The sequence below is a fragment of the Lagenorhynchus albirostris genome, chromosome 6 (genome assembly GCF_949774975.1).
Source record: "Lagenorhynchus albirostris chromosome 6, mLagAlb1.1, whole genome shotgun sequence".
Taxonomy (NCBI): domain Eukaryota; kingdom Metazoa; phylum Chordata; class Mammalia; order Artiodactyla; family Delphinidae; genus Lagenorhynchus; species Lagenorhynchus albirostris.
The window spans coordinates 29,726,266-29,788,208 of record NC_083100.1 but is presented as its reverse complement, the minus strand read 5'-3'; the positions used below and the strand labels follow the sequence as shown (position 1 = coordinate 29,788,208).

The following is a 61,943-nucleotide window of genomic DNA, read 5'->3' as shown; positions in this document are numbered from 1 at the left end:
CAGCCAGAAGAACACACAATTTGCATTTGTCTGCTGTGAATGCTGAGGGCTTAGCAGAATGTGCCACTGCGAAATATGCCTCTTCGGAGAATAAGAATTATTTTGAGCTGTTTATTTTAATGAACTGCAGGCATAGAAGAAGCTCTGAAAACAGAATAGAAGTTACCCATTTGTAAGGGAAATTTTACATTTGTAAAGAAAATTTACATGAGAAAAGGGGTCTGTATCAGGAAGACAGCTATTATACTTCTTCATCTGAGAGACTTATCAGCTTGACCCGGCCGCCTTTGTTTACCGAACATTTCCTCTTTTCACCTTCGGTGAATTGCCTTCCTGGACCTTTAAGCCCCAGACCCCATCCCTTTCCTTAGCTCAGGATGGAATATAATCCTCAATCTTCTGGCCACCTTTTAAGTGGGGCTCCTGTATGTATATAATTTAAAAAATTTTTCCTCTAGGGCTTCCCTGGTGGTGCAGTGGTTAAGAATCCACCTGCCAATGCAGGGTACACGGGTTCGAGCCCTGGTTCGGGAAGATCCCACATGCGGCAGAGCAACTAAGCCCGTGCACCACAACTACTGAGCCTGCGCTCTAGAGGCCTCAAGCCACAACTACTGGGCTGCGTGCCACAGCTACTGAAGCCCGCATGCCTAGAGCACGTGCTCCGCAACAAGAGAAGCCACTGCAATGAGAAGCCCGTGCAACAAAACGAAGAGTAGCCCTTGCTTGCCACAACTAGAGAAAGTCCCCGCGCAGCAACGAAGACCCAATACAGCCAGAAATAAATTAATTAATTAAAAATTTTTTTTTCCTCTATTATTCTGTCTTTTTTACGGGGTGGGAGTGGGGTACTTAGCCAGGAACAATGAAAGGTAGAAGGAACATTATTTTTCCTCCTCTAAAAGACAAAGTCTAGAAAATCGAAAGCAGCAGTCTCCACTGAGGGTGGGGTGGGAGCAGATTGGAATAACCCTGGGGGAGGGAGTGGGTACGCTTCTTCAAATTACAAATATCCCTCGGCACCATAAGGATGTACACTCGCCCACGTTTGCCCCTAGTCCCTTGATTCCACAGAAATAATCACTATTAATAAACAGGGCGTATCTTTTGTCAGTGTTATCTGAGTTGGTGAAGGAGGTCATAGTAAACCATCTGCTGGAGGTGATATCCAGTCACCAGTTCCCACCCCTTGGCATCAGCTATATTAGTATTTACTGAATTATATGCTGTCTTCTGTAATCACACAAAAGCACAATTTCATCCATAAAAGACATTTTTGAGGAGAATTTCAGGAAGTTTTGGTTACTTTATATGGTTTGGGGTTTATTTTCTGGTAGTGGAGTGAGAAGCATTGAGCAGCAAAGGACAGAGAAAGAAGACAAAAGAAATGACATTTCACAAGCATTTACTGTGTGCCAAGCATAGTTTCAACACAGCCCACCCTGAAACCCAGGAAAATATGTCAGCCTTTTTATTTTTACGTTTTACCTACCACCTAAAACAACCGAGTTGTAACAGAAGTTTACTTAGCTTTGAAATTGGTCCCCCCAAATCAAGGACATTAAATAAAATCTCTCTCCTAATCAGCCCTATAATCTATAGTCTGCTATGTGTCTGAGGAGCTCCCTCTGACATCCTAAGGTTTGCCTTATAGTTGATCCTTTATTCAAAAGTAGTTAAAGCTGAAGTGCTCAGGTGTGCTAGACATAACTTACTTGCATTGGTTAAGCTGGTGAGTCCGTTCATTGGAGGTCTGTTAAGGGAAACTCTCCTGTAAATTGCAGAGTTGGAGTTCAGTCCTGAGCATTCTGACTCCAAACACCATGCTCTTAAGACACGTAACTATTAGACTGTGCAGCTCTTTATGAGAGGAGATGTTTCCAGAATTGAGAGACTAGGAGGAAGGGGCAGGAATGACTTCTGCCAAATGAAAGGCTTTCAGGACGGTTCCAGCACGTTCTAAATCACTGCAAGTTCTCTGAAGCCTCGTGTGGTCAGGGTTTCAAGGGGTCTTTCCAGAGGGGCACATGTGTATAAGCAGGTCTATAGGGCCAGCTGGGCTCAGAGGGGAAGATACACAGTGCCTCTATCATGTTGTTTTGGGGAATGGGATCTTTCTCTAAAAATAGCTTTCCTCCACTGATGCTAGAAATTTCACTGTTAGAAAATTGTTCTTTTGAAGAAATTCCATTTTATTTTATTATTGATTTAATTTTTGGCTGCGTTGGGTCTTCGTTGCTGCATGTAGGCTTTCTCTAGTTGTGGCAAGCAGGGGCTACTCTTTGCTGCGGTGCATGGGATTCTCATGGCGGTGGTTTCTCTTGTTGCAGAGCACAGGCTCCAGGTGCGCAGGCTTCAGTAGTTGTGGCTCGCGGGCTCTAGAGCGCAGGCTCAGTAGTTGTGGCACACGGGCTTAGTTGCTCCGCAGCATGTGGGATCTTCCCGGACCAGGGATCAAACCCATGTCCCCTGCATTGGCAGGCGGGTTCTTAACCACTGCACCACCAGGGAAGTCCTGAGGTTCCATTTTAAAAGACAGGCTATTAATCAAGTGAAGCTCTAGTAGTTAGAATGGACTGGGTAATTTTAAGATGATCATCCCCTCTCCCTACCCCAACCCCTCCAGAAAAAATTGGGGTCAGCAACTTGGCCTCCCATCTTACGATATGATCAAGAATATCTTTATTCTTTTCTTTTCTTGTTTGATGTTAAAATAGCACACTTGCCCCAAACACCTGAATACTCTGATGATAGAAATTTCAGAAATAGACATTTGGGAGAATATAATCAGGTCACATTGGTTTTTGTTAATGGTCATTTCTAGCCTTTTTGTTGTTGTTTGCAAAAAAAAAAAGAAAAAAAGAAAAAAAATTGACCCAGAACATAACCACTAGAAAAGAGATAATATGATACAGATGGACATTTTCTTTTAAAAGAAACTAATTTGTGAAAAAGGGAAAGACTTCACTTCTTTTGAGTTTTTTCCTCTTATACAGGGAGATGACTGCCTTTGAAATGCCCAAGGTCGCGAGGCCCCTCCACAAGACCACCAGAGTCGAGAGTCAAAGCCAAACGGCAAGGGTCATTTATTGCAGGTTCGAACCTGGACCTCCGCGCACTCGTTGCCGGTGACTTTAAGAGGTCCTGGCGGAGTTTAGTACAGCTCTTTTATAGACCAGTACAAACATAGTCGCCGATTGGTTGACTTTTAAACAAAGACACTAGTCGCCGATTGGTTAACTTTTAAACAGAAACACTAGTCGCCGATTGGCTGACTTTTAAACAAAGACACTATTCGCCGATTGGTTGACTTTTAAACAGAGACACTAGTCGCCGATTGGTTGACTTTTAAACAGAGACACTAGTCGCCGTCTGATTGGTTGGACGGTTGCGGGGGGGGGGGGTCAGCAGGCGTAATTACAGAAGCGAGAGCGGCTGGTTAAGTTTCGGTTTCCTGAGGTTTTGTTTCTTAATTGGAAATACTTAAGGCGGGGCCATGGTCGCAAAAAGAAATAGTGCAAACAGGAGGACTGATAGAACCCTAGCAGTGCTGCGGCCTCCACCAGCCCAACGGCAGGGCGTCGGGAGGCTGTGCGCCCAACTTCAGGCGGCGCTCCCAAATGTGGCAAGCCCAGCGCCGCGCCCTGGAATGGTCCTTTTTCGGCCCTTCCCCTCCGGAAAGAACAGAAAAGAAATTCCAGGAAAAGCACAAATTGAATGCAGGGCGTCAACTCAGTCCTATTCTCACCAAACTAGAACATAGCCCCCTCACCTTCACGTGTAAATGCCCTTCTTAGGCCTGTTTCTTTGTGGTAGACAGAGTCAGAGATTAGACTTTGGGGTCTTTACTGGGTTAACAGTAAGGCTTGGGACCATGCAAAGCTTTTCCTCGGGACTCACAGTTGCAGACTCTGTGTTTCTGGGAGGTCACATAGAGAAGCCATGCCCCCTGGCCATACGGGGCAGCTTCCATGCAACTTAAACCAGAGAATTCTTAATGGGCACAGAGGACAAAGGCTTCATCAAATTCTTGCTTTAAATTCTGTTTGGCCCCTGCAGGAACCCAACCTTGAGGATACTTAGAAATTCTGTTAAAGGATTTAGCAAATAGCTTTTTAATTAAGATACACAAAGCTTTAATTCCCTGTGGAAATGGGGCGGGGGGGGGGGCGGGGGGGCGGGGAACAGCTTCTATTGTCTTTCATTTGAAAAAAACCTTCTCTTTTAATATGCCAAATGCCAAATCAAATGAAATCTACATACAGGGATTTAGAATGATGTTCTTAACTATCAGATGCTCAGGGCCTGAAACTTTTGGATGCTAATAAAACACTCACTTCTCAGAAGGTGCCCATGCAGTGCAGCGGCAGGGAGGCTGGTGGGCAAAGGCTTCCGGGCTCTGTGCTCTGAATCTTTGTGGTAAAATAATTTCTCCGGGAGAACTGGCCGCAGCTACCCCGAGTCTTGGAAGAAGTATTTCCTCTTTTTGTAACCAAGGGAGGTAAATAATCTTTTAACTTATTGCCCTAGGGAAAAAAAAATGCGGTTTGCCAGTGGTTAAATAAATCTGGTGTATGTCTCTTAGTTAACAGGCATCTGGGTGACACCATCCTTGGCTCTGACTCGAGAGAAAGGAGGGCTCTGGACGTTCAGACTCTTTAATTATGCTGCTTTTCTTGTTAAGCTGCAGATTATGGATATGATGTAAGTGTATCCGGATTTTTCTAAAATGTCACATTTGGGGAAAGGAAAAGGATCGAAGAATAAAGCATATTTTCTTGGCTTCTGTAACTGGTTCAATCACTGCTTGCGTTTTTCATTAGGAAATTGGTAGCCTGCGAGCGTACTGCAGCTGCAGATGTGTTTTGTTTGCAGTGCACAGTGTTTTCTAGAGTTTGAATTAATTTCCATCATTTAAAAATCAAGGGATCTTACACAGACATCAGATTGTTGGCTCCTCATGAAAAAACTTACCAGATCAGGGTAACCATGGGCCTGCATCCCACGAGGATACATTTGGATGAGGCTGAGTAGGGGCCGCGCCTCATGCCACCTGGCCACTTCCGGCAGGGCATTTCTTTCCATGTCGACACTTTTCTCCCCTGCCTCACTCACTCACTCATGGACCACATTCATCTGGATCTTCTGGGAGTTTGCACTTGCAACCCTCATGTCCCTTTCCGATTCTTTTCCTCTTGAGTTTCTTCAGTTTAGGACAATTGCGTACACAGAAAGGTAAGTCATTGGGCAATCATTTTTATTGCATAAGGAATTTTAGGTTTGGTCATTTAAAAAATATGAATTCCCAGTGCTTCCCTTCTAAAACCTGACTGCATTATAAAGTATGATTAAATCAACAAAACCGGCTTCAACTAGCTTAACTATGGAACACTGGTGGGTGAAAAGGAAGAGCAATGGAAGAGATCTGCCCCGTGCAGACAATAATAGAGAGCTCTGTCTTTAGTGAATTTTAAACCAGTAATAAAACCAACTAAAGCCCTTCTGCTTTTTGTGATCACTGTGTGCCAGCAATTCTAAACAACTGAAAAAAAATCTTTAAGTTCTTTAAAATCTTTAAGTTCTAAAAAATATTGCTGTGATTATGTTAAGGGAACCACTGACTGAAACTGCCTGCCGTGGCCAGGCATGATAGTAACCACTTGCATGAGTTATCTTACAACAGGAGTCCCTGGTAAGGAACGAGGAACTAACAAGCTACCACCCACCAGAAGAATTCGGGAAAGGTCAAAAGGACAGAGGAAATGCCAGTCGATATGTCCTACCAGCCTCCTAGAATCCTTCTCGCTGGAGTCCATCTTGGCTGAGCAATGCATGTGCCATCAGGATGGACCCTGAGTCAGAATGACTGGCCAGAGACAACCTGGAAACTAAGCCCATAACCGTACAACTTGAGACTGCAGGCCACATGGCAGAGCGGTTTTCCTGGGCTCCCTTACCCTCCTGCTCTCCGCCCAGGTGCCCCTTCCCAATAAAGTCTCTTGCTTTGTCACCAAGTGTGTCTCCTTGTACAACTTATTTCCAAGTGTTAAACAAGAGCCCCATCTCAGGCCCTGGAATTGGCCCCCCTTCCTGCAACGATTATTCTGACTTTTAATTACATATACATAATTAAGTAAATTTTATTTTTTGGGACTTCCCTGGTGGCGCAGTGGTTAAGAATCCACCTGCCAGTGCAGGGGACACAGGTTCAAGCTCTGGTCCAGGAGGACCCCACATGCTGTGGAAGCAACGAAGCCTGTGTGCCACAGGCTTATCTGGAGAATGGGGATCATGATATTATCTACATCAGAGTGTTGTGAGATTTCTATAAGACAGTATAGTAAAGCACATAAAGAGTAAGGTCTCAATAAACGTTTACATTATCATTACTTGCTATGAATTGCCCAAGGTGCTTTTCACTTATACAATCTGTTGATGAAGTGCTATTATTACCTATCCACTTTGTGGCAGGGACCATAACTGCCTCCTCAAAATCCATTCTTCTTTCTTACCTTCAGAACCACAATTTTATTTAGGAAATAAATATTGTTGTTGTATCCAGATAAAACGCTACATTTCCCAGCTTCCACGGATGCTGAGAATGACCACTAGGATTTACGTAAAAAACATGGGCTGGGGCTTGAAGAAAAGCTGGCTCTGCTTTGGAGGGATGCTTTGGAAGGTCGACCAGATGACTGAAGATTCAGCAGCTCTTTAGGAACTACAAGGGAAGGAAAAGTGCAGGAGAGATGTTACAAAAAGCCTAGACTCCTCGAGACCTCAGCCTGGAAATTCTTGAGGCTGTATTACAATCTCCCACCTCCAAACTTATTGTTCATTAGAAATATAAGCCTTTATGTGTTTGGGTCACTACTACTTTGAGTTTGTTGTTATTATATTTTATTATATTTTGCCAAACCAAATTGTAACTCACATACACAACACCATGCTAAAATCCTTAAAAAATAATAATAACTTCATCATTCAAGATATCATTATAGGGAATTCCTTGGCGGTCCGGTGGTTAGGACTCCACACTCTCATTGCCAAGGGCCTGGGTTCGATCTCTGGTGGGGGTATAATCCCACAAGCCATGTGGCGCAGCCAAAAAAAAAAAAAAAAAGGAATCATTATAATTATATTAAAGTCTCATTGTGTGAGGTAACCCGGGTAAGTTTGTCTTGAAACAAACAAAAAACTTTGGGACTATACCTCACAGTGTTGTTGTAGAGATGGAATAAAAAGAAAGAAAGCACATGAATTGACTTGCCTGATACAGTCCCTGGCATGTAGTGATTGTTTGGTTTGTAGTGGCTAACATGATAGGGCTATCCCAAAGGGAATCAGGCTTGAGAAGACTTTGCCTTGTCCTTGGAGTAGAAAGCAGGGACAATTATGTTAATAGCTCATCAGTTGACAGTATGTACCATTATCTTTTTTGTCTGATAAATTCATTATTCAAGAGGATTTCAGTTCAAGAGTGATTGAGAAGATAAGTCATAAAGGAGGGTCAATAGACTTCCTGAGTCTGGACGCACAAAAGGAGTGACTTTCTAGTCAAAGATGATGCCAGGCCACAATCTGTAATCTCCTGATGTTGGGTTTCTGGTCTATGAGAGAAAACGTATCCTTGTCCCCTGTATCTAAGCTCTGAACTGATTATGTCACAGTTTAATGTCTAGGTAGGATGTGTATTCAGAAAAGCACAGCTGTGCCTGGTCCAGAGAGCTTGGCTCATCACTGCCTGATGCTTGACTCCTATTTGCTGGTCATACAACCAGCATATCACAACACAGAACAGGAATAAACTCAGTGGCTCTGTGTGTTTCTGAACAGTGGAAACATCTACAAAGATTGTCTCCCTAACCTGTGGTGGTCAGTGTGATTAATGGGTGACTTTGAAACTTTCAGACAGATGGTCATTGCCAAAAACCCTCAGTGAAGTCACAATTCACATGCTGAGGAGAATTTTTTTAATTGGCTCAGTCTGTTTCAGCATCATACTCTTTTCAGTTAAGCTATAAAAGAGAAATAAAATGTCAGAGACAGCGCCCAGTCGATGTATATTTGTCTCATCTTAAGTTTATTCTCACCGGAATTAGGAAACGGGCCTCTCTGAAAATTGTTGGCCATGTCATGAGACGTCTTTTGTGAAGCCACAGTGTCCAAGATGATGTGCAAAGCACATAAGACTACTGCTTTCCCAGCATTTTGTCCTGCTTATCCAAACAATGGCCTAATTTAAGTGGAAGGAAACATTTTCTATGGCAGCCATTCATAGATAGTTCATACATAGATAGTGTAGAATTGGTAATCACATTCTAATGTTATAAATTGTTTTATGACATTAAAAAACAAGCTAACTCAATTCTATGGTATATATAGGAGACACACCTAAATCAAAGAGATTATGCCACCTCCATACAATGGAGTCTTCTGCAGGTGACAAAGGAATAAAGAATATCTCTAGGGCTTCGCTGGTGGCACAGTGGTTAAGAATCTGCCTGCCAAGGCAGGGGACATGGGTTCGAGCCCTGGTCTGGGAAGATCCCACATGCTGTGGAAGCAACTAAGCCCGTGTGCCACAACTACTGAGTCTGTGCTCTAGAGCCCACAAGCCACAACTACTGAAGACCGGGTGCCACAACTACTGAAGCCCGCACACCTAGAGCCCGTGCTCCGCAACAAGAGAAGCCACCGCGATGAGAAGCCCGTGCACCGCAACGAAGCGTAGCCCCCGCTTGCCGTAACTAGAGAAAGCCCGCGTGCAGCAACGAAGACCCAGTGCAGCCAAAAATAAATAAATAATTAATTTAAAAAAAAAAAGGAATATCTCTACATACTGATGTAGAGTGTTCAGCAAGATAATTTCAGTAAAAAAAAAAAAAAAAAGATGGGTCCAGAACTATATTACAGTATGCTACTTTTGGAGTAAGTGTTGGGCTATACTCTGAAGGCCTACAAGGCCTGCACTTGCTCAGCTTCAAGACCAAAGAAAGAGCCTGGAGTCAGCAACAGAGACATCAATGGTTTAATGGATGGGGAATCCTACACGTCTGAAGCAAGGTCCTGGAGTGACATCCCACTGTGTGCTGCAGCCTGTGGGCAGCACATGGTGGCGGACTTCACACCCAGGGGAAGGGAAGATTGCCAGTTATGGGGGGAATTGACATTAGGTTGGTTCATTAGTTACCAGAGAAACCAGCAGAGGGGCATGCCCCTCACTGTCCCTTTGGTGAGAACAATCTCTATGTAAAACAACTATACCCCAATTTAAAAAAACAACAACAATAATCTCTAGCTGGGGCCTGGGGCAAGTGCACAGGAATGTCAGTCATGTGAGTAAGGTATAGATGAAGCAGACACTGGTAGGGCAGAGGATGTACAGAGAGCAAGAGAATAGCCATCTTGAGTGGTCTGACCATACAGTAAGATAGAGTGTATGTGTATGTATGTATCTACATGTGTGTATGTATATGTATATATTGACAAAGATTCTTTGCTTGACCAAACTTTACTTCATCTCCCCTGAACCCTCTCTTCACCAAGGATTCTTTCTTGCAAAATCTAGTTTTAGCAAGAATCCTGCTAAGTCAGTTTAGGAGAACTCCCCACAGATGTCTGATATATATGCTAAATTACCAGCCTCTTTCTCAACCACCCCCAAAATTTAAGTAGTTTCCAAGCTTCTGGAATATGCCCCTAGGTTTCATTTTGAGGCTCTAGACCTTTGGTGGGATTTTCGCCCTCCCCTGAGGAAGAAAACTTCTTTCACATTTATTTTTTTAATTGAAGTATAGTTGACTAGCAATGTTGCGTTAATCTCTGCTATACAGCAAAATGATTCAGTTATACATATATATACATTCTTTTTTAAAATACTTTTTTCCATTATGGTTTATCATAGGATACTGATATAGTGCTTTGTGCTATACAATAGGACATTTTTGTTTATCAATTCCATATATAATAGCTTACATCTGCTAACCCCAACTTCCCACTCCATCCCTCCCCCAACCCCGTCCCCCTTGGCAACCACAAGTTTGTTCTCTATGTCCGTGAGTCTATTTCTGTTTCGTAGATAGGTTCATTTGTGTCATATTTTGGATTCCACATATAAGTGATATCATATGGTATTTGTCTCTTTCTGACTTACTTCACTTAGTATGATAATCTCTAGTTGCATCCATGTTGCTGCAAATGGCATTATTTCATCCTTTTTTATGGCTGGGTAGTATTCCATTGTATATATGTACCACATGAGGAAGAGTACTTCTTTAGGATGACTCCTAAGGAAATCATAAAAGAGATCTACATGGCTCAAATAGCAACTTCAGACTCAGAAAGAATTGGATGGGAGATAGCTGGATGTTTGATCCACTTAGATGGACTTTGGAAACACCAAGATGGTTGTTTGGTTGCTCCTAAGTCTGTCTCTTGACTCACTGTATATGGTTTACATACACTTGACTCAACATGGAAAGGACAAATTGTGGGATGTATTAGACAAACACATTTTTTCTGTGTTTACAGAGAAGGTTTTTACATATCTTGTCACAGGAAGCAGGATGAGACACTCCAAACTTTAGGAAGTGTGTAGAGGACTTGGTAAGCATTCAAAGAACATGTTTAAGGGAATTCCCTGGAGGTCCAGTGGTTAGGACTCTGCACTTCCACTGCAGGGGGCATGGGTTTGATCCCTGGTTGGGGAACTAAGATCCTGCATCCTGCATGCCATGTGGTGTGGCCAAAAAATAAATTAATTAATTAAAAAAACAAAAACAAGAAACAAAGAACATTTTAAAATATATTATTTATTTATTTATTTGGCTGCATCTGGTCTTTAGTTGTGGTATGCAAGATCTTCATTGCCGTGAGTGGGCTCAGCAGTTGCGGTCTGCAGGCTTAGTTGCCCCAAGGCAGGTGGGATCTTAGTTCCCTGACCAGGGATTGAACCCGCATCCCCTGCATTGGAAGGCAGATTCTTAACCACTGAACTACCAGGGAAGTCCCAAAGAAGATGTTTAAGGCAAATAAAATGGTTGGGAAATTTGACGCAGTCCAGGCCTGGAAACTCTGAAACAATCATAATGGAATATTAGGAATTCCTTCCCCATCTTCATACAGGATCTTGAATTTGTTATCTGACTTAACCTTTTTTTTAAAAAAATTATTTATTTATTTATTTATGGCTGTGTTGGGTCTTCGTTTCTGTGTGAGGGCTTTCTCTAGTTGCGGCAAGTGGGGGCCACTCTTCATCGCGGTGCACGGGTCTCTCACTATTGTGGCCTCTCTTGTTGTGGAGCACAGGCTCCAGACATGCAGGCTCAGTAATTGTGGCTCACGGGCCTAGTTGCTCCGCGGCATGTGGGATCTTCCCAGAGCAGGGCTCGAACCCATGTCCCCTGCATTGGCAGGCAGATTCTCAACCGCTGCGCCACCAGGGAAGCCCTCTGACTTAATCTTGATGTCATAATTCAGGAACTGCGGTGGTAAAGTACTGGCTCTCCCAGTTTTCCCTCTGCGGAGCCCCACTGTGCAGGAATGCCATTAATTTGCCCATGGCATAAAATCCTAGCTAATGCTTCAGAGGACCAGGCTTTGTCTTAGAAATATTTTCCAGTGGATAGAAAAACAGCTCTTCCTGTTTTATAGCTCACTGCAGGCTCTGCCCATGAGAGTGTCCGTGGAACTGCTGATGCAGAAGTTTATTTCAGTGAGGCGGTATTAGGCAGCTGCTATGAGGGTGAGACTGACTCCCCCTGCTGAGTCTATGACTAATCACTTTATCCAAAACTTTGTTCCCTTTCTTGTTCCACCCATGTATTCCCCTCAGGATTGAGAAGTATCAAAGAAATGGCGGGGGTGGGGGTGGGGGGGGGTGGGGGGGTGAGGGGGGTGGGTGAGGGGTGGGGGGGGAGTTGGGGGGTTGGGGTGTGAAACCAAGCAGAACTGTGCGGGGCCTTCTCAGGTACAAAAGCCCCTCCACATCTCCCATGTCTTGTTTATAGAAAAAAGGCGTTAGTCTCTTAGGCCTTTCCCCAGTTCCAAAAAGCAGACTCAAGCAGTTACTAATTTGAGAAATGAGGGAATGCAGAAACGAAGGAAAAGCAGTTAAACAAGAAAAGTAATGATAGTTGAAACAATGTTCAGCAATAAAACAGAGTGCTAGTTCCTCCTCAAGGGATTTACATAACAATCTGATGTATATCTTTTGAGTGTTCTGCAGGAACTAAGACCCCTACCGGGTGCACCATGGTGACTACATGCTGACCACAGCATGTAGAACACAGACTGGGTGGAACCTGATGATTAAAATTCCCTAAACATCACTGTGTTACCTCACCACCAACCAATCAGAAGAAATTCCACGAGCTGCAACCCTCACCACAAATGATGCCCTGAAAGCTACTGAGGAATTTGGGTCTTTTGAGAAAGAGCTGCCCTTTCTTCTTGTTTGGCCTTGCAATAAACCTGTATTTTCCTTTGCCACAGTCTGGTGTAGGTAGGTTGGCTTTGCTGAGCAGCATGCAAGAGGACCCAAGTTCAGTTCCAAAAAAATTTTGGTGATTACTGGGGGATAGCTATCCTGAGTATCTTACCCTTGGCACATAGGCTCCTGGCTGGTGGTGTCACTCAGATCCTCTCCAGCACTGCCGCAACAACTTTGCCTCACAGACAGTCCTGAGCACTTGCTGCACACCACCATTGTGCTTGCAGCAGACCATCACTGGCCCACGGCACTTTCGATTCCATGATGAAGGAAACATTTCTAATGCATGGTGGAAGCTCATGTGGGATGACACCAATGTATTTTTCCCTACTGGGTGGCCTTGATTGGATTTTCCTTTTTTGGGGGTTGGGGGTGGGAAGAAAGGCAAAAGACTTGGTCATCTGATTTTGAGTGGAGTGCTGCTGTTGCAGGAAGGGGGACCAAGAGTGGGTTCTTGTCTAACACTTGGAAATAAATTGTCTGAGGAGACACACATGGTGACAAAGCAAGAGACTCTATTAAGAAGGGGCACCCGGGCAGAAAGCAGGAAGGTAAGGGAACTCAGGAGAACTGCTCTGCCACGTGGCTTGCAGTCTTGAGTTGTACGGTAATGGGGTTAGTTTCCAGGTTGTCTCTGGCTAATCACTCTGACTCAAGGTCCTTCCTGGTGGCATGCACATCTCTCAGCCAAGATGGATTCCAGCGAGAAGGATTCTGGGAGGTTGGTAGGACATATGGACTGGCATCTCCTCTCTCCTTTTGACCTTTCCCTAATTCTTCCGGTTGGTGGTAGCTTGTTAGTTCCTCGTTCCTTACCAAGACCTCCTGTTTTAAGATAACTCATGCAAGTGGTTACTATTGTTCCTGGCCAGGCGAGCAGTTACACCCCTAACAATTCCTCCCTGAGAGACTTCATTCTCAAGATACTTGTTGGAATTGGGGCAGAGGTCTCTTCTTCTGTAACTATTTCTGAAACAGGAGGGAAGTGGGCAGGGCACAATCTTTAAAAGAATGACATAGCCCAAGAACATGACATAAACTGATTAGAACCATATAGGTCCAAGATGGCGGACCAGTCGACTTCCACTAGACCTTGAGCCTCAGTATACGCTCACTGTAACACATCAGCAAGCTAAATGACACACTCACAGGTGCCATGACAGTTCCAAAGCCGACCATAAGGGTCAAAAAGTGGGCAGGGGCCCAATTCCTGGAAATCTCCACCCCTTCCCCAAAGTAGTTGGAATACTCCTCCCACTCACTAGCCTATGAAATTACCCACCCCTATTAAAAACTGACACCTCCATAACCTGGGGCCACTCTCACCTGAGATGGCCCACACTCTGTCTGTGGAGTGTGTTTCTCTCTAAATAAATCCACTTCTTACCTATCACTTCGTTTCTCACTGAATTCTTTCTGTGAGGAGACAGCAAGAACCTGAGCTTCGTTAAGTCCTAGACCAGGTGTGTAATCTCAATTAAAAGACTGTGGGTTCAACTCCCAGTCTGAGTTGCATGGTTTCACCACTTTAACTGGATTTTCCCTTCCGGGTTGAGGAGTCCGTTGGCCATTGGGCACCGCTTGAGTGGTAATTGGGAACCTCCCTGTTAGACCAAGGCTTGTTTGCACTTCTGTCTGGAATGGCAGGTAGGAAACTTTCCATGCTAGTGCTAGGGAACTTGCCACCCTGAGAAGCTGCTGGATACGGATCTGCCAGTTTTTCTGCCTCTAGTGATATCGGCCATGAATAGAAACAATTGTTCTATTCCATCTTGTAGTCCCCTAGCATGTATTTTGCAAAGCTGGGGGATCTTCAGCTAGGTTCCCATGAAATAAAAAAAAATGGTATTTTATCATAACACTGCTTAGCTTCAGTACTCCTTGGGATGTGAACAACAGCCCCTAATGGCTCTCTAAATTATAACAGCATCTTTCAACTAGAACTGTCTTGTAAAAGGGAAAGCAAATGGGATGAAATTCCTTATGCATAGGCTTTTTGTGCTATAATATCAAAGTGAGCCTTTTGGAATCGGTTTGGCTTTTACCTTGGGTGTGTGTGTGAGTATCTCTGTACATGAGTCTGAATCCTGTTTTCTCTTCCTGGTTTTGACCCTCCTTAGGGGGTCCTGGTTTGGGGGGAGAACCCACTGGTGAAGGAGAAACGAACTGAAAGGATTAATCATTCTCAAAGACACTCCTAGTACTGACCCTCATTAGAGGGCCATGGTACTGACCTTCATTAAAGGATCCTGATAACTTTCATCAGGCTGTTGAATGTTCTCCTAGGCTCATCTGTGCACTTCTTTGTAAAGTCCAGTTTTAGCAAGAATCCTGCTAAGTAATTTCACCAAAACCTCCCGCCCCCCGTATTTGACCACCCTGGATATCTGATCAGAACCCTCATTCTGAATTCACCCTCAGGTGATTCATCACCCTGGCCTGTCTTCAGCAAATCGTGTTAGGTGGGTTTTGCCATAACCTTCCTTATTCCTGATGTTTCCTCTTAGTAATTTTCCCTTCACTGTCCCCCCTCCTGCTCCATAGCTGTAAATTTCCCCTTGTCCATGCTGTATTGAGAGTTAAGTGCAGTCTCTCCTTCACTGTGAAGTCCCAGCTGGAGAGGTTCCCATACCTTTGCTACGGCCCTGAATAATGCTTGTCTTCCCATTTTAACAAGCTGTCAATGACAAATCAATCAGTCAATCTAAGAAAGAAGTGGAAAATTGTATTCAAGCCAAATTTGAGGATTATAACCCGGGAAGAGCATATCAAAAAGCTCTGAGAACTCTTCCGTCCATTAGAAGTCAAGGCACAGTTACATAAGTTTTTGAGACAGAGGGCTGTACATCAGATGACGTTTATCGACAGTTTATATGATCCAGATCTAAGCATCATCAATGGTGGGTCATTGATCCTTACAAGATCAAGGAGGAATGTTATCTTTGGAGGAGTTGTCTCGATGCTAGGAGAAGGTTGCTCTTTTTGGTTGAGCAGGTTTGGTCGATGCATGATGTCTATACAGTGGACAGTGCGGAGAGAGGAGACCAAAGGGCAAAGAAGAAGATTTTTTTTTTTTTTTTTTTTGCCACTCCCCGCAACATGCGGGATCTCAGTTCCCCGACCTGAGGGATTGAACTCAGGCTCATGGCAGTGAAAGCACTGAGTCCTAACCCCTGGACCACCAGGGAACTCCCAAGAATTCTTTTGTTTAAATTTTTCTTGTCTTGCCATAAAATATGAATTTTATTTCACAAAGCATCACCGAATATTCTTCTTCACGGCAGCACCGTAAGGGACACCGCGACACCTTGCGGCCAAACTGTAGTGTCGCACGGACCTCAGCACCTGGAGCGAGTGCAGATCTTGGAGTCTCATGGAACTCTGCACCTTGGCTCCCTAAGTGATACTTCCTATCACTTCTCCCTGCTGAATACTTCCTCCCTACTGGATCGCCCTGTACCTCTGCTCGGTACGAGGGGCCTTCCCCAGGCACTCTTTGGTGAGTCTTTGCTTTGCCTAATTTTAGTCAGATCCCTGAAGCTTCTCGACTCATCTGTGCAATTGCTCTAGAATCCTGTTCTGGCAAGAACCCTGCTAATCAGTTTCACTAGAACTTTCCACCCTCCATAACTGATCACATTAGATATCTGATCAGGTTTGTCATTCTCCAGCCCCCAGGATGAGTCTGACCAGCCTGTTGAGTGTTTAGAAGAATTCGGTTGGATTGGTTTAGTCAGAACACACCTTTTCATGATGTTTCCTCCTCATAATTTTACATCCACTGCCCCCGACCCTGCTCTTGGCTGGAAGTTCCCACTTGCCCATGCTGTATCCGGAGCTGATTGCAGTGTACTCCCAATCGTAGAGGTCCCTATCCCTAGGGCTGCGGTCCTGAATGAAGCCTGTTTTACCACCTTAACAACTGTCATTGAACTTTTGTTTTAGAGTGACACCGCATACCACACTGTAAACTGCATTGCTGGCAACAGGCATCTATGGCATCGCACGTGTCTCGTACTTGGCCCAGTCCGTAGGTATTGCAAGCCGCTCCTTTCGCGGCACTTTGCACGGCACTGTCAGGAAGAGCGAGAGGAGGGAGCTCAACGTTCTTTTTGAGCTCCCTAAATTTTTTTTTCAGGTAAAAACCATGTTTTCCTTTTTATTGACACCTTTTCCTCTCTTGGCTGCTACTTTGGTAATAATTAGGTCCCCACCTCTCAAGAACACTGCATCTGAACAGGCTGAGTATCGCATGTAAACACTGCATGTGAACACAGTCTTCAAACCAGGGCTTTTGGAATAACAAGAACAACATAACTAGGAACAAATAACAAGAACAGCAAAACCAGCCTTTCTCTTCACTTACAAAGGAGTCACTCAGAGGGGCTTCCCTGGTGGCGCAGTGGTTAAGAATCCACCTGCCAATGCAGGGGACACGCGTTCGAGCCCTGGTCTGGGAAGATCCCACATGCTGCGGAGCACCTAAGCCCGTGCGCCACAACTACTGAGCCTGTGCTCTAGAGTCCGTGAGCCACAACTACTGAGCTGCATGCCACAACTACTGAAGCCTGCGTGCCACAACTACTGAAGCCCGCAAGCCTAGAGCCCGTGCTCTGCAACAAGAGAAGCCACCGCAATGAGAAGTCCACGCACCGCGACGAAGAGTAGCCCTCGCTGGGCTTCCCTGGTGGCGCAGTGGTTGAGAGTCCACCTGCCGATGCAGGGGACGCGGGTTCGTGCCCCGGCCCGGGAAGATCCTACATGCCACGGAGCGGCTGGGCCTGTGAGCCATGGCCGCTGAGCTTGTGCATCCGGAGCCTGTGCTCCGCAGCGGGAGAGGCCACAACAGTGAGAGGTCCGCGTACCGCAAAAAAAATTTAAAAAAAAGAGTAGCCCTCGCTTGCCACAACTAGAGAAAGCCTGTGCGCAACAATGAAGACCCAGTGCAGCCAAAAATAAATAAATATATATTTTTTAAAAAAGGAGTCACTCAGAGGGTCCAAAGCTCTGCTTTCCAAATGTAGAAAACCTGGAGCTCAATGTAAAACTGGAAACCAAAATGTACCGGAAATGAAGCATAGGACAATACTTCCGCAAATACTCAAGGTCTGATCATCCTGCCTCTTCTACGAGGAATGGCCCCACTCCAGCATTTTTAAAGGAAATGCTATTTCTCTTTCTATTTCATTTTCTAGCTGGGTATAAGATCTGCTAAAAATGATACAATGAATCAGAATAAATCAGCTCAGTCACAAGAGATCCTCCCAGATAATGATTTTTGGTTGCTGAGATTATTCACACATCATTTCAAAGTGGCAAAATTCAGGACAATCTTAGAGAGAATTCAAAAGTGGCAGCTATACTCGCTGATAGGTTCACGTGAGACACATGTACATACAACCCCATTTTACAGTGTATATGTCAAGGGGCCAAGACCCCTGATCAGCACCACAAGTTATTTTGTACATTACACTGCACAGGACAACAGAGGGAAAGACACCTTCTTGGAGAGGTTCTTATGACTCTGAAGGAGGCTAGAGTCCAGCGCCCTGGGTGGTAAGACGAAATACCAATAGTTCAAAAACCTACCCTGGACTTATTTTGAACCGAGGTAGAAAGACACACAGATATGAAAATGATTTCCATGAAGGAAGAATATATTTATGACACCATAGTCTCCCACAGCTGGTCATGCAGGACCACCTGGGGAGGTAGCAGGCAAGGTCAGCAGGCGGGGACCGGGTGCAGAGGCAGGGGGACATCGAGTGGGTTGGAGCCTTTATGGAGGTTTTCTTGGGAAAGAATGGGCAAAGCAAGGTGTGAAGCTTCGACCCGCAGTCCCGCAATACTTGCAACTTCCCAGTCTTGAGATTGAGGAAAGAACTCAGGGTCAGAGTCAGAGATATCAACGATTTATCCGACAGGGAATCTTACAAGTCAGAGGCAAAGGTCCTGGAGGGACGCTCCACTGAGTTCGGCAGGTAGGAAAGCGCAGCAGGCTTTGCTACACAGGGGAGGAGGAGGTGATCACTTATGGGGGGCATGACGTCAGAGGGGCTCCTTGGTTGCGAGGGGACTGATGGAATGCATTCCCCCACGGCATTTTGGGTTAGCAACTGTTGAGAGGGCCGCTGTTTCCTGCTGATGACCGAACAGATTGGAGCCATTCTGGTCCGAGGGCTACAACAATCGTTAGCTGGGGATTGGGCCAATCACGTGGGCAGTTATTGATGAAATTTTCAGCTTAGCTAACACAACATTGTAAATCAATTACACTTCAATAAAAAAAATTAACGCAGTGAAACAAACAAACTCCCCAAAGATAATGTAAAGGAACAAATTCAGTTAGTCCTTGTTATGGACTGAATTGAATCCCCCAAATTCATCAGAACGTGACTGCGTTTGGAGACAGGACCTTTAAAGGGGTAATTAGGTTAAAACGAAGGCATATGGATGGGCCTTAACCCAATACGACTGGTGTCCTTATAAAAAGAGGAAACAGGGAAACAGTCAACATAAACAGAGGGAAGACTATGTGAGGACGCGATGAGAAGGCTTCTGTCTCCGAACCAAGGAAAGAGGACTCAGAAGAAACGAACACTCTCAATACCTTCATTTGGGCCTTCCAGCCTCCAGAACTGTGAGGGGATAAAGTTCTGCTGATTAAGGTAAAAAAAACTAACAAACAACCTTTTAGCTTAGAGAGATGCCTGGAGGCACGAGGCTGGGAAGCGCACCTACAGGGTGTCCCGTGAGGAGAGGGAGGGTGGGTGTGCGAGTCCACAGCCTGGGGCACTTTAGCTCCTTACCTGGAGGCACCTAATGTCCCGGCAGAGCCGGACAAGCATCCTACTCAAGCATGAGGACCGCTTCGCACACCCAGTGCAGAGCTGCTGGGCGTCTCCATTGTCTGACCATAACAAGAGCTGGATTCTCACCCAGATCTGCAAATCAAGAGACACATCTCTCTGGAAGATAAGAGCTCCATCCTCAAGATAAAAAAAAGAGACTGGAGGAATACCTGTGTAGGGAATCCTCACAAGGAAGGACGGCCATACCTGGACCCAAGGGGCTTGCTTCCTGTGGGGGGCTCCTGTCCTATGTGCAGCAGACAGAATGTCATAGTGACTCAGCAAGGGGGTGCTCCAGGGGACCAAGACCATCATGCAGTATCTCACCCTCTGCTACACCGTGTAGTCGTCTTTTTACAAGTGAGAAGTACGACATTATTCTGCAAGCGGAAGATTCCAGAGGCTTAAAAACGCAAAGGTTTGCACCTCAGGAGCCCCTTGGAACGTTGACAGCTCAGGATCTAAAAGAAAGTTCTGTGTTGATGAGTTACACAGTTCACGTGGAAGGAAATGTCAGTTTATAATCAATAATAATATTAGCGGTCCAGTGGTTAGGACTCCCCGCTTCCACTGCAGGGGGCATGGGTTCGATCCCTGGTCAGGAACTAATATTCCGAAAGCCGCGCAGTGCGGCCAAAAATAATAGTAATAAGAATAATAAGAATACTAAGAATAGGGATAATACTGAGTGAGGTTATAACTAAACCTCAACGTATAAAGGAGATGTAAAAGGAGCACATAACTTAGCGGGTGAGACATGAAACTAGAGATGGGATTTGGGGGTAAATTTGCTACTATCTGAATTTTAATCCAGACATCTCTGTTAACAAGCCATTGGGAAGTCATTTCCCACACATTTCCTCCTTTTCACAAAGAAGGGGCTGGCTCAGTTATTTGATAAAGCCCCTTTCGGGCCTGAATTCGTTGGCTAAGATTTACTGTAGTGTCTTAACGCTTTTTCATGCCACAGTAGTGTGGAACATTAGAGGAAAATCTAGACTTTTAGTTGATAGAGAGCCAGTTGGAATATCAATGATAGGATTTAGTTTTAGGAAAAATTGGTTTGATTTTTAGCTTGATTACTTTAGCTTTAATATTATTAGGTGAGCTTGAGCAAATCATTTAATCTTTGAGCCTAGTTTTCTCACTTACAAAATGAGGCTAATAGGCTAAATGATTTCCGCGTTTCCAGCTAGTCCCAGAGTTCTGTTTCTACATAGTTGTTTTATCATGCTGTTGCTTAACTATCATGCTGTGACTAACACTTTAGAAGCTACTAATTTTACGTCAAGCTTTAAAGTCTATAGTTTTTTTAAAAAATAAATTTATTTATTTATTTTTGGCTGTGTTGGGTCTTCACTGCTGTGCGGAGGCTTTCTCCAGTTGCGGCGAGTGGGGGTTACTCTTCGCTGCGGTGCGCAGGTTTCTCATTGTCGTGGCTTCTCTTGTTGCAGAGCGTGGGCTCTAGGCGCCCAGGTTTCGGTAGTTGTGGCTCGCGGGCTCTAGAGCGCAGGCTCAGCAGTTTTGGCGCACGGGCTTAGCTGCTCCGCGGCATGTGGGATCTTCCCGGGCCAGGGCTTGAATCCGTGGCCCGCTGCACTGGCAGGCAGATTCTTAACCACTGTGCCACCAGGGAAGCCCCTAAAGTCTATAGTTTTTATCTTCGGAAAATATTATTTGATCTTCAGTATGTCCAAGCCAATTTAACAAAATCACCTTAAAACAGGGGAAAAAAACCTTTCAGCTTAGGATGGGGAGGCAATCATACACCTAGGTAAGGGTGAGGCAGGGCCAGGTCCAGCAGGGGATATACAGAGAGCAAGAGAACAGCCATCTTATGAGAACTGATCATACACAATGTAAGCAAGGGTAACATGCTGCAAAAAAAAAAAACCCAATAAAAGCTGGGACCTAAACTCCCCCTGAGCTCCTGTCTTCTGTCTTCTGACGAGGTCAGCGATTTTCCACACGGCCCCGTGCGTCGTGCCTGCTGGCTGTGCCTTCGGTCTTTAGGACCTGGAAAGGTTCACTGAATGAAGTGTATATATATTTTTTATATATTCTACTGTAATCCTTGGTGTCAGAGGATGGCAACATCAAACTGAGCATTGAAAACACCAGTTTCAAAAGTAAAGAAAAGATACACTGGAAAATGTAAAAATGAATGGAGACGATATTAGTCAAACTAAAGTGAACGATCGGAGGATGACAGCTCTCTCATAAAAACGACAACAACAAACAACCCATCACTGGAGAGTTTGAATAGCTCTTTAGCTTTAGGTTTGTTTCCCAGCTGTGTAAAACCTGATCGTGGAGAGTCTGAGGATCTTAGCACCTCCTGAACCTTGGGATGCAGGCCATGCCGGCTTCTCCCAGGCAGTGAGCCGTAGCTCGGAGACCATGTTAGAGACCCCTTGACATTAGTCGCTCTTTTATTTTCTTTTACTTAAAAAAAATTTTTATTGGGGACCTCCCTGGTGGTCCAGTGGTAAAGAATCCGCCTTCCAATGCAGGGAATCGGTTCGATCCCTGGCAAGATCCCACATGCCGCGGGGCAACTAAGCCCGTGCGCCACAACTAGAGAGAAGCCCGCGTGCTGGAAGGAAGATCCTGCGTGCGGCAAGGAAAGATCCCACGTGACAAAGATCCTGCGTGCCCCAACACAGATCCCATGTGACAGAGATCCCGCGTGCTGCAACTGAGACCTGACACAGCCAAATAAATAAATAAAAATTTTTTTATTGGACTATAACTGATTTACAATGTTGTGTTAGCTGCTGCTGTACGGCAAAGTGAATGTTATACATATACATATATCCACTATTTTTTAGATTCTTTTCCCATATAAGTCATTACAGAGTATTGCGTAGAGTTCCCTGTGCTACACAGTAGGTCCTTATTAGTTATCTATTTTATATATAGTAGTGTGTATATGTCAGTCCCAATTTCCCAATTTATCCCTCCCTTCCTTTCCCCCCTGGTAACCATAAGATTGTTTTCTGCGTCTATTTCTGTTTTGTAAATAAGTTCATTTGTACCATTTTTTTAGATTCCACATATAAGCGATACCCTTATTCTTATTCTTATCCTTCTCCGTGTGACTTACTTCACTCAGTATGATAATCTCTAGGTCCATCCATGTTGCTGCAAATGGCATTTGTCACCCCCTTATTTTCTGTCTTTGATATAAATCCTTAAGGATAGTTTGAATTCTCTCTAATCTAGGAAAGTTCCTCAGTCTCTATCTCCTCCTCTCCCCCGCCATTTCCCTCCATCGGGTGTTCACCACACACACAGTCAGTGAGTCCCTCTGCCTGCTCTGAGCAGCAGCCTTGCAGGGACTGGGCCATGGTAGTGAGAGCCCCGAATCCCAACCACTAAGTCACCAGGGAACTCCCCTAGTAGCATCAGTTTTATCTTTCCAATGCTTTTGCATGCTAATAAATGGCGGCACTGGGAATTCCCTGGCGGTGCAGTGGCTAGGTCTCAGCGCTTTCACTGCTGTGGGCCGGGTTCGATCTCTGGTCGGGGAACGAAGATCCTGCAAGCCTCGCAGCACAGACAAATAAAGAAAAAAAAAATGGGTCAGCACTTGATAGCACACATACATTGATTAGGTGCTGTGTAATCTCTCTCTGTTTTTTTTTTTTTGGTTCATAATTGATTAGTTTTGACAAAAGGTCAATTGATGACTGCAAAGAGCGTGAACTGATAGAATGTAATATTCAATTTTATGTACATATTTATCTTTTTGCCAAAAAGTGGTGTCCTATTTCTCTTGAATACCATATATCACCTCAGTATTTAACATTTGGTTCAACTGAATACAGATGGTTACTGTTTAACAGTATTTTAAAAATTGAAGTATAGAGGATTTACAATATTATTGTATGTTAGTTTCAGGTGTATCGAATAGTGATTTAGTATTTTTACAGATTATAGTCCTTTTTTTCATATAATCTTTTATGAATTGGTCCACCTCTTGGGGACTTTTGGGGATAACTGGAACCAGTTGCTCCTTCACCCCTTTTCATTAACCATTGAGCTGTTGGTCTCCAATGATGTGACCCCCGAAATCCCATTGGTTTGGGGGACAAATCACGATAGTAGCAAGGCAGACAACAGTGGCGATCTATTCTATTCTATTCTTTTGGCCAAGCCTTGCGGCACGTGGGAGCTTAGTTCCCCGACCAGGGATCGAACTGGTGCCCCCTGCAGTGGAAGCGTGAAAACCTAACCACTGGACCGCCAGGGAATTCCCACAGTGGTGATGTTTTAGACCTGAACAGCCATGTTCAGTGGGCCACGATTTCCTGAGAAGGAGACCCACACCTGGACCCCAGGAATGGTCTGAGACCCTTGAGATGGCATCCGGTGGTGCACTCTCTCCGTACTCCGTGAAACAGGCCGGATGTGGATACAGCAAAGCGCAGAGAAAAATGGGACGTGGTTTACTGGGTGCCCCAGAAGCACAGAACGTTCTGGACACAGGCACTTTCATCTAAATGACTCAGATGGCCCCATTGCCTATGAGACTCAACTCTCACTAGGACGGGAGTCACTCCTCATCCCCTCAGACCACCTTTTCCAGAAACTGATGAGTTCAATTCCCTATATACCCCCAGGTGCTCTATCCTGGACACTGGGTGCTCACCAACCGGGACACGTATGTAGAGTTCCCCCAGGCAATGAGTCCCAGACACTTACCCTTGACTCCAGCTTTGTACAGGTATCACTGACAAATAGAAATTGAATATATTTAAAGTGTACAGCTCTATAATTTGATATACACATACATTGTGAAATGATTACCCAACCAAGCTAATTAACACGATCATCCCCTCGCATAGTTACTTGTGTTTGTGTATGTGTGCTGACAACACTTACAATCTACTCTTTTAGTAAATTTCAAGAACAAAATACAGGGACTTCCCTGGTGGCACAGTGGTTAAGAATCCACCTGCCAATGCAGGGGACACGGTTCAATCCCTGGTCTGGGAAGATCCCACATGCCACGGAGCAAAAAAGCCCGTGTGCCACAACTACTGAGCCTGCGCTCTAGAGCCCATGTGCCACAACTACTGAGCCCGCGTGCCACAACTACTGAAGGCCGCGCACCTAGAGTCTGTGCTCCGCAACAAGAGAAGCCACCGCAATGAGAAGCCTATGCACCGCAACGCAGAGCAGCCCCCATTCGTCGCAACTAGAGAAAGCCTGCACGCAGCAACAAAGACCAAATGCAGCCAAAAATAAATAAATAAAATAAATAAATTTCAAAAAAGAACAAAATACAGTATTAACTATAGTCACCATGTTGTACTTTAGACCCTCAGAACATACTCATCTTTTTTTTTTTTTTTTTTTTTTTTTGAGCAGACAATGGTTTATTGCAGGGTGAAGCAAAGAGACAGGCAGCTTGTGATCAAAAGACCCAAACTCTCGGGCTTCCCTGGTGGCGCAGTGGTTGGGAGTCCGCCTGCCGATGCAGGGGACCCGGGTTCATGCCCCGGTCTGGGGGGATCCCGCATGCCGCGGAGCGGCTGGGCCCGTGAGCCATGGCCGCTGGGCCTGCGCGTCCGGAGCCTGTGCTCCGCAACGGGAGAGGCCACAGCGGTGAGAGGCCCGCGTACCGCAAAAAAAAAAAAAAAAAAAAAAAAAGACCCGAACTCTCCAATGGTTTTCAGGGAAGTTTTTAAGGGCAAAATTTGGGATGATGGCTGCAGGGTGCATGACTGACGTGTTGGTGGTGAGGTAAGAGTGGTGTTCCAGGAATCTCAATGATCAGCCTTCTGGTTCCGACCAGTCTGGGGTCTCAGCATATAATAACCATCCTCCACCTGGGTGGGGGGCTTAGTTCCTGCAGAACAACTCACAGATAAGTGTCAGATTGCTATGTCTGCCCCTCGAGGAGGAATTAGGACTCTGTTTTATTGCTACACTTGTTTCTGGACTGCTTTTCCTTTGTTTTTACATTCCTTCACTTCCCTAATTAGTAACTCCTTGAATCTACACTTTGAAAATCAGGGAAAGTCTAGGAGACTCCAGCCTTTCTCTACAAACAGGGAACGCGGGACTTGGAAAGGCTTTTGTACCCTGGAGGGCCCCACAGGGTCCTGCTCAGTTTCAGAACGCCTTAAGTGTCACTCCAAAAGTCTGTGGCTCCCACTGGGTGGGTCCCCATCAGAGAGAGAGTAGAATGAATACCTGCGTGCGTGCGTACGCGCGCGTGTGCACACACTCACATACGCACACACACACACCCCGCTGCCCTCCACTTCTCCCAGGCTGAACTCGGTGTCTCAAACTTAAACTGCCCTTTAAGCCTGGCTGGAGATCTTCTGCCCCTTTAAGAGAAGACCCACGGGGTAGGAAAAGACCAAAGAGCCAAAAGAATTACCATATTCCTTTTTTACCTACTGCCCTCCTGCTGCTTCGTGATGACTCTGTCTACCAGAGGCCAGAGCACTAGGACGGACATAGCCCCCCAAAGAATGAGAATGGACTCACTCCTTGGTCAAAGAGAGCACAACTCGCCTTTTTTCAACCCTGGAATTAAGCTTTGGGATTCCTGATAAAGTTTGGTCCCTTTAGGGTTCCCCCAAGATCGCCAAGAGCCCTGAGCCCAAGTACAGGATTGGGCTGCCGGTAGCTAGGAAGTGAAGAGGAATTGTATGCTGCTGGCTCTAAATATGGATTGCAGAATTTGCTGGACTCTGAGAGGCAACTTCCTTCGGGCGGTGGTTCGCCAGTAGCCCGCGGTCAGGCAGTACCCAGCACCGCAATCCTGCTCAGATGCTGAGGTTCTCTGAGGTTCCTCTGGCCTCCCTGCTCCACGCCTGCCAGACCATGATTTGTGACCACATTTCACCATGATTTCCCAGGTTTCCCAGCATTTGCTCAGATCTCTGATGCTTGAAATGGCGTGTGACTACTCTCCGGGTCTCAGGGACCTAAAGGTCTGGGTACGCTCTTCATTTCCCACCTGGAGCAAAGGGGCAAGAGTAGTAACAACTGCAAAGCCTCTCCAAGATGGCCTTGGTAAATTTCATCCCTAGGGAAGCTCCTTAAAGCCTGTTGGGGACACCCTGTTTCTTTAAGAAGAAAAAACTCAAAAGCCAACTGAATTCCAAAGGAGGCTCAAATGCCCCTTACTGTTTTGCAAATGGCTCTCTTAGCCTGAGGTGCGTCTGCCTGTGAGACTGGCTGTATCCTTCTCCTCTTTGAGTCCTGGGGGTCTAAGAAATTGAGTTTGGGGTCTCTGTCGGGGGAGGGGGGGTCTGGCACCTGCAGACTCACCCAAAAATCATTAGCTACCCCTTTGGGCAAAAAGAGTACAGCCTGCTGTTGAACTACGGTGTGTCAGTTGCCAGAGTCCTGCCAATTCCCCGTGGTTCGCCAGGTGCCCGCGGTCCACCAGGTGCCCGCGGTCCACGAGGTACCCTGCCTACGGTCCACCAGATGCCCATGGTCCACGAGGTGCCCTGCCCACGGTCCACGAGATGCCCACGGTCCACGAGGTGCCCTGCCCACGGTCCACCAGATGCCCACAGTCCACGAGATGCCTTGCCCACGGTCCACGAGGTGCCCTGCCCACGGTCCACCAGATGCCCACGGCCCACGAGATGCCCACAGTCCACGAGGTGCCCTGCCCACGGTCCACCAATTGCTTGAGGCCTGCTGAACTGTCATCCTGCAGCATTGTAGTTGCCACACTGAATCTGCTCTCATCCCCTTAGCTTCCCAGCCCTTCTTTTTTTTTTTTTTTGCAGTACGCGGGCCTCTCACTGCTGCGGCCTCTCCCGCTGCGGAGCACAGGCTCTGGACGCGCAGGCCCAGAGGCCATGGCCCACGGGCTCAGCCGCTCCGCGGCACGCAGGATCCCCCCGGACCGGGGCACGAACCCGCGTCCCCTGAATCGGCAGGCGGACTCCCAACCACTGCGCCACCAGGGAAGCCCCCCAGGCTTTCTTTGCTTCTCTACACACACCTCCCCGTGACTCACTATTAGTGCAAGTTCGTGTGACGGATGCACAGTGAGGCCAACAAACCGAAATGTCAGAGTTTGGAGCAGAGAAAGGTTTATTCCAGGGCCATGCAAGGAGACAGAGTTGTACTCTTTGACCAGCATCTCCCCATTTCTCCCACCCTCAGCCTCTGGCAACCACTGTTCTACTCTCTGCTCCTATGAACTAGACTTTTTTAGATTCCACGGAAAAGTAAGATCACACAGTGTTTGCCTTTCTGTGTCTGGCTTATTTCCGTAGCATAATATCCTTCAGGTTCATCCACGTTGCAGCAAATAACAGTACTTACATTTTTTTTTTTTTTTCAGTACGTGGGCCTCTCACTGTTGTGGCCTCTCCCGTTGCGGAGCACAGGCTCCGGATGCGCAGGCTCAGCGGCCATGGCTCATGGGCCCAGCCGCTCCGCGGCATGTGGGATCTTCCCGGACCGGGGCACAAACCCATGTCCCCTGCATCGGCAGGTGGACTCTCAACCACTGCGCCACCAGGGAAGCCCCAGTACTCACTTTTTTTTAAACCCTGAATAATATTCTATTGTATATATCTATGCACCACATTTTGCTTATCCATTCATCCATCGATGGACACTTAGGTTGTTTCCATGTCTTGGCTACTGTAAATAATGCTGCCATGACTTTGTGAGATATCATTTCCTCTGGATATACACTCAGAAGTGGGATTGCTGGATCATATGGTAGTTCTGTTTTTTATTTTTTATGGAAACTGCATTGTGTTTTCTAGAATGGTTGTACCTACTCACACTCAATTTTTTTGTTTTGCATACGTGGGCCTCTCACTGCTGTGGCCTCTCCCGCCGCGGAGCACAGGCTCCGGACGCGCAGCCCCAGCGGCCATGGCCTACGGGCCCAGCCGCTCCGCGGCACGCGGGATCCTCCCGGACCGGGGCACGAGCCCGCGTCCCCTGCATCGGCAGGCAGACTCCCAACCACTGCGCCACCAGGGAAGCCCCCTGGATTTGTTTTGAGCATAAATAGTAAGACACACGTGCAGCGAAAATAATTGTGATGAGGAAGAAGTCCTGTACTAATTTCACAGTCCCCTAGGAACAGGAGGGCCACCAGGGAAGACAGTCTGCAGGATCAGCGGGAAGAGAGAGGGGAACGGGGGGGCAGGGTCCTTTCTGGAGGTTTTCTCCAGAGGGAATGGGCAAGATAAACAAGAGCAGGAACTATGATTGGAGAGTTGGAACAGTTACTAGGAACCCTGGACCATAAGGTTGGTCTCCAGTAGTCTCACACCTGGCCCTGCAGTGATTAGGGCAGGGGATAGAGTCCTGGACTGCAGAGGTCTGATAAAAGGATCCGCCTGGGCAAGGGGGTATGGACTCTGAATAGGTTTGCTTGCATATCAAAGTTTTGCTGGCGGGCAAGTTGCTTGTTATCTCTTGGATGTAGTTAATCCTGGAGAGCGGGTTCCCAGTGTCCACAGGCTCCAAATGCTAGAGAATTAGGAGTACATTAAATAACACAGTACAGTTCATACAACTGACCCTGTGGCACTCAAGCATTTCTTAGAGGCTTGGCGGTAAGGATGATACCTTAGTCATAGTAGATACGAAAAATGAACACGTTCTAGAAACCTGCTGTGCAACACTGTGCCTACAGATAAAAATGCAGTATTGTATACCTGACTCTCGGTTAAGAGGGTGGATCTCATTAAATGTTCTTACCACAATAAAATGAAGTATAATAAAATAAATATAACAGTAGGGAACTACATTATTACAGTATTTTACGAGGCAAACAAGCAGGCAATGGATCACTAACATACCTATCAGTAAAATTAGCAAAAGTTTGAAAGGTTTGTTACTTACAGTTTACCAGGCAGGGTAGACTATAGCAGGATCCCGGGGGAAGTAAGCTGCTAGCTCTGGAAGGTAGACACCCCGTGGGTGATATTGCTGTAAATGGTCCCGGAGACGTTTAGGGGAGGAGTAGGGGAGGCTGCTGTAAGTGTGGAGGGACACAGCTGGGTTGAGTCCAAGGGGTAATTCTGCGTAAGAGCTTGAGGAGGACGCTAAGTCCTCTTCAGCAGTGAACTCCTGGGCTGGGGTGATGCTATCTGCGGCAAGGTCCTTTCCAACAGTGAGCCAAAATCCTTTTTGAAAGGTGGTAAGTCCTCTGTACCCTGGTTCATCTATTTTTTTATTTTATTTTTTTTTTTTGCAGTACGCGGGCCTCTCACTGTTGTGGCCTTTCCCGTTGCGGGGCACAGGCTCCGGACGCGCAGGCTCAGCGGCCATGGCTCACGGGCCCAGCCGCTCCGCGGCACGTGGGATCTTCCTGGACCGGGGTACGGACCCGTGTCCCCTGCATCGGCAGGCGGACTCTCAACCACTGCGCCACCAGGGAAGCCCTGGTTCGTCTATTTTGATGCTGGAAAGCCCCACGCAGCGCTGCCAGGCAGCAGATATTCTCTCTGCTCTCAGGTCCCTGGTGGTCTGGACAAGTTGTTCTGGCAGTCTCAGGTTCAGGTGGGGAAGCAGCCCCTCAGTTTCTGAAAAACAACAGCAATGACAACAATGACCACCACCACCACCACCACCACCAAAATGACTCCAGTTCTGACTCCAGTTTGTTATTCACTGTATGGTCATGTACAAGAGATTCTGAGGTCCATTTAGGAGCAAATACCCATAAATGGTGTTTCCAAGGATGCCAAAGTTTTCATCCCTACACCCTCTTCTCCAGAAGCCTCTTGAGTCGGGCTCCTGTTCCAGAGTCCATCACAGAACTCTATTTCTCCATTGTCTAATTTACTTTAGTTTAAATTTTAATTTAGCTAATATTTCACATAGAAAAAAATTCAGATAACTCATAAACTATAACATAATAAGCACCAGAGAAAAATTTCACTCTCTTCACTGTCATCTTTCCCATTTCTCACAACCTCAGCTCTGCCATAAATGATTTTATTAATTTCCTGAGTTTCATTTGAGTTTCTTTGTGAAAATACAATTACTGTATATATTTATACTCCTAGTTCTCCTTCTCTAACACAAAATTATTATACTTTGCTTTTTTCTCTTAATATATTCTGGAGCTCTTTCCAAATAATCAAATGTCACCACTGAATTTTTAAAAAATAGGGTCTATGGAATTCACATCAGCCTCTAAATTCTTCCTTATAGCAACTGTATTCCAATGGAATACTTCTAATATTGTTGCAAGTCAACCAGTGAAAACATCTGGGAGCTTAGAGGAAAAGGCTCAAGAATATAGTTCTCATATTGATGACTTCATCATACAGAAAGCCAATAGGAATTATTGTGTTTTTTAAAGTTAAAACTCCAGAGAACATAAGTTTTGCAATGATTTTTGAGCTAAAGAAAGGAACAAGGGGACTTCCCTGGTGCTGCAGTGGTTAAGAATCCGCCTGCCAGTGCAGGAGACACGAGTTTGATCCCTGGTCCGGGAAAATCCCACATGCCACAGAGCAGCTAAGCCCATGCACCACAACTACTAAGCCCGCGTTCTACAGCCGTCGAGCCACAACTACTGAGCCCAAGTGCCGCAACTACTGAAGCCCGCATGCCTAGAACCCGTGCTCTGCAACAAGAGAAGCCACTGCAAAGAGAAGCCCACGCACCGCGGTGAAGAGTAGTCCCTGCTCGCCACAACTAGAGACAGCCCGCATGCAGCAATGAATACCCAACATGCAGCAATGAATAGCCAAAATAAATAAATTTATTTAAAAAAAAAGAAAGGAACAAGTGTTAGGTTAATGACATTTTTGGTCCTGATCATTACCAGAAGTTGAAAGCACTGTTTTTGAAGGCTACAACCTATGTTTCTGCTAGCAAGAAAAAAGGAAGGAAAAGAAAAAATGTGCAGGCGGAAGCAAAAGAGGGGAAGGAGAGAAAGAAAAAAGAGAAAGGAGTAGAGTATGGTAAAAACTGGTCAAGAATTATTGCGAACTATGCCAAACATGTCCCAGCTTTGTCTTTGTATGAAGGTGTATTACAGGTGTTTCCACAGACTGTAAAAGTGGAATAGAGTTGATCTGATTAGACTGAAAGAAGAATAGGGTGGGAAGACTAGAACAGAGATGTTAAATCTCACTGTGCATAATTTTAAATTGATCTGGGGGAAAATGTTATGATATTAAAAGTGTAGCCGCTTGCCCTGGTGCCATGCCTTTGTCTACATCCACTCCTGACAAGCAGAAGCAACTAGCAAAAATGTTTTTGGTCTTTAGTTCTGGTGGATCGTCTGTACGCTTAGTTAGAAATAGGCTTATATTGCTATTTAGTGATTTGCCAACTTTAGACATTATGCAGTTGACTCGAACAAGGCTGGGGTTGGGGCACTGTCTCCCCCTGTGCTCTCCTCCCCGTATTTACCCTGCCATTCACCTCGGTCCGCCATATACCTCTGCAACTTTAAGCTATATACTTTAACTTTCATTCCCTTTCACGAACCTCTTGTTCCAACAATCAGAAAGATGAAGACATTAGCACTACTATCTTTTCCTCATCCTTCCTTCTTCTTTTAGATGAAATTTTTGTCAAGGATGGGAAATATCTTACAGGAAAGAATCAAGAACAAGATAAAATGAATGGAGGTATTTTGTGACCATTCTCATTAATTTTTAAATTGTGAGTTGAATGGGGCATATGCGTGAATTCTTTTCCCTTAAAGATGACATTATACCCTTTAAGGAGGTAAAATGCCAAGCTAATGGATAAGACCTTCATAATGATCTGACTTGTGAATAGGTAGATAGGCACAATAACAGAACTTGGGGGAAATATAATCCAAACTCTAAACCTATGGAATCTAAATTCTTTTATGACTCAGGAATGAGATCTAGGTTTTCCCTATAGCCTTCTCACTTAAGACGTTAGCCTAATGTTAGCTTACACAGTTCACAAAATACAGGTATTATTGGAATGATTTCTGGACATAAAAGAGAAGCTCTTATTCTTCCTTTGAAGAAAGAATATGAAATAACATACACATAGGATCATTTTTCTCCCTGAGGAGGGAATGGGAGACATATAATCCCAACCTTGATTCCTAGGGTCCTTTAAATAAATATTTGCTGAATGTATGGGTTTAGATCTGTAGTGGATTAATAAAGGATTGGGGGGAAATTACAACTTTTAGAGCTTCATCTTAAAGATAATTAAACTCTGTCGAAAATGCACCCATTGCCACTTGACAGAAATCTGGTCTGGAAGGACTGCTAATCTGATGCAGGATAGCACTTCCTCTAATTTTACATGATAGTGTCACGTTGGAAAAAAATGCAGCCAACCAAACTAACATGCAATGGTTTCCTGTAACTTAGTATTTTTATTTCATACTTAGTGAAAGAAGAGTTTCAGACTCAGATACAGACTACTATGTATCAATCTTGCGCATGCATAAAAAAGGAAATATAAGTAAAATTAGTTATGGTGTTCCCCAAATTTCTTCACTTTCCAACTTTTCTAAATCACTTTTTGAATCAATTGTTCATGGCTGTGGTTTACCACACAGTACTGTCTTTTGTGCCACCAAAAGTGGTGGTGGTGCACCAAGCCTTCAAAAAGTGCTCCATGACCAAATCCAGGATTTTTTCCAAGCTGCAGATCCTATTCCTCAAGTTTTGATGCCAGCACTTTCTTGATCTATCCTGAAGAGTTCAATGGATGGTTTTCAGGTAACATCCAGACTCATTTTCCTTCTTCAATGATTTGTTTGGACTAAAACTTAAGAGCAGTTGTAACTGACTAACCATACCATCAGGAATAATAACTATGTAATTGCACTTTTTTGGGGGGGGGATGTTAGGCTTACTATTTAACTGTTCAGATATAGGTTTCCAAAGTGCATTAAGAACTAATGTACTTGGTGAGTAATTCAGGGCTCCCACGGTTTAATAGCTTGTAGCCAGTGCCATCTCTCTCTTTTGTAAGTGCTGAGAAATCTCTTTTTGGTCTTGGAAAAATCTTCCCTCTTTTTCTAAGAAAAACTCCCTTTAAGTCTGAAAGACTCCTGTGTCTCTCCCTCCCCTTAATTCCTCCTCCTGTTAATTCCCTCCTCTGAGGGCTGTGGGCTTTATTATATTAAAAAATGCACTTAATTCAGTTGAAATAAGGACAATGTGAACAGCTTTTTTCTAAGAAAATCTTCCCTCTTTTTCTAAGAAAAATTCCCTTTAAGTCTGAGAGACTCCTGTGTCTCTCCCTCCCCTTAATTCCTCCTCCTGTTAATTTCCTTCTCTGAGGGCTGTGGGCTTTATTATATTAAAAAATGCACTTAATTCAGTTGAAATAAGGACAATGTGAACAGCTACTTTCAAGTTTCTATGTGTGGAGGGAAGGACAACTAGGTTAATATAATAGCCACCTGGCCAATATTGAGGCCAGTTTGTAAAATGCACCCCGATTTCAGAAATGTTAAAGAGTGAAAAATGTGTGTCTTAGCATCTGTGAAATACATCATGTCATGGTGGCTGGGTTAATGGGTGATGCGTTTTCTTTGATCCGTTCCAAGGTTGGGATTTGGAAAGGGCTTAACTTAAAAGAAATCAGTACTTTTTGGTGTGTTTAAAAAATCTAAAGGGGTTGACGAACGAACAGTTGCAATAGTCCTCATTTAAAGCGGGGGAGAAAGTTGTAACAGGGGGAAAGATATAGTGGGGGAGGTAGGAGCTGAGAATTACATAAAGAATGGAAACTACGGATGCCAAAGCAATGGATAGGTTTAAAAAAGGGGAGGGGGACAATGTCACAAGCTCTCCAAAAAAGCATAATGATAGTTACAGCAAGAGCCAAAGAGCAAAGTAGCTCATGTTAAGATTATTTTTACGTAAGACATAAGCTCTCCAACTGGAGGTCCTCTCATTTTAGGTATGATAATTTTCCTTATCACAGATTATTATGGTATATTCAGTACTGTGATTGATTTAGGTTTGTATCCATTATACACAAAACTGTTTTTGCACACCACTATACTTGTAGTGAGTGGTACAGCATATAATTAAATGACTGAGTAGATTCTGGTCAATATTCGGCACCCTTTCATATGCAATGCAGGTCTCTGAATACCTAACTTCTTTAAACCTCACTTTTCTCATTTGTCCAAGGGGGTCATAATAGCATTCGTCCTAAGGTCCTATAAAGGGTTGCCCTGAGTATGCATTGCAAGAATACACACGTAAACCTTAAACACGATGCCTAGCACAAAGTAAGCGCTCATTAAACAGCAGCTTTTGTTAGGTGCACCTCACGCGGGAAACACACGAAAACAGCGCGAAAGACTAGCTCTCTTAGTTCCATTTTCTACAGTTCCTACGTGGCTTTGAATTGGCAAGCAATTTCTATTTGGTCCCTCAAATGCTAAAACCTTGATGTCTATCCTGCGTTATAAGCCTAGTCTTTTGGGTTGGAACACGTTTGATTTCACAAGCTCCGGACTGGGGCCCTGACCCTGGAGGAAGTGTTCCCTTTCAAGATGTGGGGACGGGACAGCGCGGCGGGAGGAAGGGTACTCCAACCACCAGGGGCGGGGGTGGGCAGGGGGCGGTCCCGTGGCTCCTGCGTCAGAGGGGCCCCTGTTTTCGCACCTTCGTTGACGTCAAACCTTAATGAGGGCTGCAACGCTACATTCCCCGTGGACGTCTACGTGGGCTGAGTCGTGATTCGGGACCCGGGTCCTGCGAGTGACGCTCTCGCTCTGCTTATCCTCCCGCACTGGCGGGAGAGACGGTGGCTCCAATTTCTGGCTCCGCGGGCGGCGGGCGGCTCTCCGGACAGCCCGGGGGTCTGGGCGTCGTGGTGGATCCGGAATAGGAAGGGAGCGTACTCCCTGGGTCCTTGGCCTCCACCCGGGCCGGGAAGGAATCACGGCGGCCTCCACCGAGGTGAGAACGGCCGCAGGGCGGAGTGGGGGCGGGGCGAGCGCGGGAGGGGCGGGGCCGGGAGGCGCGCAGCAGAGGAGAAGATCTCGGGCCCCGAGCGCGCGGCCGGGGGTGGGGCCTGCTCGCCTCTTTCGCGGGGAGACTTCTTCCTCCAGACGGACGCGTAGACTGCTCGCCCGGCTCCAGCGCCCGCTTCGCAGGTCCTTGGCTTCCCCTCACCCCGAGTCCCTTTCTGCCCCTCTTACGTGAGCGGGGCCGGCGTCTCCGGGCCGGGATCGAGGTGGCTGGGGCGTGGGTGGAGGTGGCGCGCAGGCTGCCTTGCCCGTCTGTCGGGGGCCCCAGGTCGGAGGGGCTCGCGGACTAGGCCTTGGGCAGGGGCAGGGGAGGAGGCGGCCTGCGGAGGTCGGATTTAGGGCTTTGTGCCCGCGGGAAGTGCAGGGGCACCTATGGGGCCGAGATCCGGAGCCACCTGTCCACAAATCCCTTTCTCCCAGTGCCCTGCGTTGTGTCCAGCTGTCCCCAAATCTAGCCTTTACCGGCCTCTGGCGATCAGAATTTATTTTGGAGACGTTAGATTTTTGTGTTAACAATCATTTTACTATTGTCGTGCAACAGTTGTGCAAATCTGGTCAAATTACGCCGTTGTTATCACGTGCTCCTAAGGCCCTTTCCAGTTCCTAACATTTTCCGGCGCGATGAATCTGGCAGCGCGTGGGAGAGATACTGACTCTCACGGAACTAAAACGCTTTTTACCCCTTCAAATTGAATTTTGTTTACCTTTGTTTTTGTTTTTTACAGCAATTATGTACTATCGGGGGGGAAAAATCGCTGAAAAAGCTATAGCAATCTCATCGTCAAGAGAGAGTCACTATTAACAATTTGGGATACATAAACAGATATTCGTGTTACATAAATGGGGTGCTAATGTGATCTACTGTTTAATACATGAAGGACTTTTTCTATATCAATGCATAAACATCTTTCCACTGCCTTCTCAACTTGCACTGATTTGGACCCAAAGCCTGTAAAGCAAGAATTTTCTTCTCCCTGAACCTTGACCAAGTGGCCAACCTTAGCAAAGAAACTCCTAAAAGATTTAATAAAATATCACTGCAGTGGCCAAGATGTTGGATAGAAATAAGCTGAATTCAGGGTAACAATCATTTTCTATGAAGTATTGTTTGCTCGCTTAATAATTTGAGGCAATGTGTTTTTTTAAATGGCAGTTTTCAAACCATTAGTGAATTGTGAGATTAATGTAGTGGGTCATAACCACTGGTTTCATAAGCCGAAATAAGATAACATAGAAAATACCAGAATGCATTACCTGTAATGAAGATATTGTTTTGTGAAACTTATAAAGTGTGCATGTGTGTGTGGTGTGTGCATGTGTGTCTACATATGCTGGGTTGTGATATAAAATGTACTGCTTCCCGTGTGCCATGCTAATCAAATTTGAAAGTCACAGTCACTAAGGTACTGTCAGCACTCATCTCAGAAAGGGAGGGAAAAAAAAAAAAAGAATGGGAGCGATGATGCAATTAAGTTTAACAATAGTTCTACTTTTTTCTTTGGAACATGTGACAGTGTTTATTGTAGCGAATTAGATCTTAATTATTTGTTTTCACCTAATATTAAAACAATCAATTAGCATTCCTGAAAATACAGAGAGAAAGCCTTTTAAAGAAGTTCAGAGGTTAAGAGCATAAACTGCTCAGATTGACCTAGGGTCAAATCCCAGCTACGCTGGTTATTTGTGTGTGACCTGGAACAAGATAGTGCTTCTCTCCTGATTTGTAAAGTGGGAGTTACCGGAACACCAGCTATATAAGGCTGTTTGATATTCAGATGAGATAATGCATGTGAAACTGTTGATTTAGTGCCTGCACAGATTAAGTACTCACTACAGGTTAGCTATTAAGACTGAACGGAGGTATCCAGGATAATTCTTGTCGCCAGAGGTAAACCCATAGAAGGTGGATAATCCAAAAGAGGGGGAAATTGAAAATCGGTTAATAATGTTATAAGGAAAGGGACACTGAATTAAGATGGTCTTTTTATATCATTTAGCCATTGTTTTGTGACTGCTCCCCAATTGTTTTTCTATTGCTAGAAAAGTAATTTAGATTATCTTATTCAGTAGACCAAATGCCCTTCTATTGTCTTTACTTATTTATTATTGAACTGATGTCTCTATTGTCAAGCAACTGAAAAATATTTGCCACAGGGATTCTGGGTTTTGTTAGCTCTTATTCAGTACCACTGTCAGCTTGAGAAGCTCACACACTTATAATTCAAGGCACTTCAAAAATGTGTTTGTTTATCTCTGCAGTAGGTAAAGATCTCAGGTATGCAAGAAATAATACTAAAAAAAAAAAGCACTTTATTTCTATTTTGTGACACTTCTGCTGAAGTTATCTCAGGCATTTCAAAGATCTCTCTTCACTGCCCCAGATTGGTTTTGCAGTTTTAAATGTTACATAAACCAATGAAATAAGAGTGTAAGCATTGTCATTTTTCATAGCACTTTATTTTTATGAAAAATAAATCAAATGCTTTGGCCTCAAAAAAAGGCTGTTGCAAAAGCACTTAATTGGGTATCACAACTGTAAAAGGTTGGGGGAAATCTTAAACATTAATTGTAATACTTCTCTCAGTTTTGAAAATGTCTTTAAGTTCTTATTCTGTTTTAGAGGAACCAAAATGGAAATGTTACCGAACCGAACTTGGGTCTGCTCGCCCGCTGCACAGCAAAGCCAATCTACTGACACCGGGTTGTGGTGAAGGAAAGTACAGCGTTTATTTGCAGGGTGCCAAGCAAGGAAAACAGGCAGCTCGTGTTCAAAAGACCCGAACTCCCCGATGGCTTTCAGGGAAGGGTTTTTTAAGGCCAACATTTGGGGCAAGGGTTGCAGCTCGTGGACTTTCTTCTGATTGGTTGGTGGTGAGGTAACAGGGTGATTTTTCGGGATTCTTAATCATTAACCTTCTGGTTCCAACCAGTCTGGGGTCTGCCTTCCTGTTAGCATGTAGTCACCATCCTCCACTGGGTGGGGGGGTCTTAGTTTCTGCAGAAAAACTCAAAGATATGCTTCAGATTGTTATGTATATCCCTTGAAGAGGAACTAGTACTCTGTTTTACTGCTGAAATATTGTTTAAGCTATCATTACTTTTCTTGCCTAACTGCTTTTCCTTTGTTTCTGCATTCCCTCACTTCCCTAATTTGTAACTGTTTGAGTCTGCTTTTTGGAACCAGGGAAGGCCTAGGAGACTAAAGCCTTTTTCTACAAACAAGAAATGGGGGACATGGAGGGGCTTTTGTAACTGGGAGGGCCCCACAGGGTCCTGCTTGGTCTCAGTCCCCCCTTTTCTTTGATACTTCTCAATCCTAAAGGGAGCAGGGGTGGGACAAGAAAGGGAGTAAAGTTTTGGATAGAGAGGTTAATCATAAACTCGTCAGGGGAACTTGGTCTTAGGGGGACTTGGTTTCAGAAACTCCTTGAGGGTAAATCATGATGTGTTTATGAAAATATGAAAAAAATAAGACTTGGAAGTCTAGCTGTCCTATCCACAAAAAGCCCTCAATGAAACAAAAAAGTCTATCTTGACCTTAAATCAAACATGTATTCATTTGTATGTTTTAAGTTAGATAAAATATTAAGGTTATGTGTGTATGTATTTTAAAAATCATCTTATTGACCAATTTTTAAAAAGTTAACTCACCAACTACTGGGTCTTATCAGATAAGAGGGCTTTTATCTTACACTGATAAAATGAAATAGTATGCAATAGTATGCAATCTTTAAACATACTGTTTTGAATTATATATAATCTCATATAGAGGTGCTCATCATATATGGTTAAATGAGAGAGGAGACTATAGAATAGAATGGGTAGTACCATTCCATTTTTGTAAAAACATGTTTAGAACAAAGAAGAATATATGGCAAATGTAAATGGTGGGTAGTGGAATTACGGCTGATTTTATGCTCTTTATTTCTTAATTTTTATAATTGTACTATCATTTTGTTTTACTTTCATAATAAAAATTAATAAATTAATAAATATCATAAAATTAATAAAAGTCATTTCTTAAAGAAAAAATTAATGTGTGTTTTCCTAATTTATAAGTATAAATGAGACTAAGTCTTTGCTCTAAGGGATACTGACTCTTTGAACTTGGATGTTTTGGGTATTAACTAATTCTCCAATATTCTAGGAAATAGTGCTGAATAGTTTAACAGTTATATTCCTTATCCTATGAAAAGCATCTTTGAGTAGGAAAGAACTGTTGTTCCAGAATTTTCTTAAAGCCCTCCTTGAGTACACTGCTTTCCAAAAAATTTATACACTGCCTGAAGATATGGTCTAAATCTTTAGTCTGCTTTTAAATCCTATCATGTCAAAACTCAGTATACTTTTCTTGCTTTATTGCCCCTTAAATTCTTAAATGAAAACTTAGCTCCAGATGAATTTGTCAACTCACTATCTCCAAAAGTATCTTGTGCTTTCTTGCTTTTATACTTTGCTTCTTTGTTACTTGGAATAGCTTTTCCTGACAGTTGTGTAAACAAATTCTACCCAGTTTCCAATGTCCAGTTAAAAAAAACATATCCACCGTGACATCCCTGGTTCCTCCAGCTAAAACTGAATTTTGCAGCTAAACCTATTTGCACTTATTATTTGTGCCTAGGCATTTCTCAGATACCACCTGATATTTTTGCATTTATTTCCCAATTCCATCTAAACTTCTTGAGAGCAAGAAAGCTTGTATTATATTTCTCTCTATCCCTTGACGCTCCTAGCATAGAACCCTGCCCAGGGTAGGTGCTAAATGTTTATTCCTTGATCGTACGGTGGTGTCAAGTGTTGAGTTCAAGTGCTGGAATTTCTTGTTAACCAGTGATCCTCGGTAGGGGGGTTAACACTTTGCCCACGACAATGTGGACGAATAAAAAATGGATAATTTGGCTTAATTGTCAATTGATATAGATAGGTGATAAGGAATTGACAGTAGTTTTTATTAAAACTAACACAAAAGCTAAGAGTTGTGTAGTTAGTTCAGGACTCAAACTTAAGTTTCACATAAATATTTCTTTGAAAAGTCTCTCATGAAGCTCATTTTGGGTTTGATGGCCTCTGTTCTTAACCCTCCCAGAGGCACAGGTGTGCCTCGCGTTCTTACAGCTACTGTTCCCAGAACCCAGAGATCTGAAGTATTTGACGGTGGGTTATATGCACCCTCAGAGTTACTCTGTTCCGGAACATCTTAAGAGGTCATGTGGGATTCAGTGCGTCATAGTATGTAAAGTGCTTTGTGTTCAAAAGTTAGTAGTTTTTCTCCTATTACTGGAAACATAATCGTGTCAGTCTTCAAACTTAAATTGTGACGAGGGTATTTATTTAATTTGGTTAATGGTAGACACTCATAGGGCTTATCATTTTTTGTTAAACAGTTTTATTTTAATTTATAGATGTTTGCCAGGACTAAATATAGCTGATGAAATATCTGACCTTTTCTGCTCAAGGTAAATGATTTGTTACTTTATAAAAATACCAGGTACCAATAGAATTCAGAGTTTGTATAAAAAGACCCATTTGGTCTTGTAAAGTAATGTAATCCCGGGCCCCAAAGAAATGATCTCTTTAAGAATTTTGTTAGTACATGAAAAATGACGTATTATTGGTTCAACCTATATCAGAATCACCTTGGAACATTTTAAATATGTGTAATATGCATGTGCCTGGCTTCCCACCAGGGGATTTTGATTCCATAAGTTTTTGGGGTTTTAGCATGTGAATTTTTCCAAATGCCAACAGGTGCTTTTGGTTTACTGTAGCTCTGTTTCATTGTGGCATGGCACTAGAGATGATGAAATGGCAGGTAATAATGCCATGGGAGTTAAAGTCCATAAGGGTTAAAGATCAAAAAATATTTAAAGTTTTTAAATTTTGTGTGTGTGTGTGTGTGATGTTAGACTCATGCTTTCATTTTGCCTTTTATTCAATGAATGTTTTAATTATATTTTAAATAAAGCACTAAAAAGTTTATTTAATGATTTTTCAGAGTTCAGGTTTAAACTCTAGAGTTCTCTCAGCCTGAAAATTGCCACATCTATGAATACAACTTAAACTTTCTTTCATTTTGTTGCTTCAGGTTAATAAGTGACGTAAGTTAATGGAAAAAAGATGAAATTTTAAGTAAATAATTTCTTATATATTCTTTATTTCAGAAGCTGGTTTAATTGATTTATTTTCCCTATAAGTGAGAAGTCAGAAACTATCAAAGTTTCTCATAATAAGAAGTAATGGGTAAGTGAATGTTACGATAGCATTTTGATTTAATGAAGCTTTTCTATTCTTATTGGTTTTAAGGCTGTGGTTTCAATTTTTGAACATTGATTTTAATGAATAAACTTTTTCTGTTGCAGGATAATCTTATCAGAAACACTCATAACGTTATAGGATCATTCTCTTTATTTTTTTCGACAGATAAGAGTGTTTAAAATAATTAGAATTAAAACCTTGATGAAATTATCTCTTAAAATCCTATTTTCACTTTCACAAAACAGCAAAAAAACTCATTGTATTTAATTTATTACTTAAATTTGTTATATTTTGTGTATGTGAATAAATTGTGTGTGTATCATAATTACTTGGGAAATTTAAAAAATTCTGAATTCTAGGCTCTATTCTCAGATTTACTAAATCAGAATTTTGGGGTATGATTTTTATATTCAGCCTGGTTTGGAAACCAGTATGTAATGCAGTATGTAATGATGAAGGATAGTTTTGGGGAGGAGGGTAGAAACTTGGAAACTATTCTTTATTTGTAGAGAAATCTTATTGCACTAATTGGAAAAAAATTCTTCATATTCGTTTGGTTTATGTAATTGTCAGAAGAGAAATGTCTTTTGTTTCAGAGGCTGTATTAGTTGCTATTTTGTTTTTTAGCAACTTTGTTGGATAAATTACTTTAAAATCTGCCTCTGTGGATTAAGCAGAAAATAAATGTAGTATCTTTACTCTCATGCTAGAGAATAAGATGTTATATATGACACTGAGAGTTCACATAATCTGGGATTTTATGTAGAAACATAATGGGAAAATTAATAAGCTTTGTTAAAGTATAGTAAATATACTATAGTAACAACTTAGAAATAGTAATTTGTCTTTATAAATTGAGTACTGTATTCAATACTGAATCACTTTCTGATAACTCTTAACAACTTAGAAAATCAATAAAAAATGTAGTCATCTAGGCTTCAAATACTGGCAACACACTACTCTTTTAGAAGATGCATAGGTCTCAGAGAAAGGCAGATACTGTATGATATCATATATATCCACGTATATGTGGAATCTAAAAAATAAACTAGTGAATATAACAGAAAAGAAACAGACTCATAGATAAAGAGAACAAACTAGTGGTTACCAGTGGGGAGAGGGAAGAGAAGAGGGGCAAGATAAGGGTAGGGAATTAAGAGGTACAAACTGCTATGTATAAAATAGATAAGCTACATGGATATATGGTACAACACAGGGAATATGGCCAATATTTTATAATAACTATAAATGGAATATACCCTTTAAAAATTGTGAATTGTACTGTGTTGAACACCTGAAACTTACATTGTGCCTCAACTATTCCTCAATTAAAAAAGAAAAGAAGATTCAGAGGTCTCATTTTATTCCAGGCTCATTGATTGGTTCAGTAGCTCACGGTAGCCTTGTCTGTTTTCGCAATTATTAGAAATATGAGTGGGTAGGACCCAAGAATGAATTTCTGGTCTCTGATATTATCATAGCTATTTTCCTTATGGTAATAAGGAATTACTGTGCTTTTGCCATTTTTGTTTTTTTCCAGTTTGAGTGTTCAAGGACAATAGCCATCTGACTTTGGTTATTCAATATGCGGAACAGACCAGGATATTGCAGCTATTGCTGTGTGCACTATAATAACCTGGAACAGGTGAGAAGATCCTATTACTATGGTTATACCACAAAGGACCTAGTCGTAACTTTCCCTTCTTTTACGTTTAATTAAATTCATTTATTCCTTCATTGAACAGACTATATTGAGACTCTACTAATGGGCAGATACTGTTTAAGTTTCTAGGGATATGGCCATGAACAAAATCAGTTTCCTTTATTCATGAAGCTTATACTTTAGTGCAGTAAGACAGAAAGTAAGTAGTCATATAAGTTTAGTACATAGTATGTCAGATTGTGATAAATGTTATGAGGAAAATAAAATAGGGAAGAGTGTGCAATTTTAGGTAGAGTGGCCAGGTAAGGTTAAGGAAGTGACATTTGAGTTGAGATTTGAATGAAATGCAGGGGCCAGGCTTGCTTATATCTGGGGGAAGAATTTCTGGGTAGAGGGACAGGAGAGCAAGGATAGAGACCCTGAGGCAGAAGAGTGGTTAGCATGCTAACTAAAAGCCAGGAGGCCAATGTGGCTGCAGTGGAGGTCAGGTGGGGGGTGGAAGTTAAGTGACAGGTGAGGAATTCAGAGCATTAGATTTTGTAAGTCATTGTAAGACAAGGTAAGGACTTTGAATTTTATGCTTTGATGCACAAAAGTTTAAATTTTTGCTATAGTTGAATTTGTCTTATCTTCTTTTGTTACTTGTGTTTTTGGTGTCATAAAAATTGCCTAAAAAAAAAATTGCCTAATCCAAGTTCATGAAGATTGATGCCCTGTCTTTTAAAAATACGGCCACATTAGTGGTTAGAACTTCAACATAAGAATTTGGCGGAGGTGGGAGGGGTGGACGCAGTGCAGTCTATAGCATTTACACTGTTTGAGTTTTGGATGTTAAACCAATTTTTCATTCCTGGGATAAATTCCACTTGGTCATGGTGTATAATTCTTTTTATATGTTGCTGGATTTGGCTTGCTAGTATTTTGTTGCAGATTTTTGCATATATATCCATAAGATATATTGTCTGTAGCTTTTTTTTTTTTTTTTGGCTGTGTTGGGTTTTCATTGCTGCGTGCGGGCTTTCTCTAGTTGTGGCGAGCGGGGGCTACTCTTCCTTGCGGTGCACGGGCTTCTCATTGTGGTGGCTTCTCTTGTTGCAGAGCACGGGCTCTAGGTGCTTGGGCTTCAGTAGTTGTGACATGTGGGCTCAGTAGTTGTGGCACGCGGGCTCAGTAGCTGTGGTGTGAGGGCTTAGTTCCTCTGCAGCATATGGGATCTTCCTGGACCAGGGATTGAACCTGTGCCACCTGCATTGGCAGGCGGATTCTTAACCACTGTGCCACCAGGGAAGTCCTCATCTGTAGCTTTTTTTCCTTGTGATGTGTTTGGTTTTGGTATCAGGGTAGTACTGGCTTCATAGAATGAGTTGAGTAGTATTCCTTTCTCTTCTTTTTGTTGGAAGAGTTTGTGAAACATCAAGTATGGAGATTTTGAAATAAGTATTCATGGTCATAGTAGCTGCAGCTTTCTGACCAGGATTGTTAACTTAGAAGATTCTCAAGTTTTTCTTCAGCTGTGGAATTGTCTCATAGGTGAAGCAATCATATAATGAAGCTTCTGCTAGTGCTAAACTGTTTGATCTTTGATGATATCTAAGACAAGTTTATAATATATAAAAATTATGCTGTTTAGTAGCATTTGTTTTGTTTAATGATCTAATAGTAAACACCTAAATTCATACTAGGAAGAGTTTTTATTATTGTGATTTCTACATCTCTGCCTTTTTAAAAAAGAAATAATTTTTAATGCTGGTTATAAACATGAGGAGGCAGATAATAAATCTCAAGTTCTCTTCAATATTTCTCTCATGATTGAGAAATTATATCATCACTTGAATGGAAAATTATTTGTTGAACTTTTGCTAGTGATAAAACATGTTTATGCTTTAACTACAAGTTCTAGTCAATAAGCATTCAGTATAATTTTTTTGCTTAAGGTTTAGAATAATAATTTTTAGACATTTGGATACTCCTGTACTAAACTGACATTTAAAAAGATTCTGGTGATGGTAGCTGAGGTAATTTGTACTAACTATAAAAGCTTGAAAAAAATACACACACACACATATATATGTATATATATGATTCAAAGCTTTGGTGAACTACTAAGGCAGTGAAGACATATGGGGCCCAGATCTAGCTGAATATTGATCAGAATATTCAACAGAAATAATGGAAGCCAAAAGAAAGAAAACAACTGCCAACTTAGAATTCTATACTCAGTAAATAAGGTGAAATAAAATATTTTCAGGAAACAAAAATTAAGGGAATTTATCACCAGCAGACACTTATTAAAGGAAGTACTAAAAAGAGTTTTTCAGGTAGAGGGAAAATGATTCCAGTTGGAAGCTCAGAGATACAGGAAGGAACGAAGAGCAATGGAAAGGTAAATAGGTGGGCAATGTAAATGAATAATATCTTGTGAGATTAACAACAGTGGCATATAAATTGGAAGGGGAGTAAATTGAGCTAATACCTAAGGACCTTGCATTGTTCAAGAAGAGAGTGGGGACTTCCCTGGTGGTCCAGTGGTTAAGACTCGGCACTTCCAGTGCTTCCAAGGCAGTGGGTGCAGGTTTGATCCCTGGTCAGTAGAACAAAGATCCCACAAGATCCCACATGCCGTGAGGCATGGCCAAATTAAAAAAAGAGAGAGAGAGAGTAAAAGTAACAAGTACTTTTGATCAGTCAGGGTTGCATGTTATAGTCTGTTACCACTAATAGACTAGGAAAAAGTCTATATAAAATATAGATCTTTGTAGTCTATATAAAATTGGAATAATAAAAAGTAGTCCACAAAAAAATAAGAAAGCAGAGAGATAGGGACACTGTGTAGGCAAGAATAGAATAATAAAACAGATTTAAAAATAAAAACAAGAATTAACTACAAATGTATCAGTAATAAATTACGTGAAAATAGACGATGTTTGAATTAAACTATATTCAGTATTTTATCAGAGGTCCTAGTCAGGGAAATAAAGAAAGAAAAAGAAAAGAAAATGATAAAGATTAGAGAAGAAGAAATAAAACTGTTAGTATTTGTATACAGTGTGATTGTGCACAAAGAAAATCCTAAAGATATTTAGATGAACTATTAGAATTGTTAAGTGATTTTTAAAAACTTTTGGGCCAACGTAAAAATAAATTGTCTTCTTAGAGTAAATATATATATGTATAGCAATCACTTTGCTGTACACATAAAACTGACATAACATTGTAAGTTAACTATACTTCAATAAAAAATAGTTAGAAAAAAAGAATAAAAAAATTGTCTTTCTATATATAAACACCACATAGAAGATGAGATTTGAAGAAGGTATTTACAACAGCATCAAAAATCATCAACGTTTAAGGAATATGTATAAAAAATATGTATAAGATTTTTGCACAGAAAACTATAAACATTGAGAGAAATTTAAGAAAAATTAAAAAATTAAATGCACACACATACACAAAAGAAAGTGAAAAGGCAAGCCACAGAGAGGAAGATGATACAGATCTTCCTCAACTTATGATGGGATTACATCCTGATTGTAATTTGAAAATATCTTAGGTTGAAAATGCATTTAACACACCTAACCTATTGAATATCATAGCTTACCTAGTCTACCCTAAAATTACTCAGAACACTTCATCAGCCTACAATTGGGCAAAATCATTTATGCAAAGCCTATTTTATAATAATTGAGTAGCTCATGTAATTTATTGAATACTGTACAGAAAGTGAAAAACAGAATGTTTTTGTTTGTTTGTTTGTTTGTTTTGCGGTACGCGGGCCTCCCACTGCTGTGGCCTCTCCCGTTGCGGAGCACAGGCTCCAGACGCGCAGGCTCAGCGGCCATGGCTCACGGGCCCAGGCGCTCCGCGGCACGTGAGATCTTCCCGGACCGGGGAACGAACCCGTGTCCCCTGCATCGGCAGGCGGACTCTCAACCACTGCGCCACCAGGGAAGCCCCCCTTATGGTTTTTAGATGCATATTTTAGAATTGCTTTATAGAAAGGGTATATTAATTTATACTTCTACTAGGTGTATAATGAATTTATATTGTGACACTCTCACTACTAATGAGTATTACCCATTTAAAAATATTCATTTTCTTTTTACTTTATAGCATATATCCAGTGATCAACACAGATACTTGACCACACAGAGTAGACAATTGATGGCTACCACTAGTTTGATGGATCGTTTCTTGCAGGATGTTCTGAGGCACCACCCATATCATTATCAAGAAAGCAGGTAAAGTAACTGAGTGGAATAATATTAGCACAAAGTTAGTTATATGTTACAGTAAATGTTTGTGTTAATTGTTCTAATACTTCCTAAAATGAACCTTTGAATCAAGGAATATAACGTGAAATTTTATCTAGTAACTTACCTTTGCAATTATTTAAAAATTTTTCCTAGCTTAGGTAAGAAATTTCACTCTAAAAGTTATGGACTACACTGTGCTTTTTCTAAAGAAAAGTCTTAGGCCAATAAATAATTATATATCATTAAGGTGTTTTGTAAGGATGTCACAGGATTAAACACGGTAAAAAGGTGGGAGCAAACATAACTTTTACGAGATTAGTAACCAGAAAGTTGGTGACAGTAGCCAAGTAAGGGTGGTTAAGGTAAAAACTAAGTTAATTCCACATTAATGGAACTATTTGCTATTTTGTCAAATAGAATTGGCTCTTTTTATAATTTGTCAGTATCTTGATAGCTTACTCTTGTATTAATTTATTTTGGTTTTAATAAAAATAAATATTTTGATAACATTTAAAAAAGTTAATGTCCTATGTTAAAGAAGAACTTTGGTAGAAAATCAGATTATGTACTGTGGTGAGTTTGCAACTACAGCTATACAAGATAAGGCAAAATAGATCATTAGCACATCTGTGCAGAATTATTTGAGTTCAGCACTAGCAGCAGAAAAAAGGATAAACTTCTTGAACGCTTTGCAAGTCACCAACCTAGAACTTAGTAAATGGCGAAAAAGTTTTAATGGGAAAAAGTCAGGAAAAAAATATGTGGTTTTCGTAGAGAATGAACTTGAGGACATGGGGAGGGAGAAGGGGAAGCTGGGACAAAATGAGAGAGTAGCATGGATAAATATACACTACCAAATGTAAAATAGATAGCTAATGGGAAGCAGCCGCATAGCACAGGGAGATCAGCTTGGTGCTTTGTGACCACCTAGAGGGGTGGGATAGGGAGGGTGAGAGGGAGACGCAAGAGGGAGGGGATATGGGGATATATGTATACATATAGCTGATTCACTTCATTATACAGCAGAAACTAACACAACACTGTAAAGCAATAATACTCCAATAAAGATGTTAAAAAAAATTATGTGGTTTCTTAGCTGGTGGAAAGATGGAATTAGCCTATCTTGGGGTCAGTATAAATTACCAGTTTATAGTGTATATAAACAATGCTTCAACAAACATATTTGTACATGCAACTTTTTCTGTGGAGTAGATTCCTAGAATTTGAACTTTGGGGCTAAAGTTTATGGACATTAAAAATATTTTTTATTTTTTAACTTTTCATTTTGGAATAATTACAGGCTTACAAAAATTTAGCTGCAAAACTGGTACAAGGAATTCTTATGTAACTTTTACCTAGCTTCCCCAAATGTTAAATCTAAAATAACCACAGTACAGTGATCAGATCCATGAAATTACATTGATACCATACTATTTACAGACCTGATTCAGATTTTGTCAGTAGTGTTACTAATGTCCTTTTTTTGGACCAAGATTCCATCCAGGACCACACAGTGCATTGAGTTGTCACAATTCCTTACTTTCCCTTAATCTCGAGTAGTTCCTCAGTCTGTCTTTGATTTCAAGACCTTGACACTTTTTAAAAGAGTATTGGCCAGTTATTTTGTAGGATATTCCTAAATTTGGGTATGCCTGATGTCTTTTCATTTTTTTGATGGTCTCCTTTACTGTGCAAAAGCTTTTAAGTTTAATTAGGTCCCATTTGTTAATTTTTGCTTTTGCTTCTATTGCTCTAGGAGATGGATCCAAAAAAATATTGCTGTGGTTTATGTCAAAGAGTGTTCTGCCTATGTTTTCCTCTAGGAGTTTTATATTATCTGGTCTTACATTTAGGTTTTTAATCCATTTTGAGTTTATCTTTGTATATGGTGTTAGAGAATGTTCTAAGTTCATTCTTTTACATGTAGCTGTTCAGTTTTCCCAGCACCACTTATTGAAGAGACTATCTTTTCTCCATTGTATATTCTTTCCTCCTTTGTCATAGATTAATTGACCATTAATGCATGGGTTTATTTCTTTTTATTTATTTATTTATTTGGCTGTGACGGGTTGTAGTTGCAGCATGCAGGATCTTTCGTTGCAGTGCGTGGGCTTCTCTCTTGTTGTGGCACATGGGCTCCAGAGCACATGGGCTCAGTAGTTGTGGTGTGCAGGCTTAGTTGCCCTGTGGCATGTGGGATCTTAGTTCCCCAACCAGGGATCAAACCCACGTCCCTTTCATTGGAAGGCCAGTTCTTAACCACTGGACCACCAGGGAAGTCTGCGTGGGTTTATTTCTGAGCCCTCTGTCCTGTTCCATTGATCTATGTTTCTGTTTTTGTGCCAGTACCATCCTGCTTTGATTACTGTAGCTTGGCAGTATAGTCTGAGGTCAGGGAGTGTGATTCCTCTAGCTCTGTTCTTCTTTCTCAAGATTGTTTTGGCTATTCAGGGTCTTTTGTGTTTCCATACAACTTTTAAAATTATTCGTTCTGGTTCTGTGAAGAATGCCATTGGTATTTAGATAGGGATTGCAGTTAATCTGTAGATTGTCTTGGGTAGTATGGTCATTTTAACAATATTGATTCTGCCAGGAACATAGTGTATCTTTCCATCTGTTTGTGCCATCTTCAGTTTCTTTCGTCAGTGTCTTATAGTTTTCTGAGTACGGGTCTTTTGCCTCCTTAGGTAGATGTATTCCTCGGTGTTTCATTCTTTTTGATGTGATAGTAAATGGGATTGTTTCCTTAATTTCTCTTTCTGGTAGTTCATTGTTAGTGTATAGAAATGCAACAGATTTCTGTTTATGAAGTTTCTATCCTGCAACTTTATCAAATTCTTTGATGAGCTCTCGTAGTTTTTTTTGGTGGCATCTTTAGTATTTTCTATGTATAGTATCATGTTATCTGCAAACAGTGACAGTTTTACTTCTTCCTTTCCATTTTGGATTTCTTTTATTTCTTTTTCTTCTCTTGTTGCTGTGGCCAAGACTTCTAAAACTATGTTGAATAAAAATGGTGAGAGTGGGCATTCTCGTCTTGTTCCTGATCTTGGAGGAAATGCTTTCAACTTTTCCCTGTTAAGCATGTTGTTAGCTTTGGTTTGTCACATATAGCTTTTATTAAGTTGGGGTATGTTCCCTTTATGCCCACTTTCTGGAGAGATTTTATCATAAATGGATGTTGAATTTTGTCAAAAGCTTTTTCTGCATCTATTGAGATGATCATATGGTTTTTATTCTTCAATTTGTTAATATGGTGTATCACATTGATTGATTTGAGTATATTGAAGAATCCTTGCAGCCCTGGGATAAATCCCACTTGTTCATGGTGTATGATCGCTTTAATGTGTTGCTGGATTCTGTTTGCTGGTATTTTGTTGAGGATTTTTGCATCTATATTCATCAGTGATATTGGTCTGTAATTTTCTTTTCTTGTAGTATCTTTGTCTGGTTTTGGTATCAGGGTGATGGTGGCCTCATAGATTGATTCAGAAGTTTTCCATCCTAACCTTACACCTAAAGGAACTAGAGAAAGAAGAACAAACAAAACCCAAAGTTAGTCGAAGGAAAGAAATGATACAGATCAGAGCAGAAATAAATGAAATAGGGACTTCCCTGGTGGTGCAGTGGTTAAGAATCCGCCTGCCAGTGCAGGGGACATGGGTTTGATCCCTGGTCTGGGAAGATCCCATGTGCCGTAGAGCAACTAAACCCATGTGCCACAACTACTGAGCCTGAGCTCTAGAGCCCATGAGCCACAACTACAGAGCCCACACACCACAACTATTGAAGCCCCGCACCATAGAGCCTGCGTGCTGCATCTACTGAGCCCATGCACTGCAATTACTGAAGCCCACATGCTCTAGGGCCCGCGTGCCACAACTACTGAGCCCACGTGCTGCAACTACTGAAGCCTGCACGCCTAGAGCCTGTGCTCTGCAACAAGAGAAGCCACCGCAATGAGAAGCCTGCACACTACAACGAAGAGTAACCCCCACTTGCCGCAACTAGAGAAAGCCCATGCGCAGCAACAAAGACCCAATGCAGCCAAAAAAAAATTAAGAAAATGATATCATAAAAAAAATGAAATAGAGACTTAGAAAACTAAGAAAAGATCAATGAAACTAAAAGCTGGTTCTTTGAAAGATAAACGAAATTGATAAGCCTTTAGCCAGCCTCATCAAGAAAAAAAGGGAAAGGGCCCAAATCAATAAAATCAGAAATGAAAAGGAGAAGTTACAACAAACACCACAGAAATACAAAGGATCATAAGAGACTACTGTGAACAGCTATATGCCAATAAAATGGACAACCTAGAAGAAATGGTCAAATTCTAGAAATGTATCAATACAATCTCCCAAGACTAAACCAGGAAGAAATAGAAAATATGAACAGACCAAATACCAGTAATGAAATTGAATCAGTAATTTTTTTTTTTTTTTTTTGCGGTACGCGGGCCTCTCACTGTTGTGGCCTCTCCCGTTGTGGAGCACAGGGTCCAGACGCGCAGGCTCAGCGGCCATGGCTCACGGGCCCAGCTGCTCCACGGCATGCGGGATCCTCCTGGACCAGGGCACAAACCCGTGTCCCCTGCATCGGCAGGCGGACTCTCAACCACTGTGCCACCAGGGAAGCCCTGAATCAGTAATTTAAAAACTCTCAAGAGACAAAAGTCCAGGACCAGACAGTTTCACAGGTGAATTCTACCAGACATTTAGAGAAGAAAATTTTAATTCTTGATAGACATTTCCTGGAAGGCTATACCAATTTATATATAATTTATTGCATAAATTGTATATATATGTATATACACCAGTAGTATATGACAGTGCTCATTTCCTGTCACTTTTGCCAACATTGCGATTATCAACCTCTTTCTTTCTCCCTAAAATAATAGGCCAAAAAGTGTCTCTTAATTAACCTTTATTTATTTATGAGTAAAGTAGAATTTCTCTTGCTATATAGTTATTAGAAATATATTTATCCTATGGATTGTTTTTTCATATACTTTGCTTATTTTTCCATTGAATTGTTTGTATATTTTGGGTTTGTATGCAATATTTATGAATAATAGTCCTTTGTATTTTAAATGTTATTTGTATTTTAAATATCAGAATCTGTCATGTGTTTATCAACTCTGTTATCATGTGTTTATCAACTATATGTTATTTTTTACCATATAGAAAGAAACATTTTGACACAATCTAAGGAGAATTTTTCTTTATGGCTTCTTTCATGTCTTTTTCTTAATTCCATTTTTCTCTTCTTTTAAATATTTTTAATCTTCTTGGAATTTATTTTTATAAGTGGTATATAGCAGTACTTACTTTTTAAATATACTAATTATCTCCACTGATATAAAACATCACCTGTAACATAAAATTCCTGTATTTGTGTGTGTGTATCTACATCTACTTCTATATCTATATATTGGATTTTGAATACCATTTTCTTTCATTGAATGGTTTTAATCCCATGCCAGTACCACATTACTTATGTTTATAAGCTTTCTGAATTATATAGTTCATCTTTAAAAAATTTCATCTCTCTTTCCCCCCTTGTCTAGACATTGTTGGTTTTTCTATTATTTTAGGCTTCTTGAAAGTCAGCTCTTGCTTTACTTTTGTTTCCTATTTATTGGTCTTTTTCTTAATTTATATCTTCAAGTTTCCTGAGGTAGGGGGATTTGGTTATTTTTCTGTCTTTTTGAATAAGATGCTCATTTAGTTAATTTCTGTTTATTAATTCCTATTTTAATGGGAAATTTAAAAGTGTGAAGTTTTCATTTTGATCACATCTCATAGATTTAATATATAGTTATTTATTTTGTTTGTAGATAGTTTAAAAAGTTTTCCTTTTTAGCATAAGAGTTATATAAAAGAGTGGTTTTTAACCTTTAATGGTTACATTTTTGGAGGCCTTTTTTTGTTGTAAAGTTAGTTTAAAATGAGTAGAAATACGGATTGTGATTTAGTTGTTAATTTTATTTATTTATTTAGTTGTTAATTTTAAACACACATGAATACAGATGAAAATTTTTTGGGATTTCCAACTTGTTTGATTTTATGATTCTGCCTTCCTTTCTTTTCTTAGCCAAATATTACAAAATTAATTTTAATTTGAGACTGTGTCCTCTAGGAATCTTGCCCAGGGTAGGAAGAAAATAACATTTATTATGCATTTAATAAAAATCTTAAACAGATGTTAGAGTATTTTTATGGATTTTTCCCCCTTGCTTTTTAGATCAATGCAAAATGAGAGACTTCATATGACTACTGTGTCACCTTCTGGAGTGGTTCCGAATGACGATTTTGTTCCTGAAATAATGACTGAGGATGCTACTGGAGTCAGAGAAGAGATGTCTTCCAAGGCTTCTGAACCTGTTGAAGAGCTGTATTCTAAACCTAGTAAATCTCAGGAATATATACAGAGTGTTTCAATTCGGCCATCAGTTATTCAAAAACTGGAGAAAGGACAGCAGCAGCCCTTGGAGTTCATTCATAAAATTGGGAGCCATATGAAAGAATTTAACCCAGTTGGTATTGGTCATGCTACAAATAGTAGACAAAACGTAATATATTCATCAGTGGTTTCTAATGCTTCTGTTAGTTGTTTACCTGAAAGTTCTCATGAAAGACCAGTTACAACTAATGCTACTACTGGGTTACCACTAGGATCCCATTTGGATTCAGTTAACAAATGTGACCCAGACAAAGTTGACAAATACTTTAAACAGCTAGACAGGGGCTCTAAAAACGCTATGCTATCATCCCATCCAGAAACTTCTTCAATAACTTATCAGAAACCTAAAGAATCAAACAGGAAATCTTTATGTATAAATTCAGATAAATTGGTTATACAGGAAGATGTAAAATCTCAGGGTAAAACTTTGTCAACTGGCTCTAAAGTCCGTGAATTTGTGGGTGCTGAAGGCTTCTTAAAATTGGAATCTCTTTCCAGATTTACAGTAAACCCAACAGTCAACCTGAATAAAACTGACATGCCTTCTAATAAAGGAATCTTTGAAGATGGCATTCCAAAGCATCATGAGAAATTCTTTCCTAATATGGATCATACCCAAGAAGGAAAGCATTTGGTCTTTAACAAGTCAGCCTTCTTGGAACAGAAGATCTCAGTGAGTTCTGAAATGAAGTTTGCTGGTGGCTATCTTCAGTCAGCATCTGATCACCATGAAGAGGCTGTGCCAGACCTTTGGAAGGAGGAACAAATTGACCAAGAAGATAAGAACTGTGAATCAAGAGGTTCTGAAATGAGTTCTGATGGCAGTTCCTCTTCTTATTCACTGACGGACCAATCTAAAGTGACTGCCAAAGAAATAAACCTCTTAAAGGAAGTACATGCTGACTTGCAGTATAAGAACAATAAATCTTGTGTTTCTGAAATAAGCTCTGATTATGATGGCTCCCTTCAGTTGACTTCCAACCAAACTCAAGTAATTGTTAAAGATGTAAGTGTTCAGAAGGCAATGCATATTAGGCTGGTTGATGAAAGCTATGAATCTAGTGATTCTGAGATGAAGTTTGATTGTGATGCCTCACTTCAGTCAACTGATAACTACCCCCAACAGCCTGAAAAAGAAGTAAACCTTCCCAAGGGGGCACACGTTGGCTTGGTTGATATGAACTATGGATCTGGTAGCTCTGAAATAAGTGCTGATTCTGTTTTCTCACGTCAGTCAGTGGTTGACCAATTCCCAGTGGCTGTCACAGAAACAAAACTCTGGAAGAAGGTTCACATTAGCTTGGTTGATAAGAACTATGGATCGAGTTGTTCTGAAACAAGTTTCGATTGTGATGTTTCTCTTCAGTCAGTAGTTGACCATCCTCAACTGGCTGTCAGAGAAAGAAACCTGGAGGATAGGCTTGTCTATCTGAAAGATAAGAATCGTAAGCCTAGTAGTGCTAAAGCACATCTTGATTGTGATGTCTCTCTTCAGACCATGACTGATGACCCTCAGAGGGCTGTTGAAGAAATCTATCTTCTGAAAGAGAAGAATGACATTGTGGATATGAACTGTGGGTCTCATGGTCCTGAGATGAATTTTCATCTGATGAAAACAGGTGCTAAGTTAGTGCCTGACCAATCGCAAGTGGCAGTTAAAGAAGTAAACGCTCAGGAAGTAGCTCTTGACCTGGAGAATAAGAGTGTTAAATCTAGCATTTCTGATCTAAGTTTTGATTCTCATGCTTCTCTTTATCGATCAGCTAATGATCAACCTCAGGGGGATTGTGGTGAAATAAATCTGAAAGCGTTAAATGTTGATATGGAAATTAAGAGCTATGGGTGCTCCAGTTCTGAGTTGAGTTTTGATTCCGATCCTCCTCTTATGTCAGTTACTGAGTATACTGAGCTGGATGTTGAAGAAATAAGAAAGAAGCACATTAACCTGGAAGATGAGAGCTTTGAGTCAATTAGCTCCAAAATAACTTTTGATTCTGATATTCCTCTTCACTCAGTAGTTGACCAATCTCAAGTAGCCATTTATGAGGAGGAGTCTATTGATCTGGGAAATAAGAGTAATGAATCTTGTGTTTCTGAAATAACTTTTGATTCTGATATACCTCTTCATTCAGGGATTTATCAACCTGAAGTAGCTGCTAAAGAAACATTCATTCAGAAAGAAGAGTATATACACTTAGGAGGGAAGGATGATGAACCCACCGATTCTGAAATAAGTTTGGATTCTTATATCCCTTTTCACTCAGTGGTTAACCATCCAGAAGAAGCTGTTAAAAAGCTAAATCCTCAAAAAGAAGAGTGGGCACCCTTAGAAAATAAGGAAAATGAACCTTGTGGTTCTGAATTAAGTTTTGATTATGATGTTTTTCGTTCAGTGACTGGATGTTCTGAAGATCCCATTAAAGAAAGAAACCTTCTGAAAGAGGAGATTATACACTTAGAAAGTAAGGGTAAGGTACCTGTTGTTTCTGAAAGCAGTATGAAGTCTGATATTTCTTTTCATTTAGTGACTGATCATCCTGGCATAGCTATTAAAGAAGTAAACCAAAAAGAAGAATATGTAAATTTAGCAGATAAAGGTAATGAGTTAAGTGTTTTTGAAACAAATTTGGATTCCAATATCCCTCTTCAGTCAGTGATTCACAAACCTGAAGTGGTTGTTAAAGAACTATGGCTTCAAAAAGAAAAGCAAGCTAAGTTAAAAGGTAAAAGTGCTAAATTTAGTGGTTCTGAAATAAACTTAGATTCTGATTATTCAATGACTGAAACTCAAATAGCTGTTAAAGAAATAGATGTTCAGAAAGAAAAACGTGTTGTTCTAGAGAACAGGAGTGATAAATATAGTGGTTCTGAAATAACTTTGGACTCTGATGTCCCTCTTCAGTCAATGAATGAAAAACCTCAAATAACCATTTTAAAGGAGGACCATGTTGACCCAGAAGATGAAAGTACTGTACATAGAGGTTTTGAAAAAAATTTGGGTACTGATACCCCTCTTCATTCAGTCATTGACCAACCTCGACTAGCCCTTTTGAAGGAAAAACATGTAGATCTGGAAGATACAAACAATGAATCTAGTGATGGTAAAATAGCTTTTCATTCTGATGACCCTCTTCAGCCATTGACTGAACAATTTCAGGAAGTGGTTGAAAAAACAAACCTGTGGAAAGAAGAGGGTATGGGCCAGAAGAATAAGGTTGATGAACCTAATGCTTCTAAATTAATACATAATTCTGATGTTCCTCTTCTGTCTGTGTCTGATCAACCTGAAGTAGCTGTTAAACGAATAAACCTCAAGAACGAAGGTCATGTGTACTTGGAAGATAAGAACAGCCAATATAGTGGTTCTGAAATGAGTTTGAATTCTGATCTCTTGGTTCAGTCAGTAGTTGATCATGCTCAGATAACTATTTTGGAGCAGGAGCATACTGAGCTAGAGGATAAGCACAATCAATCTTGTGGCTCTGAAATAAGTTTTGATTCTGTTGACCCCCTTCAGCCAGTGGCCAACCAGCTTAGAGAAACTGTTAAAGAAGTAAGCCTTTGGAAGGATGAAGTTGACATGGAAGATAAGAGAGATGAATCTAAGTGTTTTGAAATTGTGTATGATTCTGATGTCCTTTTTCAGTCAGCGGCTGGCCAAACTAAAGTTGTTAAGGAGATCAACCTTTGGGAGGAGGATGTTGACTTGGAAGATAAGGTGGTCAAACCTAGTGATTCAAAAATAGATTTTGTTTCTGATGAACCTCTTCAGTCTGTGGCTAATGAAATTCAAGAGGCTATTCCAGAAATAAATCTTCTGAGGGAGGGACATGTTTGTCTGTGTACTAAGAGCTATGAACCCAATGATTCTGAAGTCATTTATGTTTCAAATGCCCATCTCCAATCAGTGGTTGAGCAACCACACATATTGGAAGAGCAACAAGCCAGTTTGGAAGATAAGAGCAATGATCCTTGTGGTCCTGAAATAAGTTTTGTTTCTGATGATCCCCTTCAGTTAGTGACTAGACCACTTCAAAAAGCTGTTGAAGAAATAGGTCTTTGGGAGGAAGGCCATATTTACCTGGAAAATAAGAGATATAAACTAGGTGATTTTGAAGTAAGTTATGATTCTGATGTTGACTTCATAGCTGGGCATTCTCCTGTGGCTGTCAAAGAAATAAACTTGCAAGAGAAGGATCATGACCTTCATAAGAACTGTGAATTTAGTGTTTCTGAAATAAAATGTGATTCTGGTGTTCATCTTCAGTTAGAAGTTGACCAACCTCAAGTGGTTTGCAAAGAAGTAAACCTTCAGATGGAAAAGCATCTTGGCATGGAAGAAAGAGTCAGTGAACCTAGTGATTCTGAAATAGTGTGTGATTCTGATGTTCCTCTTCAAATAGTGATAAACGAACAAGTGTCAGACAAAGAAACAGATCTTCAGAAGATGCTATTTGTGGACCTGATGACCAGTGATAACGATTGTGAAATGATTTCAGATTCTGATGTCCATTTTCAGCCGGTGATTGACTCACCTCAGATGACTGTCAATGAAATCAGCTGTATAAATGAAGAAAGTTTTGTTCCAGAAGATGAGAACTGTGACTCTTGTGATTCTGAACTAGAATATCCTCAATCAGTGACAAACCATTCCAAAAAGGCCTTTAAAGTAGTAAACCAGAAGCAAGACTATATTATTCTGGAAGAGACAAGCTGTGAGCCTTATATTTCTGAACTAAATTTTCAAATTGATGCCTCTCATCAGTCCATGACTTCCCAGTCACAAGAGCCTGGGAAAAAAAAGGCCAAATATATTGACCCCAAAGATAAGAGCTGTCAATCTAATCGTCCTAAAAGAAATTTTGAACGGGAGGAGACTTCTCAGCCAGTGACTCAGCAACGCCAGAAGGCTAACAAAGGAGTCAACCTTTGGAAAGATGTCGAAAATATTGGCCTAAAAGATAAGAACTGTGAATCGAGTGTTTCTGCAGTGGATTGTAATGAGTCTCCTGAGTTGGTGATTCATCAAATGCCTGATAAAGAAAACCTTTTGAAGTTAAAACATACCAATCTAAAAAGTATGAGCTGTGAACCTTGTGGTTCTGGGAAGAATTTTCAATGTGATCCCTCTCTTCAGTCTGACAATGACCAGCCTCAAGAAGCTGTTAATAAAATAGACCTATTTGAGAAGACGTCTTTTGACCTGAAAGAAACAAACCGTAATTCCCATTCAGGCTCTGTTCCCATGGTTGATTCTATACGGAACCTGGAAAAAGCAAAGGAAGTCACGGAAGATGATCCTGATGAACCAGTTCTTGAAGGCTTGCCTCATGTCCCTCCTTCATTTGTGGGGAAAACATGGTCTCAGATAATGAGAGAAGGTGACGTGAAAATTAATGCTGTCGTGAAGGAATTTAAGAAAGGTCGTTTCCACTGTTACTTTGATGATGACTGTGAGACCAGGAAAATTAAAAAAAAAAAATCGAATGAAGGAAAAAAGGTTACCTGGAGTGACCTCAATCAGGACACTACATCAATTCAAGTTCTTTCGGATTGTGATGATAATGCAGGTGGTATTTCAGATATTGATGACTTTTCAGTGGCCTTAGATAAACCTAGCCATTATCCTTCAGCAAAGAAGCATTTTGAACAAACATGCCGAGTGGCTTCTCCATGCCAGGCTATAAAAGTCAGCCATGGAACTCAAACCAATCTTGCAAGTCACCCAGGGACAAAAAGAAGAATAACTGGACAAGAGAAAGACTCTCCAGTAAGGAAGCGTTTACTTTTACAGAATGACAGAAAAACAAGAAAGAAAGTAAAAATTGGAAAAGTTGAATTTCCTGAGTCCTGTATTACAGTTTTGAAGCCTTTGCAACCAAATGCCTTAATTTATGTTCTTTCTTCAAATATTAAGCTGAAGAAAGGTGAATCCAACGACTTCTCTAAAAGGAGGCACGGTAGTAGAAATAATTGGGATCTTAGCATACAGTACAAATTTAACCAGAGTTCCTTTAATTGTTATGACCCATTGAATAAACAGATTGTAATTGATCCTTCTTTGAACATAGAAGTACCGGGGCCTGACAGGAATAACTGTATGGAAATTCATTTTAGCCACCTAAATTCTAATGCAGGAGATGGTGATACTTATGTACAAAGCTCTGCTTCGGCACCTTTTATGACAGTGTCAGTAGGACATGAATTAATGGCACATCAGGAGGCCAGTGAATCTGTGTTTCTGGAAAAATCCAAGATTTTGAATTCTAGTGAGGTTTCAAAAGAAAGTAATTTCCAGTCAACTCTTTTAAATCATGATGTTGCCAAAATTTCTCTGAAATCAATTAGAAATAAGTTTTTGGAAAGTAAAAGGAAAATTCAGAGAAGGAAGTTGACAACTAATAATAAGCCAGGTTTTCCCAAAGAAGACTGTAGACCAGTTATTCCCCAGCAAAAATCCAGAATTGCTTCAGAAAAACGGTCGATTTGGATTCAGACCAAACTAAGTGATATAATTAAAAAGTATATTCCAAAATACTCTGTGTTTTTGCGTCACAAATATCGGTCCAGGAGCACTTTTGTTAGGATGCATCTTAAGAAGAAAAACTCTGATGTCAGTAGGTTAAAGAAGGCAAAGAGACCAGCTAAAATTCTTTCAAATGCCTCGATTCCATCAGCTGGAGCTGAAGAGCAGTCAAGAGCTATAGCAAGCTCTTCTCCCAAGCAACCTGTGCGGGGCTCTTCTGTCGTTGCAGGAAGTAAGAAGAATGGTAATAAAAAACGCCCTAGAAGACAACAAAGAAAACCTTCTAGACCTGTTAGAACATATGCTTTGAGAAGTATGTATTCTGGTGTACCATATTCTGATAGAATGAGGACACGGCTCTCTAACAAATTGTGAGGTAATGAGGTAAACTAGAGGTGTTTCTATTAAGGGCTAGTTGAAGATTCAGTACTTCAATTGAAAATATATTTGGTACCTAGTGTACATAGCTTTCCTAACTTTGGTGAAAAAAATGCACCTTCAACTATTTTGCTATAGACTTATTTTTCAGAACTTTTATATTAATTTAAAGTTAGTGTTTAGGGTCCTTTTTTTTCAAATTAAAAAACTTCCTTTGTCCATTTGCTGTGGAAGAGCTTCATCTTAATTTATATCACATAATTTAGCACAGTATATACAACTTTCTCCCTCAAATCATGTCCCTCTTATTTATTTTTTATGATTGTGTCTCTCATGTCAGCAGGTTATATTATTGCAAAAATGGATGTGGCAAACATAAAATGCTTTTACTTTTTAAAAATTGGAACAAATGAATATGTAGTTATTTTCTGTGTGTTTTAGAGTGGCATTGTCAATATCATATTCTAACTAGATAATTAAAAAGAAGAAACTCTAATAGATTATCTCAGCTTTTGAGTGGGATTAACCTAAATAATCACGCACAAAATATAATTTATCTTTCTTTTAAAAGCATTCCAGAGAATGAGATTTCATAAACTTTAATCCAGTTTAAAAAACTGCCCGGTGATTTTACAAACATAACACAAACTCTTCCTCCTTCATTTAAACTGAATCTGCAGGTATCTAACTTTCCTCATTTGGACACATGCGTACATGCAATCTCTGCAGGTTTTTCTTTAGCATTATTAGACCTTAAGGGGAAAATGATCTTGCCAGTGTGATTATGCTTTTCTACCACCTTTTCTCCCCTCCACCTGAAGGGTTGGTGGTTTAATGTGAGAATCCAGTTATCTTATGGCCTTATCTCTTAAAAATATTTTAGATGTTTCCATATCCTTTTTAATAGCTTGAACTGAAATGACTGGTTTGGTAATTTGGGCAGATCATTAATTGTTGTTATTAATAAGTTATAATCTTAATAATTCAAAAGATCTAATAAAAACTGATAACTTAAGTGGTGGCCCATTTTGCAAGTGAAAAACTGTATTTGTGCATTGGTTTGGCTTTCCTTCAATTTGCTAACTGATTTTGGTA

General features: G+C 41.6%; 1 protein-coding gene and 1 long non-coding RNA gene across 4 annotated transcripts; both read left to right on the top strand.

Annotated features, from left to right (window-relative positions):
• Positions 1-35,331: 35,331 nt before the first annotated feature.
• Positions 35,332-39,306, top strand: LOC132521684 (uncharacterized). The gene is made up of 3 exons (XR_009540933.1): positions 35,332-35,437; positions 36,037-36,391; positions 37,932-39,306. It is a non-coding gene; the product is annotated as an uncharacterized LOC132521684 (long non-coding RNA).
• Positions 39,307-43,105: 3,799 nt separating this feature from the next.
• On the top strand, positions 43,106-61,025 carry ZDBF2 (zinc finger DBF-type containing 2). Of its 3 annotated transcripts, none has more exons than XM_060151341.1 (5): positions 43,106-43,211; positions 47,340-47,467; positions 53,726-56,406; positions 56,536-56,854; positions 56,972-61,025. In XM_060151341.1, the coding sequence occupies exons 1-5, from the start codon at positions 43,152-43,154 to the stop codon at positions 60,843-60,845; spliced, it is 7,062 nt and encodes a 2,353-aa protein (XP_060007324.1). In that variant the 5' UTR covers positions 43,106-43,151; the 3' UTR covers positions 60,846-61,025. The 3 variants fall into 3 exon arrangements, with proteins under 3 accessions (XP_060007324.1, XP_060007323.1, XP_060007325.1); XM_060151342.1 differs by lacking the exon at positions 43,106-43,211 and adding an exon at positions 45,559-45,612; XM_060151340.1 differs by having other exon boundaries at positions 53,726-61,025.
• The last annotated feature ends 918 nt before the right edge of the window (positions 61,026-61,943 follow it).

Bases quoted from the DNA above. Each gene is read 5' to 3' on its own strand.
- ZDBF2 (XM_060151340.1), top strand. From the start codon at position 43,152: ATGCGGAACAGACCAGGATATTGCAGCTATTGCTGTGTGCACTATAAT. The intron at 43,212-47,339 runs GTGAGAAGATCC...TTTACTTTATAG, and splicing joins ACTATAATAACCTGGAACAG to CATATATCCAGTGATCAACA. The intron at 47,468-53,725 runs GTAAAGTAACTG...CTTGCTTTTTAG, and splicing joins TATCATTATCAAGAAAGCAG to ATCAATGCAAAATGAGAGAC.